This window comes from Homo sapiens, chromosome 11, assembly GCF_000001405.40.
Source record: "Homo sapiens chromosome 11, GRCh38.p14 Primary Assembly".
Taxonomy (NCBI): domain Eukaryota; kingdom Metazoa; phylum Chordata; class Mammalia; order Primates; family Hominidae; genus Homo; species Homo sapiens.
Genome location: NC_000011.10, coordinates 124051413 through 124112360, shown reverse-complemented (window position 1 = coordinate 124112360; position 60948 = coordinate 124051413). Strand labels below are relative to the sequence as shown.

Below are 60948 nucleotides of genomic sequence, written 5' to 3'. Positions count from 1 at the left end.
AACATATATTGCTCATCCAGAGGTTCGGAAAATTGTAGAGAAAACAAGAAACCAGGTTCTAATTTATCAGGATCTACCTCGGTCTGTCACATAATTAAGTCTATGAGCTTTAGATTCAGTCTGGGGCTTGAGTCCTACCTCTAGTTCTTAATAGTTGTATAATTGTGAGAAAGCAATTTAACTACTCCGAGTCCATGTCATCATTTGTAGAATGAACTGATAATACCTAGTCTATATGTATGTTGTAATCATTAAATGAAATAAGTTTTAAGGCATATGTCACAAGTTGGCATTCTCTAAATGTTAGTTCCACTTTCCTTTTGTTGGGTTGGCCAGCGGAATTTTGAGAATCTGGAAAACTATATGCCACTTAGATTTCCACATAGAAAGGCTACTTTCATGAAAAGGATTCTGAGATTTCTTATACTTTTTCTAAATCTGGCAACATTATTTTAGTTTTGGTTTGGTAGTTTTTTCTGCTCACCATCTTTTGGTTTTAATTACTCATCGTTAAAACAAACAAAACAAAACCACCATTGTTTTTAAAAAACCCTCATCTTAAAATTGGGAAGGAAAAGAGGAAAAGAGCAAGTGGGGGGAAAAGCAAAAGGAAGGATTCTAACAATGAAATTAAAGAGGTGAGAAATCTTTGTTTATCCAATTTCAAGAAATATAAATCTCATGGGTACACAGTATGTCAGAAAGTTTACAAGCATTATCTAAACACTCAAAATCACCCTGTGAAATACTATCATAACTGCATTTTACACAACACAAAGTGAAGGCTCAAAGAGCACCAGGTACCTGCTCAAGGACATATAGCTAATGAGAAACAAACTTGTTCTTCGCACTCAGAACCTTCTGGCTCCAAAGTGAGTATTCTATTCATTATGTTATAATTTCTTCCACAGCCATAAGAGGTATAGGGATGGGTAGAAACTGGAAAAATGACAGATTTGGTAGGCCAAATCCCTGAAGTCTGCACAGAACAAAAGAGACTGATGAGATATCTACCCAAACCAGAAAAATAGGGTGGTCAGGAGGGATCCACAGCTCTTTGATTCCCAGTTCCTTTAAAGGGTATCGTGATTACTGCATCCTGTTTGCTAACTCCTAAACTCTTCCAATATCTGCCATTTAATTGATCCCTGTGCTCAGAGGGCTCCTGCTCCCTGTCTCAGAATAGATCATAGATGAGGCTCCAGGGGACTATGAGACCATTTAAAATTCCACAAAGGTAGGGGATATTTTCACTTTCGCTAACTCTGAGGAAGTCATCCTAGGCCATAGGGCAGCCATCAGATGTATAATATCTTCTGTATGGTTCTGAATGAAAAAGAAAAAGCCGTTTGGGGTCTGCAACTGGAGAACTCAAACCCAACTCCTTGGCACGCTGAGAAATGAGATGTTTGGGATGGAGAGCCCCATACTCTATAGAAGAAACAGAAGACAAAAGAAGGGTTAAAAACATTTGTGTTCCTTAATTGAGCTGGTCGTGATCCTTGTGACTATGTAAGTATTCAGAGCTTCTCCTCAACTTCCTTAATTTTTACTTGTTTTCCTCACTCCAAAGACCTGAGTAGCAAGAATTGTTAGAAGAAATCACCGTGAAGTGCTTCTTTCTCATTCTATATGGCAGCCAGAGTCTTTTCCTCCACTCACCTTCTCATACAGCATTTAGGAATGTATTTCTTGATTCCTTTCCTTTTGTTGTTACTAATGAATTCAGCATCCATCACATTCCAAGCCCCACAGAGTTGCTTAGAATTAAAATTTAGTTGGTTATATTCCTTGACATGGAGAAAATAAATAATCTTTAGCAGACAAATATATATATAACAGACATTCTTCTGGTTCTCTTCCTAATTCTCTGAAGGATATGTACATTTCTTCTTAAATGACTCCCTTTCCTTCTCCTTTTCCTAAAATGTAGTATTTCTCAATGTTTGGCCTCCAGTACTATTTTGTCTTGACTACACCAATCTCTCCTAGTGATATCATTCAGGCTTAAGACATTGACTATCATTTTCATTATTATTATATGTACTATGGGGAGTCCCATGCTAAAGAGTTTTCCAATCTTCTTTAGCATGGGACTCCCCATAGTAAATATAATAATAATGAATATTACATATTCATTATTTATATATATATTATATGGACTCCCCACAGTAAATATAATAATAATGAACTATTATATAACATCTTATTAGGTATCAAACTCTTTCATGAACATCACCATATTTAATCTTTACAGCGATTCTGTAAGATAAATATCTCAGTTAATAGTAACATGAGTGGGTGCTTAGTATAAACCAAGCACAATTATAAGAACATTCCACATATTCAAGAAGCACAATTATAGTGTAGATATCAAAATACAGGTGGGTGAAACACAAAGAACTGTCCTATTTTACCTGTATTGTCCCGCCTTAATTATTAATCGTGCTCCCCTTTGCTCTTAAAGTGTCCTAGTTTGAATGATAATTTTTAGCTGCCTAGTTAAGGTTTAGGCTACTGGTGCAAGGAATACTTTCTGCTTCTGTAATGATGGGAAGCCGAGGCTCAGAGAATATAAATTACTGGCCCATAGTCACACCACCAAGTAGCAGAACTTGAGCTTGAATCTTTAAACCTCTGATTTAAGTTCTTTTTAATATTCTATGATGTCTCTTTTCTAGACAAATGTTTGGATTTGAATAGAATCTTCTAGGAAAGCTATATTTATTTCTATTATGGTTGCAACCCTAAATTACTATTTAAATTATCATTCTCAGTTCCTCATTTCTTTGATGGCTGTGAACCTGTCTGGTTGTGGGTCTAGAAATGGTGAGGAACTTAAATATTTAAAATTTTAAAAAATAATATTTGAAGTTATAAGGACAGAAATTTCTTAAAGTCATGGTTAATAAAATCTCAACCTGAAATGGTATCGTTTTCATGAGCTATTTCTCATAGATCTCCTTTTCTTTGAATTTTTATCTTACAGAAAGTCATGTTTATATTGTACTGCTTTCGAGTCAACAGCTGAGTAACTCACATTTCACTTTGTCTATCACTGATACCATGTATTAGCATAATTCATTTTTGAACGATTGGGAGGGGTTCTTTCTTGTGGGGTGTGGAGGATGCAGGAGGCACTTAAGCCATGGTTTCCAATCTCCTCTATCACATATATTATTTTTGCACCTCAATATAATTCAGAGGAGACCTCCATCAGTGCTCAGGGGTATTTTCTAAACACTTCCCCAAACTGTGAGTTACTTAGCATTAGCTGTACTCATGCTGATATTAAGTCAATACATTACAAGAATATTTTTACCCTTGTCAGAGTAAAGGACTAAGTAAAAGTTGCTGGGCATCTGAAATATATCAGACACCCTATTAGATGCCTTATATTACATTATCCCATTCAGTCTGCCAAACAACCCTTAGAATGTAATACTATCCTTATTTTGGAGATAAGCAAATGGAAGTCATAGCAGAGTCACAGAATTAGTAAGCAAGAGCCTAGATGTAAAACAAAATCTGCCTGGCTTAAAATCTTGTCTTTCCTTATCAACATTGCCTTATTGGCTCCTCTCATCCAAGCAGAGAACAATAGAATTCTCTATCTTTTTCAAGGTTATATCAGGAATATCATCATATGTAATCCTTACACAATTCTGTGAGGTAAGTATTATCTCAGTTAATCAAAAACAAACATTAGTGGATACTCACTATATACCAAGCACAACTATAAGAACATCCCACATTTTGGCAATATTTTCCCATTGACTTGATCTTGATTTCCAACATCAAACTAGTTTTTCCATTTATCCCCTAGATTTTCTTAGTTTAAAAGTCACAAATTACACTCCACTTTTCTGTGCTGAGTTATTAAACGTCTTTTTCTAGGAATGCATTAAAATAACTACATAGCAGTTAACTCTATTTGTCCTCTGTTCATTGAGCCTAACTGAAATTGTTCAGAAACCTCCCAAGATACCTATGTGAAGAGATGACTAATCCAGATCATGGAGGCCACCCAGTGGCCATGCACTTGTTCTTCAACAACTAAGGCACACATACAAACTGATTTCAGATCCAGATGATCCCCCAGAGGAAGAAGACAAAAGGATCCTGGGGTAAGGAGGTGGGGTAGTGGAGGGGAATGAAGAATACTAGCTTTCCCCCAACAAGAAACCCCAAAGGACCCCAAAATTCAAAGAACCCAATACAATAAACAGAATCTCTATAGACTTGATGCCTTAAGACAATAATAGATTGCATCAATTTCATTAATATGTTGTGATAACACTTTTCCAGATTTGATTATCACATGATCTAAGACATAGGATCTAAAGCTGGTACCTAAGGTTGTGTGAATAATTTTGTCCTATTTAAGATATTGTTTACAATAACTCCTTTTCACATTCTTTAGTTGTTGCTGTGACAGAACTTTCCACTAATCATAATTTTGTTCTTTTCCCTCTCTTCAGAAAGGTCCATTTGCCTTCCTTAACTCTCCTCCAGCAAGAGGTACTTATGAGTTACAGCAATTTCAAAGATATTCAAGCCTCATCCTATCTCTCCTAGTTCAGCAATTAGATACTCTACATTTCAATGAATATCTAAATTCCTTTTACTAGGCATGTATCTGAAGCCAAAAGTAGGCTGACTATAACCATTTTTTTGCAGGGGTTAAGAAAAAAGACTTAAAATAGTCGAAGGACCAAAGGAATAATTCTAGAGCATCCAAAAATTTGATCGAAATAAACACACTTGTTGGGTGCTGCTACTTCTTAAATCCTAGTGATACAATGATGAGCAAGAATAAACATGGTCTCTTCATAGAACTCACAGTCAGATAATATCCATAAATTAATTTCCAACTTTTCATTCATTCATTCCTCTAACAAATATTTAAATTCCAGCTATTCAGAAGCACTGTGACACGTGCTGCAGATTCAATGACAAATTATAGGTACTACTCTCAGGGATCTGGAAGTCTAACAGAACCTGAACTCAATTCCTTCAGTACTTCCTGTGTATATATGGATGATATTCATCTATCTTACCACTTCCATATTTTTAGAGGCTAAAATTATCAATCAATAACTATTACTTATAAAGAGGATCAGAGAAATTGACCAGGAATTGTAAGTAGAGATAAGGGCAATTATTTGTTTTGATATTTGGGAATATCAAAAATATATATATCAAAAAAGTAAAAACTGAAAATGAAAACATCCTTCTTGGATGATTCACAAGAGCCTTTGTATTCAAGCACTGTCATATCCCAGCGGCAGTTACATGTTCTCAGCCTATACAGTTACCTCTTTCCCTTAAAATAAAACAGTCAAATTCATAGAAGCTGTGCGCAAAATGATGGTTGTCATGGGTGGGCAGGGAAGACAGGGAGACCGAGTTACTAATCAATGGCTCTAAAGTTTTAGTAATGCAAGATGAGTCTAGAGATCTGCTGTACAGTATTGTCCCCATATTGTTAATAATAATATTGTATTCTATACTGAAAATCTGGTAACAGAGTACTTCTCATGTTAAGCGCTCTTACACAACAAAATAATAAAAAAAAATTTTAAAGATAAAAACACACAAAAAGCTTCTGAATTGAAATATTTAATTTCATTATTTTAAGGATTCAAAAAATCCAATCATTAGCAAAGATTAAATATTTCATATCTGCATCTTTATATATGATGTGACTTCACTAAAACCTAAAACTAGGATATAATAATATATCTCAGCTGCTAATCTCTAAGCAATTTAAAACCTCAGAATAATAACCAAATCAGTCACTGTTAGTTTCTTTTCAGACAAATGAATATTTCCAAATAAGAACATGCCAAAAATAAAAAGTTTATCTATAATTAGAATGATATTAACACAACCCAAATCTTAAAGCTCATTGCATTGTATCTCAATCCATCATTCTTATTAGACATGTCAATGACCAAATTGACTTTTGGTGAATAATTAGGGCATCTGATCACATCTTTGAGTAACTGTAGAAATATTCTGAAGAGGAATCAGGAGGATCTGACTTATCAGTTGGTCTTTTTAGGGCATTCATTACTGTATAATTTGTTGTGGACATTAATTATGTTCTCTGTTTTCTTAGCCCATCCAACATTTCACCATATTAATGTTTCATTTTGTTTTGTGTCTATATTCATGAAGGAATATATCTGAAGATATGAAGGCCTATGCATGCTTTACTAATTCCTAAATGTCTTTGGAATAATTTCTAATTCTTAATTTCAACATCAACTTAATGTTTAAACAAAAATTGGTGCCAATGAATGTATTGGTATTGTGTTTATCCCAATTAGCCTCCACATTCATATTTTCACACATTTTGTGAAAACCCAGACTACCCTTCCATGAACATGAGGAATCACACATTGCTGAATGAATTCATTCTACGGGGAATACCTCAGACAGAGGGACTGGAGGCTGTACTCTGTGCTGTCTTCTCATTCATCTACCTCTTCACCCTACTTGGAAATTTACTCATCCTTATAGCGATTGTTTCTTCACACTCCTATGTATTTCTTCTTGGGACGCCTGTCTACTTTTGACATATTGTTCCCATCTGTAACATGTCCCAAGATGCTATTGTATCTCTCTGGCCAGAGCCCAGTCATTTCTTTTAAGGGATGTGCTTCACAGCTCTTCTTCTATCAGTTGCTGGGTTCTGCTGAAGGCTGCCTCTATTCTGTGATGTCTTATGATCGCTTTGTTGCCATACATCACACACTGAGATATATGCTCATCATGAAGCCTGGAGTCTGTGTCGGCTTGGTCGTGGTGCCGGGTTGGTGGGTTGTCTTCACGCCACCATTCTGACCTCCTTTACCTTTCAGTTGTCCTACTGTGGCCCCAATCAGGTGGACTACTTCTTCTGTGACATTCCTGCTGTTTTACCCCTGGCTTGTACTGACAGTGCCCTGGCCCAGAGGGTGGGTTCCATAAATGTTGGCTTTCTGGCTTTAACACTTTTGATCAGTGTCTGTGTCTGCTACACTAGCATTGGGATTGCCATCTTGAGAATCCGCTCATCAGAGGGCAGGCAGAAAGCCTTCTCCACCTGCAGTGCTCACCTTGTTGCAATCCTCTGTGCCTATGGACCTGTAATCATCATCTATCTGAAGTCCACACCCAACCCCTTGCTTGGTGCCAGGTGCAAATATTAAATAATGTTGTCTCACCCATGCTGAACTCGTTAATCTATTCCTTAAGGAACAAGGAAGTGAAAAGGTCCCTGAAAAGAGTATTCTGAAATGTTTTACTTACTGTTTGTGAATAAATTATGAGTTATTATTGGGAATAAATGTCATAATTAACATTATTCTTTGTCTCTTAGTTCTGGATAAGGAATCCAAAGGGCATAGCAAGCACTTGGAGATAGATTTTTTGTCCCTGTAATAGGTAGCCAATATTTCCTGGTTGAGGATAAAGAGGATCTGTAGCAGTCCAAGAAGCACCCTTCAATAGTTCCTCTCTGTCCAAATCAACATTCAATTTTACCTTACTTTTTGCTCCAATTAAAATATAATTGTTCCCCTTTTCTGCCTATAAGAATTTCAGTTCTTCCACCTTGTGAAGAAGAATATTAACTAACATTCATAGAGCATGATCTGTCTTCTGGGCATTGTGATGAGCATTTCACGTACATCATCTTATTAAATCTTCACATCACCCCTATAAAGTAGATTTTACATAATGTAGAAAAGAGTTTTGAGGATTAAATATTTCAAATAATGAACCCAAGGTTACACATTAAGCAGCAAATCAGACCTCAAACTCAGCTCCTGTTAACTCCAAATCACCTCCCTGCTATAGATTCCTGTACCACATAGCTACCCTAAGTGACCTCTTTTTACTCATCCTGCAATTTACTCATCCTAATTACCTCTCTCCAGAGCTCATGATACAAAGAAGTTGTCTGATAAATAACTGGTAAAATAAGTACTGACATAGGTTATGTCTATATACAGTCATCCCTCAATATTCATGGGTTCTGCCTTTGTGAATTCAACCATTGTGGATCAAAAATATTCAGAAAGTAAATTTTACAAAGTTCCAAAAAGCAAAATTTGAATTTGCCTCGCTTGAGTACTACATTGAATTCATGTGCATGAAATGGTGGTAGGCATTGTATTAAGTATTATAAGTAATCTAGAGATGATTTAAAGTATACAGGAGGATGTGCATAGGTTATATGCAAACACTACACCATTTTAAATAAGGGACATGAGTATACTTGGATCGTGGTATTTATGAGGGTCCTAAAACCAATGCTCTGAGGATACTGAAGGACAACTGTATTGACTTTATTATTATCTCCACTTACTCTATTCTACTACCCAATATTCCCACCTGCAGATGGTGGAACTGAGATACAGCAATAAGTGTCTTCCTTGTGTACTACATTCAGTTATGCTAAAGCCAGCCCTAGACACAAGCCCTCTTAAGTCCTACTGTGTCATGGTTTTCCTACTGCATCACACTGCCAATATGTCAAAATACTCTTTAGTGTAAACGCAGGGGGAAAGTCTTTCCATCCAGTGTTGTTGAAGACAAGATGGTCTAATTATGGGGCTTAATTGGCATGCTCATTTGATTCTCCCAGCAAGTTACTTTTTGTAACTTAACTTCCAACAAGACTGGAGTTGATAACTGTTTCTCGACTTTCTCAGAATCTAAAGTGAAAGAAATGGTACTATTAATTGGGGATCCCACAGACACGCCAGCTCCTAGTTTCCATGACATTTTAGTTATTTGTAGTTTTTCTATTCCATTTATAGTCCCCAAAGTTCCCTTCGTATTTGAAACCAGTAAACAAAAACAAGTAAAAATCTCTAATAAAAATGCTTACTTTACAAATAGCATGAAGCAAAAAGGATAAAATGAAGCTCCTTCAAGCATAGTTAAACGGTTTTATTGCAATAGGAGGATTCTATGGCTCCTCCTAACTTGATTGGCAAAAATCCAAGATGTCATAGCATCTTATTCCCACACTTTGGAGATGCCTATCAGAGATGATATGCTGGATTCAAATAACCCTAGTGTTAGTTTGCTGTTCTACTAGTGCAGGGTATTTGTAGAAGAATCTACATGTCATGATATCTGGTAAAGCCTGAATAGTGTTTAGGGACAGATGTTCAACACACTGATACTTCTATAACAGATTTCTTTTCTAGACAATGGAAAGTTTCATAAAAGTAGGGATTATGTGTGTCTTGCTCACCATTGTATCCATAGGACATAGCCCAGTGACATAGTAAGCTTCCAGTGTAGGTTTGCTGAATGAATGAATGGATAGCTCTTTACCCATTCAAATTGTGATGCAATTGTATATTTATCGATACAGAGGAACGTGTGCGAAATAATTAAGATACAGAATAATATTATGTCTGAATTTAAATATATATTCATGTTTAGGTAAAACTGATGATATATAAAAAACAAAATCTGAATGACCAACTTTTTGGCTTTTTCTAAATTAGTCTTGCAATGACTGGCACTGAAAAGAGAAACTTTAACCATTTAAATCTTTCCTATATCTAAAAGCACACAACATGAGATTTTATTTAAAACACATGTGCACACATACATAAACACACACAGACACACATATTCACTTTTTAAAATCTTACCTCATTAACAACAACAGCAACAAAAGCAAATAACCTGATTGAAAAATGGGTAAGGGACTTAAATAGACATTTATCCAAAGAAGAGACACAAATGGCAAATAAGTATATGGAAAGATGTTCAATATCACTGAGCATTGAGGAAATGCAAATTAAAACCACAATGACATATCACTTCAATAAGGATGGCTACTATTTTAAAAATTACAATAGTAATAAGCTTGGGCTATGATGTGATAAATTGGAACCCTTGTACACTAATGACGAGAATGTAAAATGGTGCAGATGATATGGAAAACAGTATTGTATTTTCTTAAAAAAGTAAAAACAGAATTACCATATGATCCAGCAATTCCAGCTCTTGCTATACATACAAAAGAAATAAAAGCAGGGTCTTGAAGATACATTTGTACACCCACGTTCCTAGCAGCATTAATCACAATAGGCAAGAGTCGAAAGCAACCCAGTATTCATTCAATGAATGGATACACTAAATGTGGTATATACACACAACAAAACATTATCCAGACTTAAAAAGAAAGGAAGTTCTGACACATGCCACAACATGGATAAGCCTCAAGGACATTATGCTAAGTGAAATAAGCCAGTCACAAAAAGACTGTTTAAATCCAGTAACATGAGGTACCTAGGGTAGTCACATTCATGGAAAAAGAAATTAGAATGCTGGTTCCCAGGAGCCACAGATGTTGGAAGGAAATGGAGAAGTTGTTTAATGGTAATAGAGTTTCAGTTCTGCAAGATGAAAAAGTCCAGGAGATTAGTTGAGCAACAATGTAGATAGTCAAGCAACAATGTAAATAAACTTAGCACTACTGTACTATATATTTCAAAATGGTTAAGATGTTAAATTTTATGCTTTGTGTATTTTACCACAATTTTCTTTTTCTGAGACAGAATCTTGCTCTGTTACCGAGGCTGGAGTGCAGTGGTGCAATCATGGTTCACTATAGCCTGGACCTCCCCACTCAAGAGATCCTCCCACCTCAGCCTCCAGAGCATCTGGGACTATAGGTGTGCACCCCACATCCAGACAATTTTTGAAATTTCTTTTAGAGATGAGATCTCATTATGTTGCCCCCAGGCTGGTCTCAAACTCCTGGGCTAAAGTGATCCTCTCATATTGGCCTTTCAAAGTACTGGGCTTACAGATGTGAGCCACCACACCTGGCCTACATTTTTTTTAAAGTTTGCTTATGCAGTTTTCGCACATTCTGTGGCTTATTAGTTATCTCCTTTTTCCTGTAACTACGTCTACTGTAGTTGAACCCTCTCAAATCACTATTTCTTTATTTTTTATACCTCCATTTGGTGTGGGCAGAGAAAGAGTTTGAGAAGTGTAGTCTAAGGTAGCTTTTCAGAAGATCTGCCTAGAGTAATAAGTTACCATTCATTGAGTCCTTATTCCTCACCAGGCACTGCGTAATTGCTTTTTATATATTATCTAATGTAATTTACCTATGAGTTCTATGAGATCATTTTACAGAAGATGAAATGAGATTTAGGGATGTTAGGTAATTTTCTTTAAGCCACACAATTAGTTTGTGGATGTAGATGGGAATCTGTCTCAGATCTTCATGCAGCTATGCACAATACAGCAAATTTGATGAAACTTTAGAAATAAACATTTGGCCTTCCACACCCCCCTCAAAAAAAAACTTACCCCAACTTCTTTTTTTCCTTTCAATCTCTCAGATGCGTGAAAGCTCATCTGAGAGAAAACTCATTTGTAATAAAATATTCGAATCCCACAGAGTGGGGTACGATTATGCTCATTCTTATCTTGTTACTATCCTCTGTTGGTTCTAATCCTCTGGGTATTCCCAGAAGATACCGTGTGGGGCTTTACCTGATAATTAGAGTTAAAACATGGTTTGTAGTGCACATTCAGGTATAGAAACGTAAGGCAGAAAATGAAGCTTTGTTCTGACATTGTCACACGAGGCTAAAGCAGGGCCTTAACCCACACACATTCCCCGCAGCATTTCTCTGCCCTAGTGATTATCTTTCCTCTTTTTTTCCTGACCAAATATCTCAAAATTCTATAGCCCAGTGATCTTCCTTATTTGTCTCCCTGAAGGTGCTCTTGCGCCCTACAACTGCTCTCCTGACTGTAGCTAGAATTATCTTTCACATTCTCTCTTCCACAATGTGCCGAAACTCAATGCTGCTTAAAACTGTCTTACATTTTCTTAAGCCCCCTAATGTAGAGATCGCAATCTTTAAAGAGCAGAGCCTTTAGTCATCATTTGCTTTTCTGCCTCTCAAGTTTTATCTCAATTTTTTTCCTCTCTTTCCTCAAGTTCTTCAAATATACTTTACATCTTTCCAATGAAGGCTTTGCGCATGCTATTACCCCCGCCTAGAAAGGTTTTCACTTTCAGATCTCAGCTGGGATAACAGTTTCTCAGGGAAGTCCCCTTCTACCTTCAGGGAACATCAGCTAGCCATATAAATCATGATGTGGATACATATTTAATTTACTGATATGAAAGAGGAACATGAGTAGGATACAAATACTCTACCACGATAGCTTTTCAATCCACAGCACTTCTTCCTAGCCCTTACCGCCTTAAATAATTATCATTTATATATGTAGGATTATTTGACCAATGCCTCTCTTCTTCTACTAGACTGTAAGCTCATTGAGGACAGAGACTTTGGCTAGTTCCTGTTCACCAGAACATGGCTGTTTTTGTGTATGTTGGTAGCTGTAATAAATTTTTGACTTAATAAAGGCTAAAATGACCTCAATAAAATCTCTGATTTGTTCATGTAAACTTTTCTCCTCTTGTAGCCTTTTCTTAGCTTCTTATCTGCTTCAGATTTCTTAAACATTATTATAATTAGTTCTAAATTACTAAAATCCTTCCCTCCATCATGTCTTCCTGCCCAGTCTTCAGTGAGCTCACCTGCTTGTTCCATTCACACACCCACCTTGTTATGCTCTTTTAGAGAAAAATCACAAACCAAGCAGGTCAGCAACCCTATAAATTTATTATTGTCTACCTCTAGTGTTTGCTAGCAGTTTTAATACTTTTCTTCTACAGTATTGATCCTATTTCTTACCAGAATGACTATACATGAGTTTGGGGTCTCAAACTTCTACTTAACTTCTAGGCTCTCACTCACAAAGAATGAAAATCGAAATCACCAGCAAATGGAGAATGAAAAGATCAGCAAGATCTCAATATTCCCAGTCATAAAGTTCTCTGGGAAAATGAGTGGAAAATGTGGCTTAATCCAAGCCTAAGTGGAGACTCTTCTTTCTAGGCTGAATTGGAGACAGCAGGACCTGCGGCCCAAGAGCTACCTGATTTATTCCACCTGTCACAGTGGGAAAGCTGAAGCCAGGAGAGAAGGGAAGAATGATGGTGTCCCCCACTAGTTCTCTGTAATCTTTACCCTTTCTCTGTCCCATATTGAGAGCCTAGGTCAAGTACACCATGTCATCATTTAGTTGTCTATATGACTTTTACTATTGTGCACAGTGCTGTATGCATTGCAAGGTTTTGTGAATGAATATTAGTTTCTAAAAAATTAAATTTCCTACTGGATAATTTTTTTTTACATAACTTTCCTAATGTAACCTTCATCTGTTGAAGAAAATTGAAATCCTGAGTACATGGTTTTGCTGTGTAAAGTTAAATGAAACGAAAATTTAAAAATTTGTATTTCTTTGCAATCAGTATATTGAAGGGATATCTGCTTGCTCATGTTCATTGCAGCACTATTCACAATAGCCAATCTTTCAATCTCTAAGTGCCCATGAGTGGATGAATAAATACAGAAATTGTGGTATATCTACATAATGGAATATGATTCAGCCTTTTTTTTTCTTTTTTCTTTTCTTTTCTTTTTTTTTCCTGAGATGGAGTCTCACTCTGTCACCCAGGCTGGTGTGCAGTGGCGTGATCTTGGCTCACTGCAACCTCCTTCTCCCGGGTTCAAGCAATTCTCCTTCCCTAGCCTCCTGAGTAGCTGGGACTACAGGCACATGCCACCATGCCCGGCTAATTTTTGTATTTTTAGTAGAGACAGGGTTTCACCGTGTTGGCCAGGATGGTCTCGATCTCCTGACCTCGTGATCCACCCACCTTTGTCTCCCAAAGTGCTGGGATTACAGGTGTGAGCCACTGTGCCTGGCCGATTCAGCCTTTAAGAAGAAGGAAATCCTGTCATTTGTGACAGTGTAGATGACACTGAAGGATATTATGTGAAGTGAAATAAGCCAGGTACAGAAAGACAAATACCACATGATCTCACTTGTATGTGGAGACTAAAAAAGTGAAATTCTTAGAAACAGAAGAGTAGAATGATATAGTAGTTATCAGGTGGGATGGGGCAGATGTTGGTGAAAGATACAAAATTTCAGTTAAACCAAAGGAATAAGTTCAAGATATCTAATGTACAGCATGGTGATTATAGTTAATAATGTATACTTAAAAGTTGCTAAGTGAATAGATTTTAAGTGTTCTTACCACAAAAAAAGTATGTGAGGTAATACACGTTAATTAGCTTGATTCAGCCATTCCACAATGTATACATATTTCAAACCATCATGTTGTACACTGTAAGTATATACCAGTTTTATTTGTCAATTAAAATAAAGCTAAATTTTATTAAATATAAATATTTAACATGTTCAAGACACATATAGAATCTACATTTAACACGAAAATTGATCAAACATTGAATCTTTGCTTTAAAATGCAGACAAAATACAACTTGCAATGACACTTTTGTTGCTTATGATAATTGAACTGTAAGCAGTAATAAGAAAACTTTTTTTTTTAGACAGAGTTTCGCTCTTGTTGCCCAGGCTGGAGGGCAATGGCGCCATCTCTGCTCACTGCAACCTCCACCTCCAGGGTGCAAGCGATTCTCCTGCCCCAGCTTCCCATGTAGCTGGGATTACAGGCGTGCGCCATTACGCCCAGCTAATTTTTGTATTTTTAGTAGAGATGGGGTTTCACCATGTTGGCCAGGCTGGTCTTGAACTCCTGACCTCAGGTAATCCACCCTCCTTGGCCTCCCAAAGTGCTAGGATTACAGGTGTGAGCCACCGCGACCGACCAGAAAACATTTTAGTTACTTTATTGAAGTCTTTCCTGCTGTGATCTGATCACTATTTCTTCTGTAACAGGTATTGTCACTGAGAACATTTGACCTTTGGGAACGCAGAACATGAGTGTTTTTACTGTGACCATCCCATTAATTTAGCACGTGCTATTTTTATTCTAAAACATTCTATTTGGAGATCTAAAATAGTCCATGGCATTTGACTTCCCTGAATACATTTTTTACTAGACCAGGTAAATTTCATGAGCTGTTACTTGCTAGTTAAAAGTTTATTTCCTCTTTTTTTTTTGGTACAAACTATTTTTTCAAGTTAGTCATGTTTCAAAACATTAAAGATAATCAAAGATAAATAGAATGGCAGAATTATTGAATTTTCTACTCTTGTCATTTGCTAGATGTGCAGCAAAACAGTTTTCTTTTCATATAAAAATTCCAGATGTATTTGGAATAGTGCAACTACCTAAACATTCCTTAAACACTGAAACTTTATGGCCAAAATCCTAAAGAAGACACCAAATCTAAACTCCCTCCAAGTTAAGAAAGTGATTTAACTTCTTTGACCCTTACTTGCCTCATCTGTAGAGGACTTCACCAGAGTTTTGAGGTTTAAGTAAAACTGTAAAATATATTTTTCTTCCAGATAGATTATACGTTTTTTGAGCAGAGAGACAATGTCTAAGCCACCTCACCTACCCTCAACCTTTCTCTCTCCTGGCAAATAATCAATGCTGACAGATGACTGGCACTCAACATTTGTTAAAGTAAATGTATATATAAATAAACAAATGAAAGAATGTATTCAATGAGGAAGTTTGTATTCCACCTCAACCCCTAATATGTATTGAGTATTGAAAGTATTTAACTCAGAAGCTTTAATAGATGTCAAGTAGTATAAGGACAGATACTACAAGTGATCGCTTAACATTAATTTTGAACTCCCAGCATATTTCTTCCATCTTTCTTCTGGCAATAGCCCCTTTCACTCCCCGCTGGAGAACTGCCCATCTCCATCCCACCATAATCTATACCCTGCTCACAGAGATAGGCATGTGACTCAGCCAAGGAAGTCAGATTCGAATCTTGGGGTGAGGCACACAGAAGCAAAGGCAGCTGAGGTAGAACTGGCTGATGGCGGTGCCCTGAGGTTGCTCCATGAATTCTAACAGCTAAGTTCCCTCCAGCTGCCCTACTTTCCACCGTTCCTGGGCCTAGTTTTCCATTAGTTTCTTTAGTTCTCTAAGCTACCCCAGTTACTGTTGCTTGCAATAGTCAATTCTGTCAATACTATGTAGCAAAATAAGGTATAATTTATTTATTAAAAAATAGTATATACATATGAAAAGCAGTAAATATAAAAATACACAATAAATATGTGTGATATATATGTCAAAGGAATGTTTAAAAATATTCTTCCACAGAGGTATATTTTACAAAGGAAATGATAATAATCAGGCTCTCTCTCTCTTTCTCGCTCTCTCCCTCTCTCTCTTCTCTTCTCTCATTCATTTCTAAGGTGTAATTATACCAAGTAGTTAATTGCTCCCTTGCTTAAAAAGTTCCTTGAGTTGAGGGATTAATACCCCAGGGAAGACCAAGGTTATTTAAAATGTCCTGTATTGAGGAATGATTGCAGTTCCTAGAGTTAGACAGGAAATTACTGTAAGGCAGCTGTGCATATTTAGATTTGTGGCATTCTATTTGAAAGTGATTGAAAAAAAAAAGAATTCAAGTCATCTACTTGTAGACTCTAGGCTGATGGGGATTTAGGCACAAACCTTCCTTCTGCTGGGGAAGGAAAGGAAGACAACATTCACAAGTAACAGCCAATTATGTTCTCTGTTTGCCATGTAAGTGCACACATTTTGCCCTTCACTTTTTATCTTGGCTTTCACTGCCTTCCTCCCTTCACAATCTACAGGAAAAATGAGAGAGACAGAGAGAGAGAGAGAGAGAAAGGGAATCATCTTAGGTAATAGAATATATGGGTTGATCTATAATTTATAGATCTCACTGCTGAAAAAAATTAAAACAAGTAGAAAAATATATTAGATTTTTTTAAAGTGTGAAACTTGGAAAGGAGTCTTTACTACTGCTACCCCTGTACCTTCTGCTGCCACAAAATTAGGATGTGGCTTAACTTGGGTCTGGTTAGACAATTACAGACTTTGGAGACAGAAATGAAGTCTACTGGTTACTCATGTGCACTGAATTCAGGTGACTGCAGAGGATAAGGAACTTGTTATTGTAATTTTCTGTTCATTAAGAGCTATCTGAGATCCTTCTTTTGAATAATGTCTCACTGTTGATCCTCATGGCCAGGGAGACAATGAGGGAAAGATATTTTATGTTTTGTATATGTCTTACAGAATTATAAATAACTTTTGGAGAGTTACCATAACCAAATTGTATTAGATGAATATAAGAAATTTGGATGAGACCTTGTTATAAAGACATTAAGTATTTACATTTGTCCTTTTAGAGCATATATAATTTATGCTATTTAATGGTAAATATGAAGAATGGCAGCTACAAGACTAGTCGTGCAAGGCTTCTTGGTAAAATTATTAAATGAGAGGCATCTGCAATTAGAACCTGCACTGCAGTCTTCTAACTTATAAGTGGGAGCTAAACAATGAGCACACGTGGGCGTACAGAGTAGAATAACTCTAAAAGTCGATTTGGGTGGGAGGGGGTGGTGAGGGAAGAAAAATTACTTATTGGGTGCGATGTACACCATTTGGGTGATGAGTATGCTATAAACCCAGGCTTCAGTACTTGGCAATATATCCATGTAACAAAATATATCCATGTAACAAAAATGCACTTGTGCCTCTTAAATCTGTAAAAATGAAAAGTTACAAACAAGAAAAGAAACCACTGCAGAATCCAGTACAGAGCAAAGCAGGCAGATCAAGATGATTCTACCAGGAAGCATTCCTCTGTAACTATCTAGATCTCTTTCTTCTTTTCCATTTCATTCATCTAAACACAGGTAATTTACATGCATATTAAATTTAACCACTTATTTCTTTTCACGGACACCCAAGAGTTGATTCCTCCCCAGGAATGAGAAATCACACAATGGTGACTGAATTCATCCTTCTGGGAATCCCTGAGACAGAGGGCCTAGAGACAGCCCTTTTATTCCTGTTCTCCTCATTTTATTTATGCACCCTCTTGGGAAACGTGCTTATCCTTACAGCTATCATCTCCTCCACTCGACTTCACACTCCTATGTATTTTTTCTTGGGAAACCTCTCCATCTTTGACCTGGGTTTCTCTTCAACGACTGTTCCCAAGATGTTGTTCTACCTTTCGGGGAACAGCCATGCTATCTCGTATGCAGGCTGCGTGTCCCAGCTTTTCTTCTACCATTTCCTAGGCTGTACTGAGTGTTTCCTCTACACAGTGATGGCCTGTGACCGCTTTGTTGCCATATGTTTTCCTTTGAGATACACGGTCATCATGAACCACAGGGTGTGCTTTATGTTGGCCACGGGGACCTGGATGATTGGCTGTGTCCATGCCATGATCCTAACTCCCCTCACCTTCCAGTTACCTTACTGTGGCCCTAACAAGGTGGGCTATTACTTCTGTGATATTCCTGCAGTGTTACCTCTAGCCTGTAAGGACACATCCTTAGCCCAGAGGGTAGGTTTTACAAATGTTGGTCTTTTGTCTCTCATTTGCTTTTTTCTCATCCTTGTTTCCTATACTTGCATTGGGATTTCCATATCAAAAATCCGCTCAGCAGAGGGCAGGCAGCGGGCCTTCTCCACCTGCAGCGCTCACCTCACTGCAATCCTTTGTGCTTATGGGCCAGTCATCGTTATCTATCTACAACCCAATCCCAGTGCCTTGCTTGGTTCCATAATTCAGATATTGAATAATCTGGTAACCCCAATGTTGAATCCACTAATCTATAGCCTTAGGAATAAGGATGTAAAATCAGATCAGCCCTGAGGAATGTATTTCCCAAGAAAAGCTTTGCTCTGGGAAATAAATGAGAACATTTAAAGCTTTGCTGGATTTAAGATTTTGATTACATTTTGAAGTTTGACTCTCCACTCCCTGAGAAAATTTCCCATCTGCTGCTGCCAAGGCAAGTTGAAACGAAATGTACTCCAAATCAATCTACTACTTAACCTCGCTCTTTTAAAATATCTGTCTGTTGGTGTATTTCCCTATACTTTAGAATTAATTTTTTTTGACTTTTGGAGGGCTTAAAGATAGGAATAAGAAATAATGTGTAATTGCTGCACTCCAGGCTGGAGTGCAGTTGCGTGATCTTGGCTCACTGCAACCTCCTCCTCCCGGGCTCAAGCGATTCTCCTGCCTCAGCCTCCTGAGTGGCTGGGATCACACCTGGCTAATTTTTGTATTTTTAGTAGGGCCGGGGTTTCACCATGTTGGCCGAGCTGGTCTCAAACTCCTGGCCTCAAGTGATCTGCCCGCCTCGGCCTTCCAAAGTGCTCGGATTACAGGCATGAGCCACTAATCCCGACCTAGAATTAAATGTAACTAATAGAGTAATTTAGCAGACATTGCACCTTCCTTCCTTCCTTCCTTCCTTCCTTCCTTCCTTCCTTCCTTCCTTCCTTCCTTCCTTCCTTCCTTTCTTTCTTTCTCTTTCTTTCTCTTTCTTTCTTTCTTTCTTTCTTTCTTTCTTTCTTTCTTTCTTTCTTTCTTCTCTTTCTTTCTCTTTCTTTTCTTTCTTTCTTTCTCTCTTTCTTTCCTTTCTTTCTTTTCTTTCTTTCTTTTTCTTTTTTGACAGGGTCTTGCTCTGTAACCCAGTCTGGATTGCAGTGGTGCAATAATAGCTCACTGTAACCTCCATGGGCTCAATTCTTTTGTAGTAAGGATTCTGTTAACACCACTGACACACTCCTTCGCCCCAAACATTTCTTTGTTCTTTAAACCTTTGAAAGAGTTAAGAGAACACATTTGCTTTCTCCTATCATAGTCCCGGTTAAAAGTGCATTTACATATGTGTGTGTATATATATATGTATACATATATGTATGTATGTATACATATATATATATATAAAGGAAGGAGAGAAGGAAAGGAGAGAAATCAGAAAATCCTACTTACTGCAGATTATAATCTTTAATTTTCTGCCAATCAATATTAAAACTCAAAGTAACTTAAGTACTGTTTAAAGTAATCCTTCTAGTATTCAGTCTTGTGTGATTTCAAGATTTTTCTAGCATACAGATTCCTTTGGAATATATATATTTTCCTTGTATTATTAAATTCCTGGAAGGTTATGTGTACTTTTTTCTCAAAAAAAAAAACTTAATTTAATTTAATTAAAAAAGGAATGTAGATGTATTTCTGTGTCTGTCATAGAAAGCCCATGTTAGAATTTTCATTGAAATTCAGGTAACAATAATAAATCTGTCCACCTGAGAAAGAGTACATTTCTTTTTTTCTCATAATACAATCGATTTATTTTTCTTCTAATCTCTGTGTTCCATAATGCTGGGGAAAAAGTAGGTAAATCTGGCTTATGGAAATAATGTTACATTTTATAATGAATGTATTCTTGTTTCTCTTTTCCTGATTTTGTTTTCTGTTTCTTCTTATATTTTACTTCCAAGTTGTCTGCCTTTTCTTTTAAGCTACATGAAGTCCTTTTTGTAAAGAAGCAAAGGACAGACAAAAAGAAAGATGGAAGGAGGAAGGAAGGAAAGAAGAGAGGGAGAGAGAGAGACAGAAAGAAAGAAAGAAAGAAAAGTAAATAGAAAGAAAGCTATATTTAGAGCTAAAATAGTACTTCATAATGGAATGATTATTACCTTCCTTCTCTTACCTTCAATTCCTATCAACACAGGTGATTGAACATCAGTTCTCCAAGTGGAAACTATAAGCCATCACACTGAGCCTGCATGAGCTATTAAAATATGTTAAATGAGCCCCAGTGAAGGCACATTGGTGACAGGTGATTTGTGATGTGCTATACAAGAACCTCTAAGATGAGATAACCGTAAGTGTACCTCACAAGCAATCAGGTAGTCAGCTACTCTATCTAGAAATAAAATAGACTTATTTTATTTATAATCTAGTTACTCTATCTAGAAATAAAATAGACTTATTTGTTCAATTTCAAGAAGTCTTTGTAACACTGAAGTTCCTTCCAGATAAGTAATAGTTGGATTGTAATATTAAACATGTCGAATGTTAAAATATAAAATATAAATAATGGCTTTATTTCCCTTTATCTCTCTAATATAGACATTGAAACAGGTAATAACTATCCATTACAGCAAGGTTGTTGTAATTTTAAATGTTCTGTTAACCAAGACACATAACAGTCACTCCTGTCTTCAATATCCATGTTTTCTTTCCTGGCCTTCTCTTTTTGGCAGGCAAGTGCTGAAACAGCCATATGTTTCACAACCTCCACTCTTCTGTCTTTTAACATGCACACATACACACATACACACTTCTGTTTTAAGCATGTTGCCACTTGTCACTACAAAGAAACAGATGGCAATACTGAAAAATAATAATCACTTGTAAAGTTACAATGGTTTAGAAAATCTCTTTGAATTTTTCCCTGACAGTTTCCTCTAATGTGTATTAAAATGTCATTCCAGCTCTTCTCTCCCAGTTGCTTCACTTTTCATCCACGGCTCAGGTTTACAGGCTAAGCACCTGGATTCAGAAATTTCTTTAGTTAATGGAAGAACCAAAAGTAGAATCCAGGTCTTCCGATTTTCAGTTCAGTTCTCATTTTACTTCACAAACTTATAATGCCAAGTGAGAAATGTATGGATAACCTTGATGCAACATAAGTTTAATTAATCTTTGCACAAGTCGTAACAGCAATAAATATACTAAATAAAAATAAATATTTTATTGTAAGAATGTATCTGTTGAATCAGAATATTTATTTATTCTAATATAAAACATTGACAGATTTTAAAAATAAAAAATTTAACACAAAAGAAATAATTTCTAGTTTTTCTGTTCTGTTAAAGCATTCCTAGAAGTTTCATCAAATTGACTTTTAAAGATTTAAACAATTTCAGACTTACAGAAAAGTTGAAAAGGTAACATAAAGTCCATGTATATTTGTTACTCACATTCCCAATGTTATCAGCATATTGTATTTGTTTTATCCCTTCTCTCTCTCATTCTCTCTCTAATCCTTCCCCCAATATTGTGTGTGTGTGTGTGTGTGTGTGTGTACACTTTATTCTGAACGAGTTGCAATCATGTGGTCCTTTTCCCCATATCTTACTTAAAGTTTATTTCCTAAAACAAAGGGTGTCCCCTTATATAACTATAATATAGTTATCAAAACCAGGAAATGAATATGGATACAATACTATCATCTAATCTACAGGTATTCTTTAGCTTTTCCCAATTATTCTAATAATGTTTTTATAGCACAAAATGTCCAGGATTATATATTGCATAATGTTATTTATCTTTTTTTAAAAAACTGGAATAGTTCCTGAGTCCTTTGTATTCCAGGACATTATTGTTTTTGAATATTTTAAGATGGGTACTTTGTACAACATACATCAGTTTGAGTTTGTCTAATGTTTTCTCCTGATTAGATTCAGGTAATGTGTTTTTGACAGAACCAACTCCAAAATGATGCTGTGTTCTTTCTAGTATATTATATCAGGAGGTACTTGCTGTGAATTTGTTCCATTACTAGTGAGGTTAATTTTTATCATTTGGTTAAGGTAGTGTCTGTCAGACTACTCAACCATAAAGTGATTATTTTACCTTCCTAATTAATAATGATTTTTTGGAGGGATGGAAACTTTGCAATTATGTACATATCCTATTACTTCTCAATTTTATCTGCCAGTTTTAGCATCCATAGATTATTCTTGTCTGAATTATTATTATAATTGCCAAATAATAACTTTCCAAATTAATTATTCTTACCACATTAGGTCATTGGTTTTCTACTATAAAGAAGATCTTTATCTCTCCCTCTATTTATATCAAATGACACTGTAACTAATTGTGATATCAATCTTTCTGCTCTGTCAGCTGGAATCATGGGATAAGATGATTATACTAGGATATTATCTCTCATCGGAGGAGGAATATCCCTTTTTAAGAAAGGAGATGTAAAAAATATTAAAGGGAGATCCTTCCACTAAACTAGATGACTTTTAAGTTACCTTCCAACTCTGAAATACTAATTCTGTGATTCCATATGGCTGTCTCATAACAGTAGAATCTCTTACATCATTGGAAAAATGGAAGCATAGACAGAGGAAGAAATGGCATATGGGAAGCCTGGGAGGGAGGGGGGTTAGGAACCTTTGTAAATCAGCCAACAGATAAAAACAAGTCCTCTTTCACTTGCTTGGTACCTGCCAGTTGTAAATATTAAATATTAAATACTAGGCAATAACGGCAGTCAAGCAAATAACAGGATTTATTTGTTTTAAGAAGAGACACGATCAGAATATATTATAGAGAGATCACCAACATTTTTCAAGACAGGAGATGCAAGTTCCCTGGACCCAAATCTCACCATTGAACACAGGGCTGTTCATGAGAATATAGGAATGAATAAGTTTACATTAGAGTCTCTGGAAACATCATTCACTCCCCTCAGACTGTATATTAGAATATAAGGCTTGACCATTCCTGTATGTATGTGTTGCCAAATACCTCAGCCAGGAGCAGTTATACCTCATCAATCTCAGCATTATACAAGTACACAATATGATTATAGAGTGCACAGTAAACTCACACCGTGACGAAGTCCTAAACCACTGCTTTCGGTCTCTGCAGTCTACAGCATTTGCTATGAAAACATTTCTGAATTAGGTGCTGCAGAATTAGAAAATGAATCCGTTTCCCAGAGTTCTTGGGAAATCACATCAAGAATTCCAACGTCCATCTCAATCAGGACTTTATTTCAATCTATACCTTTACATCATCCAAAGGTGTTTAAAAATTTCAGTTTCTACAAAACATAATTGCCTTGCACTCTATACTAGTCAAAAGGCCTAAGTCAAGTGCACTGGGAATAGAACACTTTTTTTTGTTGTTTTGTTTTGTTTTGAGATGGAGTCTCGCTCTGTCGCCCAGGCTGGAGTGCAGTGGCGCAATCTCGGCTCACTGCAAGCTCCGCCTCCCGGGTTCACGCCATTCTCCTCCCTCAGCCTCCCGAGCAGCTGGGACTACAGGCGCCCGCCACCATGCCCGGCTAAGTTTTTTGTGTTTTTAGTAGAGACGGGGTTTCACCATGTTGGCCAGGATGGTCTCGATCTCCTGACCTCGTGATCTGCCCGCCTCGGTCTTCCAAAGTGCTGGGATTACAGGCGGGAGCCACCGCGCCCAGCCCAGAACACTTTTAAAACGTTATTTCTTTGTCCATTAAAATCTTACTAAACTTTCAAGGTTTTCTGTAAATTATCACCTTCAGCACATGATATGAAATAACCTGGTCTAAAACTCACTTAAGTGGGCAATAAGTTAAATGGCAGACCCCGAAACAGTTTTTGGACATTTGTGGGAGATGGGCACTGAAGAGGGTGTGATACAACCGAGCGTAGAGCAAATCACCTCTGTAGAATGAAAGAGATTTTGTCTGGAGAGAATACAAAACCATAAACATGGCTTGCAGAGTTATGAATATAGGGTCCCCTGATTATGAGTTAGAATAACTGTACTTCCTTTATAATTGGTGTGTCAGAAACACAAGGCTCAAAAGGACTGGAAATTAATAGGTTAAGCATATACTGAATTGCATGTTATTATTCAGCACTTATTTGTTGACATACTCTGTACAATAGTTAGGATCTTCGAGCACAGAGGTGAATAAAATGAACACGGGCCCTACCTTTAAGAAACTTACATCAAAGGAAGAATGGAGCCTTCAGTAAAACTTGGAGACTATGATGTCACCGCTGTAAATTTCTAAATATTTCATAAAAACAGGAATACCTGACATTTATTTACCAAAGAGAGAAAGAAGTATCTATAGGTAAATTATTTCCCAGGATATGGCAGGCTTATACCATATGTATCTCTCAATAAGATATTACTGGCAGTTGAATTCTAAATCCAGACTCACTGTTTATGGGTTCCAGGCAACCTGCACAGACTGACTAGTATCCGGACAGGATGACATCAAGATTTTTCTCCTTTCTCTCATATTGTCTCTAGAAGTTACACTCCTAACTTCCAGACCACTAGTTCTCTCATATAATTTTCGCAGTAGCAGTTGGTTGAAATTATACCATGTACTGGGTCCTGGGAATATTATTTTGCTTGAAATGTTACTACATGGCTAGGAATTTTTTTTATTGTTTTTTACTATTTTAGATACTAGGTTGGTATTGTGAAATTCATATATTTCCACTTGGGAAAGCGGAAACTAACAAACAGCCTTTGAGTTGGAGCATTCAAGTTTGGAAGTACTAAAAGGAGGCCCACCCTATTTCATCAAGAGAAAGCCCAGAGGTTAGCCACGGAAGAAGGACCTGTGGCCTCAAATAAGGCACTCAGCCTTAGAGTAACATGAATATAAAATTGTGGAGGGAGAAATGTTGGACTTGTAATTCTTTGGACTTTAATATACAACAAAAGGATATTTCATATTTGTATTTTAATTTCTTTCTGAAAATTTAATACAAAAATTCATATTTAGAATTTATATTTGTGTGTGGCTTAATTTTGTTGGCATTATATTATTTGGCATATTTTAACACTTGTGAATGTTTGTTTTACAGTTTTTTCTTTTGGGCTATATCGAATGCTATGACTAGACAATTTGTGATGAGAAATAGATTAGACAATGCATTTTTGGCTGAGAGTGAAGTGTGTCCTTGATATTAAATCAATGTACACTGTGTTCTGAAGAGAGCCAAGCAGGGCATCCTGCTGGCTGATTCCCGCAGCTCTCCCTGGGTTGCCTGGCAACAAGCTGGCTGAAGTCAGAGTCGTGCTTTTCCCCCAGCAGTGGAGAAGGCAATCTGAGATGCTGCTGGTTCCAAGGCTTTAGAAGAAGAGAGAGAGGATTTTCCCTTGCATTCTTAATCCAGTTTTATCATTAATGATACTAACATTTTGATCCAGTTGGATCTTTATTTCTATTCATCAATATTTGGTACACAGAGACGAGGAAGTGGGCAGAAAGGTGACTGATTAGGCTCCCTCAGCGTACGTTATCACATCATTCTATTCCCAGGTTGCTATGGTGCTTCCTATAATCCAAGTTGCTTATAGGTAAGTGAATGGATTTATGACTAGAATTCAGTAACCATGTTTAAATTTCTTCCTAACCTCAACCTAATATGTATAATAAAGCATGACAAATACTTTCTAAAGTGCGTACCAACCTAAGCTTTATGCTGAACACACTACAAAGAAGGTAATCTATCAGTTGTCAGAGCCTCTTAATAAGGCTCAAGATGTGGTACTGCCTGCGGTAAATGAGCATTTCCCTTCTGTCTTCCATCTTTAGAATAATGACTTTACATCATGCGAGATGCCCAAGGCAGAAACTAAGAGCGCACCTCTACCTTTTCACACTCCCACTCGGCCAATCATCCATTCAGTTCCATTACTCTATTTTTGAATCTTTTTTTGTATTATCATCCAGTCTCCCTATCAATTGCTCCCACTTTGTTTCACACCTTGATCACACCCTGATGTCCTCTTAAAAGGAATCCTAGCCACTACACTGGCCCCTGTCCAGCTGCCTGTCCACACTGATTCATATTATAACATATTTTTAAAACACCATCTGATTACATTGCTCACTGGTGACTCTTCACAGCCTGGAGGATGAAGTACAAACATTATAGCATATCGGGTAAGAATCTTTATCACCAGATCCTGCAGGCCTTTCTGTTCACATGCCCGTGTATGAAACTGAGTTGTGGCTTCTCAAACACACTGTGCTGTGGGACCAAGAATTGTTGATAAACCTCTACTAAACTCTTCAATCTGGACTGCTCTCAAATGGTGTCTCTTCCATAATCCCGATGGAGAAGTTGATTTCTCCTTCATTTCTCTCTAGCTTGTGAGTTACTGACGGAATTCCTTCAGCAGCATACTTTAGAGACTGTGGGGAATGCAGACCTGAGTTGAATTCCCAGAAACACTTCTTACTCGCTGTAGGGCATTGGCCTATTACTTGAACTCCCTGAGCCTCAGTTTCCTCCCTTTTGGTTCTGAATAATACACCTCCCACCTCCCCTCATGTGGATATTGGCAGCATGATGTAATATCTATTAAGTACATCACAATGCTGGCTCATAGAGCTAAAGCAGTAATTTTTAGTAATTTAATTCCCTCTCCTTCTTAGCTAAGTTAGGAGATTCTTAATGAAATTGTAAATCTTAAGCACTAGTACAACGCCTTAAGCACCTAGTACAATGCCTAGTACAATAATGAGTAGTCAATAAAGTAATGAAATATTACTAATAAATACATTCATAAGCCACTGTCAATTAACAAACATTTATTGATTAACTATGATGCTAAAGAAAATTAATCTATGTGCTTTCAAAGATACAAAGCAACTTGAAATTAGCCTTGGAAGGACAAGAAAGAATTATATAAAATGGTCATAACTATTACACTACGACACAGGCCAACTAAATAGCTCTGACAACAGCAAACATGGTCTCCAATTAAAACTGATTTTACAAAGACATCATAACCATGTTTCAGTCCAAAATTAAAAGTCTTATTATCACCAAAGTTTATAATAAGAACAATCAATCTATCCATAATAGAAACTATGACTACAGAGGAAAAAAAAATCTCCAAAAGAAGATCAAATTTATTTAAATTCTCAAATACTTGGAGAGATTTGTTTCCTTTAAAGCAAAAGTAAGTAGAAACCAGGATATCTATAAAAATCTGATGAGATGTTTTGTGAGTGACTTTTCTTTTTCTGTAGATCCTAATAAAGACACTTCCTAGTCATTATGTGTTCTCACTGAGACAGTGTTCTTATCTTCTCCATAATCCTTTCCAATGTATTTCTTTTATTTTTAATTGACAAATAGTAATCCTACATACTTCTGGGATACAATGCGATATTACAATATAGGTAGACACTGTGGAAAAGTAAAGCAAGCTAATTAACATATTTATCACCTCACATAATTATCCATTTCTTTGTGGTAAGAAAGTTTAAAATCCACTCTTTTAGTGAATTTGACATATGTTATAATTAACTATAGTCACCATGTCACTCCATTACGAAAATTTATTCCTCTTATCTAACTGAAAAGTTGTATCCTTTAACCAACGCCTCTCCTTTCTCCATCCACCTTCCCCATCCCCAGCCCCATCACTCCAGCCCCAGTAACCAGTATTCTAAGCTCTACTTCATGAGTTTGGCTTTTTTGGATTCCATTTATAAGTGAGATCTAGGACTATTTGTCTTTTTGTGCTTGGCTTATTTTACTTAGCATAATGTCCCTCAGGTTCATCCATGTTGTTGCAAAGGACAGGATTTCCCCCCTTTTTGAGGCTGAGTAGTATTCCATTGTGTACATATACCACATTTTCTTTATCTATTCATCCATTGATGGATACTTAGTTTGTTTCTATATCTTGGCTATTGTGAATGATGCTGCAATGCATGTGAGCATGCAGATATCTCTTCAACATACCGATTTCAGTTCCGTTGGATACATACCCAGAAGTAGAATTGCAGGATCATGTGGTAACTCTATTTTTCCCATAATGGCTGCATGAATTTACATTCCCACCAGTAGTGCAGTATGCAAGTGTTCCCTCTTCTCCACATCTTTGCTAACACTGGTTACATTTCATCTTTTTTATGATAGCCATTCTAATCTGTTGATGCTCCTATATGATGAGGTGAGTTTAGAGGTAGGAAAAATGTGTCTTCTCCCTATGCATTTTTCTTCATCTCATGAAAGAGTCTGCAGTTTTAATAAAATCAGATCAGCACAGAGGTCAGCATGATATGTAGAGGGAGACAGAAGCTAAGGGTGGGAGAATAGGGAAGAGCGTGATTTGCTGGTTTTATGAAGATTTATAAGGTGAAAACATATGGAAAAAATAATGACTCTATTCAAAGAGTTTCCTCTGGGAAGGGTGCTAATGAGGATTATCTGAAATTAGAAAGCTCAATTTAGAGACAGATATATAAAAAAAAAAGAATGCCTGCCAATCCAAGTTATAAATTAGCAACAGTTTTTTATGGCTTTTCTGCTTGTTGTACATAAAGGCTATTTGTTTAGAAAGATTTTTACCTTAAGCAAAATATTCCTTTCATTGATATCTTGTGTCGATTCTTCTTTAAAATGAGAAATCACACAGTGATGTCTGAGTTTGTTACTGTGAATGGCTGAGGGCTGGAGATTGTATTTCATTATCCTGATTATATCTTATAAATTTTGTACCCTTTTGGGAAATGTTATATTCAGGACCCTTGTTTGTTCCTTGGGATTTCACACATCATGCATGTATTTTTTTCCTTGAAAAATATCATTGTGATTGGCATGAGTTTGTCTTCAATTATTGCTTTACCTTCAACGCAGAAATGAGCCATCAATGTTCAGGGTGCTGCTGTCCATGTTTTCTCCTTTCCTTGCCTGTACTGCCCCGAGATCTTCTTGCATTCACTGACACAGTGCCACCCTTTTATTGCCATTGGATATCCACTGCAAGGTATGCACACCATTACACACAAACTGTATATACTGCTCACCACAGGGCCCTGGAGAGGCTGCTAGCTACATGTCAATCTCCTGATGCTATATTAGGCAGCTACCCTAATCCTGTGCCAACGAAGTTATGGCTGTCATTCCCATCACATTCCTGAAGTCAAACTGTGACCTATGCAAGCATATACTAAGCCCTATGCCGGTCTCTCTCTCTGTCTCTCTCTTAGTCTCTCTCTCTCTTTCTCTCTCTTTTCCATTATTTCCATATCTTATATCTGCAATGAAATTGACATACCAAAAATTATCTCTGCAGACAGTGTGCATGGAGCTTTCTCAACCTGCCTTGCTCACCTCTTTGCTTTCTCAACCTGCATTGCTCAACCTGCAGTCTGCAACTCTTTGTGGCCATGGACAGAAGCTCAGACCGAGAGCTCTCTGCGATTCTGTGATTCAGAGACCGAACTTGTGTGTGACCATCTCCTTGAACTCCTTGATTTCTAGCCTGAGAAATGAAAGTGTGAAACAAGCTTCACATAAAATATTTAAAGAACAAACTTTATTCATGAAAATAAATGAGAAGATGATGAACTTCTAAAGGAATTTTGAATATTCTTTTCTTAGCAGCTTTCAAAAAAACTTCGCATTAAATAGTACTGTGTCTTTAACTTCATTCCTAAACCCTGTATCTTAGTATGAAAATTTGCTAGTACCCATGCTTTTAAAGTAAATATAGCTTATGCGCATAGCAGATATTAAATTGCTATTTATCATTGGATTTGCCTGCAAAGTAAACAATTTTTGGTCCTTTTCTGATTTCTACGGAAGAAGCCTTGGAAGAGAACCTATATCACTGCAAAAACATCCACTAAAAATCATAATCTCCCTTACGTCAGAACACTGAATCTAAACATTTTTTAGAAGAAAGCTTACTCAAAATTAAACATTTTTCAATTTCTGTACATGAATAAAAATTAAGAAGATTTTCTGCATAAGGCAGGATTCCTTTTTTGGAATAAAGCTAAGCTATATAGAGAAAAATTCACCTCAATTATCATAATGATATTGCATCTCTTTGTGTTCATATGGTGAGAATTATCTTAGATTATCTTTGATCCAGCTTTTTTTTTCTATTCGTAAGAGGAAAATTCAAGGAATGTTGTTTAAATAAAATATTGGTTTTTTTTCTAATGCATGCTGACTTCTGTTACTGAACTGCTGGCCTGAGGATTTCATCAAAATGTTAAAGCATCCAGTAGGAGGCAATTGAAAAGTGTGTGACTCACTCTTAAGCCTATTGCTTATTTTTATGTACAATAAGGAGGCAGAATTGAAAGGGAGAATGTAGAAAAGAAATTGATAGTGCTCTGCCCAATAAGGCGAGACACTAATTCCATGGTGAGAGAGGCAATCTTGCAAATTATCACGGCTTAAACTATATGTTTCTTCTCATCAACACAGGCTTTACTGATTCTGAAAAATTAATGTTTTCCCATGGGAGATTTGTAAGGCTAAGCAGGTGGCTCATAGGTAGCAAAGAGGAATATTGAAACAAACTGGTGGAAGTCAGTGCTGCTGGATGTAGCGTGATGAAGGTCAGGGTGAAATTCAGTCTCATGGGTAGGGATTAGGCTTTCTAGAAATTTGATTACTAGTTATAGAAACGGGTTAGAAGAAGAATTTTCAGAACGATGTGGGCATGAAGGGAATGAAGCAAGATTAAACACTGGGCATATCTGATTCTGCGAAGGGTTTAACATCTTGGGTGAATTTTTCATGAAAAAACGAATATTGCAGTGTTTATTTTATAGAATTCTCTGTATCACACCTATTAAAACATCTGGTATATATTCACAACCCATGGGTGATATTGTGAAGGATGAAGAAAAATAAACATGAGGGGGAAGTGCGGTCCGTTTCACTGAAGGGAGAGGCCTCATCAGCTGGACTGTCAAACTCATCTACGGACCCAGAGATGTCCAAATGGATCACACTACCTAGATGAAGAACCTGCTCAACTGATCATAAATGAGGCATATTTTAAAGGTTGCCAAGTTCTGTGCAATGTTCTGAGGATACTGAGAGCAACAGAACCTGGTTGTTGAGATTCCTTACCATATGATGTAACTCATGTGATGGGCTGCAGTGAAACAGAGCAGGTCACACGCCCAGGAAGGATCCACATGATTCATATGCAATGCCAGCTTCCTTGTGCTGAAGAATCCTCACATATTTGACTCACCTTTCACAAACAAGCATGGGCCACACAGTGGTGGGGTCTGGAAGCCATGCCTGGGATATTTGATGAATTCTCACTAGAAGTACATATGCTGTGCAGTTGTGCTTCTCATCTGCATCAGTGTCTTAAACCCCATCAGCGCCGTATTGGATTGGGAGTGTCCTGTGAGTTCGTTTATCAGGCTGTGATAACCTCAGAGCTCCACTGGTGGCAGCTCACCCGCATTCTCTCCTCGGTAGCCTCTCCAGGGGTGCCAGGTGTTGAAACGATCAGAGAGCCAGACAGAGCTCAGCAGCACCAAGGACACACAGTACTGAAGGGACACCTTCCAGGGAGGTAAATGAGAAAAGACATTAGATAAAGCCTTTCCCATTATGTCCCTGGAGAAGATGACCCAACAACAGGGAGGGAAGGCTAAAGCTTAGGTTACACTGTGGCCTTAGGAACGCAGAGTTACATGGGGAAAGAACTTCAGGATTAGATTTCCCATGCCATCGATTCTCTCTTTCTCTTCCTAGGACCCAATCAGAAGACTCAGTAGAGTTTCTCAGTGGAACTAGATTGCATCTACCTAGGGAAGGGTAAAATATAAGATCCTCTTAATGACAGTTATTGGGTCAACAGTAGCAAATCTCCAAAGAACTCCGAATTATTCTAGCAAAACCTACATAGGAATGAAATAACCAGAGAAATGGTCAGAAATGAAAATGTACCTAATCTTAAGTGGCATTAAGGGCATTAAAAGTCTTCAGTGATGATAGGTGATAATAAGATGGAAAGTGAGATATCTTGTCAAATACTGAATGTTGAATTGAGATGCGGGCCAGTTTCCTCTTATCTCCTTAAGACACACAACACATGATCTCACCGCTGCATGACAGAGCACAGCTGTTATATTTTCCAGTGCTCCGTTCCTGAAGACCCATGCTGGCCTCCAGCTCATTAATACTCTTGTGTCTACTCGTTCCTGACATTGTTTGCTATGCAACCATTTTAATTATTTACAGGGCCTATAGAATCAGTCTACTGTTTACTTTTATCCCAACTATCACTTTTCACTTTTTCTCACCTACGCTTTATTCTCTTTGGCAGAGAATATGAAAAAGACACATAATTCCCAGTGTAGTTATGTTCAAATGAGTCACACATGCCACCTCCTTTTAATTCCAAAGAGTTTACCACTTGTCATTGCAGAGTGTTAGAAAAATAAAAGTATCGAAGTCTTAGGAAATCATCATGAAAAAAATGGGGCTTTTGATTTTAGAAGAAAGAGTGTGTACTAAAACTTTGATCTCTTTTTCTAAACATAGAGAAATTACAGTGAAAATGGAATAAATACTAACTACAACTGAAAACAAGAAAAAAATGATTCTCTATTGTGATTTTTTTTTTTTTTGAGACTGAATCTGGCTCTGTCACCCAGGCTGGAGTGCAGTGGAACGATCTCTGCTCACTGAAACCTCCCCCTCCCGGGTTCAAGTGATTCTCCTGCCTAAGCCTCCCGAGTAGCTGGGACTACAGATGCCCGCCACCACGCCTGGGTAATTTTTTTATTTTTAGTGGAGTAGGGGTTTCACCATGTTGGCCAGGCTGCTCTTGAACTCCTGACCTCAGGTGATCCACCCACCTTGGCCTCCCAAAGTGCTGGGATTACAGGCGTGAGCCACTGCACCCGGCCTGTAATATCTTATATATAAAAAATATATAAGTTTTCATTCATGGTTCCTGGCTTATAACTCCCATAGCTCCAGCTGTGGTCTTTTGTTATAATGTTGGGGCAGTTAGGCCTCAGAAAACAGAATCTCTCTGGCCTTTTCCTGCTCTCTTCTCACCAGCCCAAGCGGGACTCTGATCTTCCCCTGCCTTTCTGATCTGGGGTCATAAAACTGTCATTCCAGAGAGGGTCTGGTCCTGTACCCAGGAGGATGGAACGCTGCACAGAGAGGCCAAAAGGAATCTGAACAGGCAGGCCTTGCTAGGTTTCCCCACTCAGTCTATTAGTGTTAGATCATACCCTTGTGTTCCAATCATATTTCTACATGGTTGCCCATGCTTTGATCTTGCCTAACCAATGAAGCTCTATAAAAGGCCCCAGAAAACAGGGTTCAGAGAGCTTCTGGATAGCTGAGCACATGGAGGTTCCTGGAAGGTACTGTACCTGGGAAGGGCAGGGAAGATCCTCACCCCTTCCCTGATATCTCACCCTCCACATCTCTTCATCTGTATCCCTTGTAGAATCCTTTAAAATAAACTGGTAAGTATAAAAAGTGTTTTCCTGAGTTCTATGAGCCACTAGCAAAATAATCGAGCCCAAAAAGGGGGGTTGCAGGAACCCCAACCCTACGCCAGCATTTCCAGAGGCCCTGACTTGTGACTGGAGCCTAACTGGGGCGGGGGGTGGGGGGGTTTGGGAGGGCAGTCTTTCTTGGGGACTGAGCCCTCAACCTGTGGGATCTGATGCTACCTCTAGGCTGACAGTGTCAGAATTGAACTGGAGGACACCCAACTAGTGTCTGCAGCAGAATTGATTGGTCACTTGGTGTGTGGGGAACCCTCTCCCCACAACAGAAGTCCCCCATGTGGATTATTGCTATTGAGTGAGACAGTAGGAAATAGGCACATTGAGTGTTGTTTATGCCACTCTCAAACTATGAAAAAAACCCAGAAGATCCTGAATCAGGGCACCAACACCACCCATCTGAGACTGAAGACCAAAGCTGCTCCAGCAAGGATGGAGCCAGAAATCCACTAGCCAAGCAGGCTGTGAGGCCGGTGCCACACCTCACCAGGGTCAGGGGTTGTGCTAGAGAATAATCCAGGAGGGACTCGCAAATGAGAACTGTGCAGAAGTTATGATCAAAAGATGTATGGAAACTAACACTCTTAAAACACACACAACAAACTCTAAAATCAGAACAATTTACAGCTTAAGAGATAGAAATACTCTGGGAGGCCAAGGCAGGTGGATTGGCTGAGCCAGAAGTTTGAGACCAGACTGTGCAACATGGCAAAACCCCCATCTACAAAAAATACAAAAATTAGCTGTGTGGTGGAGATGCCTGTAGTCCCAGCCACTGGGGAGACTGAGGTGAGAGAATGACCCGATCCCAGGGAGGTTGAAGCTGCAGTGAGCTGTGCCACTGTGCAGCCTGGGCAACAGAGTGAGATCCTGTCTCAAAAAAAGAAGGAAAGAAGGAAAGAAGGAGAGAGAGAGAGAAAGGAAAAGAAAGAAAAGAAAAAGAGAAAGAGAAAAAGAAAGAAGGAAAGAAAGAAGGAGAGAAAGAAAGAGAGAAAAAGAAAGAAGATGGACTACCACATCTCAAAGAATTTAAAATATAAGTGTTAAGGAGACCATAAAAGGAAAAATATTATTTTGAAACAAAAATAGAAAATGCTGAAACAAGGCAAGCAAAAGTTATGACAAGATGCCCATAGAAATCTTATAAAATTAATACATTATAGCAAAAATTTTAACATGATAACTGAATATCAGACTAACGAAAATAAATTACTAAACCAGATTTAGTTCTGAGAATCACCCAGAAGTAACATACAAAGATTTTCTTTTAAATAAAGAAAATTAAAAATTGATAATTTGCAACAGTTTCTCTAGGTATCATATCCCGGTTTTATGAAATTCTAGAGGTAGGTGTGCTATTGTTTCTCCATCCTCCAATTCCTATTTTATATCACCCCTTGGAAATCTTTCTTTTTGTTCTCTAATTTTTATTTTTTGACGTATTTTGGGAGCTCATAGAGCTCCCCTCTCTTTCAACAAGCTCCATCTAGTAGGCCCAGTAGATTCCAATCACATTAGGTGAGAATTATCAGAAGATTTATTCAAGAGGATTATTTTTTTCTCTTCAAAACTGTCAGAGGTGTTGGAACCAGAGAGACTCCCTCTTGAACAGGGGCTGGGTAAAATGAGGAAGCTGCTGGGATGCCTTCCCAAGAGGCTAGGCATTCTAAGTCACAGGATGTTTATAGTGAAGGGAACAGGTTAACAAGGTTTACCAAACAGACCCAGGAAACAACAGACCCAGGAAATGTCCCGATGTCCCAATATATTAGGAACAAAAGCATTTTTAGTTTAAGAAGAAGTTTCCCTTTAAAGATAATAATAGAGATTTTTGTGGCAGACAGTAGTTACACGACGGTTAGTCCCTTGCCGTGATGGCCGCTTGCGGGTGGTCCGGAGCAGCCGCTGTCGTCACGCTGGCTGCAGCAAGGAGGCGTGGGTGGTGGCGGCACGAGCTGCTGCGGGAGCGGCAGTGGCGGTGGTGGGTCCCCTATGTCCTGTGTCCCCAAGGCGGCTGACTGTGCCACCCCTATCCTTCCGCAGCCGGCAGAACCCGCTCCCAGGCACGGAGCCTCCATTGCTCTGGACCCTGGTCCCATCGCCGCTCTCATCTGCAGCAACTGCTGGGAGGGTGCAGGGAGGAGGTGGAGCTGGGCCTGAGGCAGTGCCATCCTCCACGGAGCCGCTGGGAGCCAGGGACAAGGACAAGAAGGAGCACCCTCTCCCCAGGCCCCCAAAGCCCACCACCCTGAGGGCCACCGCAATGGGGCTGGGCCAAGCTACCCTCCAGCACAATCCGGCACTGAGGGGCAGGCAGAGCATCCGGACCCCCTACCCCAGGCTGTGAGGAGGCGTGGCCAGGGCTGTCTGCAAGCTCCAGGAGGCCAGGGGAGCCCCACCCTCCCAGGCACGGGACTCTGGCATTTCTGCTCTCTGTACCCTCGAGGACCCGGAAGGCCCTCCCGCGAAGGCTCAGGGTTGTCTGCTCCCACTGCCTAGCCGCTCGCCACTCCTGGCACCCACTCCAATCTCAGAGCAGGGTTGGGGCTGAATGAACCCTGGAGCTGTCACAGGCCGGCTGGGTGTAGCCGGGTGTGTGCACGCTGTGGGCAGCACTGATACACCAGCCCCCTGCTGCCTCGGCCCCCTCCAGACTTTGAGCATCCAGGAGCACAAAGGCTGGGTACGGGGGAAGCTGAGTGGTGGGGGGCTGAGGGCAGCTAGGTGCTGGCCTGCAGGTGCCCCTGGGGGCTAGCAGCCTGGGCGGCATGGACAGTGTCAGGAGGCAGACAGACTCCTGGGTGGAAGGGGTCAGGTCCCCCAGGGAGGGTCCGAAGGCTAGGGGCCAGGCTGCTGGTGGAGTGGGGTCTTGTGGTGCCTTTTCCAGACCTGCCCATGGCCACCCATGGACCAACTGGCACACACTTCCTCTCCTCTGAGGTCCATAAAAGCCCTGGGATCAGCTACAGCAGGGTAGATCAGAGGATGGAGAGGTGACAGGATGATCAGCAGCAGAGAGGAGTTACACTCTCTGCTGAGAGCTGCAGAGGCAATGGGATGACCTGCTGCAGAGAGGAGCCACCACTCTAGGGCCTCTTCTCTGCTTAGAGCTGCAGACAATGGGAGGACCCGCAGCAGAGAGGAGCTACCCTCAACACTTGTTGAGATGACCTCTAGCAGAGAGGAACTACCCGCTCCCTAGGAGCTGAACACTTGTCAGGACACTCCGGCTGCAGAAAGAAGCTCCCCACTGCAGGTCCCCTCTGAGCTGTTCTATAGCTCAATAAAGCTCTTCTTCCTCTTACTCACCCTCCACTTGTCTGCATAACTCACTTTTCCTAGTCACAGGACAAGAACTCGTGACCCAACGAATGGCAAAGCTAAAAGAGCTGTAACACAAACAGGGCTGAGACATGCCCCTTGCTTGCTCCCTACATTGCAGGTGAAGAGAAGGAAAGAAGAGCTGTGGCCCTTTGGGGATCCCAGACCTGGGAGCTCCCCCACAGGGCTGTGACTCCCTCTTTGGGGCCCTGCAATCTCCAAGCTTCCAGGCACCACCATGGTCCCCAGTGCCAGCTGTGGAAGCTGCTTGCAGTGCACCTGGTCTGGCCACAGCCTTGCAAAGAACCAGCACCCATGCCGGCACTTGGAGCTGCCCACCCCACTGCAGCAACCAGCCTGTCTGACTGTGTGCAGTGGCCAGACCTCACACTTGCTCACATACCCTTCACCGCTCCCACCTTACTCGCCCTTGGGAGACATGGGATCAAGGCCAGTAGCGTCAGCCAAGCACAGCCTGCAAGGCCAAGTAGGCAGAATGAGCCCAGTGGGCCCCACCAAATCTCAAGCAAAGGCGCCACTGGTCACAGATGTTTCCGGTCAGAAAAGTGACACCCCAAAGATCCCCTAACAGTAGACCTTCCCCACAATTGTTTTGCTTTGTTTCTTATATATAAACAAGCATTGTACCTAAGGTGGACGTAATTCTTCCTTTTGCTTTTGGGAATGTCCTGCTCTGCCTATGGAGTGGCCATTCTTTCATTCCTTTACTTTCCTAATAAACTTGCTTTTGCTTTACTCTGTGTATTTGTCCTGAATTGTTTTTTGCACAAGATTCAAGAACCCTCTCTTGGGGTCTGGATTGTGACCCTTTTCTGATAAAACAATTTAATGTTTTATATTGAAATGTGCTAATGTTGAATTTGTAAAGATACTATCAATAAAGAAAAATACAAACAATAATTGTTTTTAATCTACTGAAATCTATCGAGCAATAACCACTCAACAATTTGGTGATCATCTTTCCACCAAAGACACACGCATATGCTACACACACAAATTTACACAAGTAAATAACATTATAGCTATGATACTATACTCTAATTTTCCTATTCCCTAAAGCTTTTTCTCACATCAGTAACAGATAGCTGCCTCAACTTGAATGACTATAAAAATTCATTTTATGAATAAGTCAAATTATTCTTAACCCATTAATAGAAATATTTTTCTTTAAGAGTTTACATTAATGAACAATCACTTTAAACTATCATCTCAACTAAGACACTTATTTCATATGTATGGTTCATTCATATGTGTATAATCTTGGTTATTTCCCTGCTTTATAAACGCAAAGGAACATAGTTATATTCTTATGTCTTTTCCCAGATTATTTTTACATCACTGTGAAAGGAAAACCTTTTTATATTACTTGTTAAAAATTTTTCTGATGGTCATAAGTTTGGGATTAAGCTTTCAATTTTGGGGCTTTCCTGCCCTCCATCAGGCTCATTAGATCAGATGTATTTCACTGCCATCATTTTCTTTTTTTCTTTTCTTTTTCTTTGGAGATGGAGACTCACTCTGTCACCAGGCTGGAGTCCAGTGGTGCGATCTCGGCTCACTGCAACCTCTGGTTCCCGGTTCAAGCTCCCGGTTCTCCTGTTCAGTCTCCTGAGTAGCTGCGGCTAGTGTTCTAATCTTTGCAAAGGTAGTTCCAAGAAGAGGAAAATAGTTCTGTCTAAAAGAATTCTTTGGAGTATTTATAGTTTCAGAAAAATAGAAATTTATGTGTAAAAACTGAAACTAAGGTAACATATTATTAACTAAAACAACCAGATAGCAAAACATATTTTAGAGATGAAGCATTACATTTTAGAGGACGTAGAACAATTTTTCCAATCAAGGTGAGTGTCCTAAAAGTTTGCATTATTAAGGAAAGTTCAAGGGGACGATTTTATAAAAATTATAAAGAAAAGAAGTGCAACACCGTACATTTTCTCAAGGCCCATAGTTTTGTGAATGTTTTCCTACATCATTTTATCAAAAAGGTTCTGACAATTCCAAATGCTATTTACTGCTATGGTGTTACGGGAAGGGGAAATCTTTTCTCTTTCATTTTTCTGAGATTCCTAATTGGTAGCAATTGTTAATAAAAAAGGCAAAAAATCTTAAGACTAAGATCTGGAGATAAGCAAGTTTTCACAGAAAGAAACTTAAAACTTTGAAAATAGTGAAAAGCGCAGGAGGAATTTTAACAAATGCAAAATGAGGAATATAATAGGATGTTTTTACTTGCAACCAGGAATTAAAATGGAGGAGAAAGTAAGTTGTTTCTTACCTCTATCAGTTTCAAGTTTACTTAGCGTTTTTGATTTGGAGAAGAAAGGAAAAGATATACGTCAGAGATCTTTTAGGTAAAGCAAAATGAAACAAAAATATGTATGAGTTATGGGAAAATAGAAGAAAGAAAAAGGAGGCCGCAAGCAGTGGCTCACGCCTGTAATCCCAGCATTTTGGGAGGCCGAGGCGGGCAGATCATGAGGTCAGGAGATCAAGATCAGCCTGGCCAACACGGTGAAACCCTGTCCCTAGTAAAAATACAAAAAAATTTAGCCAAGCGTGGTGGCGCACGCCTGTGATCCTAGCTACTCGGGAGGCTGAGGTAGGAGAATTGCTTGAACCTGGGAGGTGGAGGTTGTAGTTAACAGAGATCGTTCCACTGCACTCTAGCCTGGGTGACAAGAGAGAGACTCCGTCTCAAAATAAATAAATAAATAAATAAATAAATAAATAAATAAATAAATAAAACAAGAAAGAAAGAAAAAGGAAAAGATGTGGAAAAGGTAGAAATAAGTCAGTGTATTCCTGCGGGACTACATAAGACAAAAGGACAAGCACTTCTCTCTTTCCTTCTCCATCACAAACAAACCTTTCCGTCAGATTTAGTGTAAGTTTTATCAAACTGTATGTCACAGAATAGTCAGAATATCCTGTAGCTGGGAAATTCCTTTTATTCTGTTTTCTTTTGTTGAAAGCAAAACTCGTATCACGTTATTAATGCACAATTTCCTGGGTTAAAATTAACTTTGGGGACTCCCTGCCAAAGGAATTCAAGCCCCGCTCTATGGAAGGAAAAAAAAAGAAGTCAAATTCCCTTCTCTGCTAGCTCAGAAGAGGAATGATGAAGGTACGTGCTGAAGCCGATCTGTCGGCCACGTGCTTTTAGCACCAAGTGGTTCTTGTGCAGTCTGTAAACACAGGCAGGGTCCTGTGACCTTTGCCAGCTGTATTTCCATCAAGACTTTCTCCATTCTTACCTGAAACACCTTGTGAACCCAATGGCTGTTTACACACAAAGAGTCGTGGGTCTACTGACACCAATTGGTAAAAATGGTAGCAATTGACTGGTTATTTAACTGGCTCTCTAGAAAGACTATAGCACATGGTGGTGCCATCAGAAATCATAAGCATCACAGACCTCTCTAACACAGTTCTAATAATAATTTCAACCATTCTTTATCCTATTGATTCAGCTCCAGGGTCTTTATTGCAAGCTACTTGTTAGTGAAGAGGAATCTGGTTGTCGGTGCCCCAATAGTGCCATCTGCCGGCCGATGTTAGGTATTTCACCTTAATTCGGAGTCCTGTTTCAAGAGCGGGATTTCAAAATCAAGAGTACTACTGGAAATGGAAATATCATTGCCCTACCAAAATCAGAAATTAGAAGACCTCTAGACACTTTTTTTCCCCAAAGTCATGAACATCTTCCTGTAAATGAAAATTCCTGTAATGGTACACAATTTGTAGATGTGAAAGAATCCTCTAAAATGATCTAGTTCAACCTCTTCATTTTACAAATATTAGAACTAAAGCCATAGAGACAAAATAATTTATTCAGGACCACACAGGCTATTATTAGTGGAACCACTGTTAGAACCCCGGTATTTTGCTGATTCACACATAAGTGCTTTTTAACATGCTATAAGCAGGAAAGATATTTATAGTCTTTCCCACTTCCTCATCTGAGGCCACTATGAAAGAACACTACTATTACTATTACTTTCCTACGCCTCCACCATGAGAACAGTCACACACACACACGCACACACACACACACACACACTCTCATAGTCACAAAAGGATATTCTACTTATAATCAGAAATCCTCTTGAAACAAGAATTAACATTCAAAATGTGAAAACCTACAAAAATAAAATTATTAAAAATAATTACAGCCTTTTTTTAAACTTTATTCTGACAAGAGCATTCTAAAACCTTCAGCAAATAGATATGTCAGCAAGTAAACAGTTTTAAAAATGGAACTAGGCCAGGTGTGGTGGCTCACACCTGTGATCCAAGCACGTTGGGAGGCCAAGGCAGGAGGATCACTCAAGCCCAGGAGTTTGAGACCAGCCTGGGCAACATGGTAAAACCTTGTCTCTACAGAAAATATAAAACTTAGCTGGGCATGGTGTCACATGCCTGTAGTTTCAGCTACTTGAAGGCTGAGGTGAGAGGATCGATTGAGCCCAGAAGGTTGAGGCTGCAGTGAACTAGGATTGTATCTCTGCATTCTAGCCCGAGAGACAGAGCAAGAACCTCAAAAAAGTAACTAAACTTTATTTTTGTATAATTAAACAAATTTGGTTAGGGCTCCATTTTATTCCATAACATGAAGTAGGGTGTGTGAATATGATAGCTGTGACACAAACTATGCTGGCGGTGTAAGATTTCTGCTCTACGGAAGGTAGCTAAATAGACATGAGGGACCAAGCAGAGTGGGTTCTCCACTGGGAGAAAATGTGAACTGGCTAACATGTAATGACCTTTTCACTATAATTTCATAATTCAATTTTTCTGCACAGTACTGATATGGGAGGGGGCAAGGAAGGGCTGGGAGGAGAACGGCGGGTCCCTGGGGAGGGCTCCACCCCTGGACCTGTGCCCATGGAACTAGGGGAGAACAGGCACTCCTGCTTTCAGGTCCAAATGTTGCATTTCCCAAGACCACCCTGGCCCACCATGTCCCCATCCTGTGCCTATAAAAACCCTGAGACCCTAGTGCGCACGGACACAGCAGCTGGACATCGTGAGAAACACATCAGCAGGAGAACACAGAAGCGGCTAGACATCAAGAGGAACACTTCGGTTGAAGAGCACACCGAACGGCACCAGCAGACGCCGGCAGGCCATTGACCAGTGGAATGAAGCGGAGTTTAGCTGGAGCTGTCAGAGGAGAGTCACGCCGCTGAGCTGACTCCATGGGAAAACCACCTTCCCGCTCCCCTTCTGGCTCCCCATCCGTCTGCTGAGAGCTATTTCCACCATTCAATAAAATTTGGCACTCATTCTCCAAGCCCATATGTGATCTGATTCTTCTAGTACACCAAGGCAAGAACCCCGGGATACAGAGAGTCCTCCACCCTTGCTATAAGGCAGAGGGTCTAATTAAGCTGATTAACACAAGCTGCCAACGGACGGCTAAACTGAAAGAGCGCACTGTAACACACGCCCACTGGAGCTTCAGCTGTAAACATCCACCCTTAGACGCTGCCATGAGGTCGGAGCCCCACAGCCTGCCGGTCTGCAAGCTCCCCCTAGAGGTTTGAGCAGCTGGGCACCGTAGAAGCGAGCCACACCCCCTTCGCACACCCTGTGAGGGGGCTAAGGGAACTTTTCCCACTTCAACACATAATCTACTTTGGATGTAATTTAAATTAGTTCATTAAATGGGGAAGCAGGAGCTGAACAAAGAGTGCCATATAGGAAGTTACAATAGATAGAACGAAATTGTTTCATAATGCTTTTATCCCCTGAAATAGTTTATATCATTTCTGTAAGATTTTTTTCACTACATTCATCCATTTCTCCTTTCCTCTTATTCAAAACCACCGTGTTATACCATCCTGTCTCACTGTGGAAATATTCCTTTTCTGTGGCTTAATAAAATTGATTTAGCACTCAACTTTCCATTCTTTCTGCCCACATTTCATAATTTTTCCTCATATTTAGGTAAGATTGGAAAGAATGAGTCAGAACGTTAGACACCTAGAATGGGTTGCTTACACCTCCTCCCTTTAAGTCCTTTATCTTTGCCTTTATTGTATGCTAACCACTCGCCTCTTTGTCCTATATGCTAGAGATCCACAGCTCATTTCCTATGCCATGATTCCTGGTCCCCATGTTATTTCTCTTCTTGCAAATCATCAGCTGTTTCCCTTCTTTGCTCCCAAATCAAATTAGATAGTCTGGCATGTAGCTAGTTCTTTTAGCAGGCAGCCTCACCACCAGTCAGGATATCTGAGCTAGGGTCAAGGAATAGGGAAGAGCTACTCAACACAGCCTCAGATGATAATGATGACACAGACCTAAATGTGTATGTGGGAACCAACGAGTTCTAGCCCTGGAAATACAACCCTAGAATTGGGTGAACGTAGCTAGACAGGGTTTTCTTTTCTCCCACAATTGCACATAAGATCTAAGACCTTACTTAGTCTGTTAAAGGAATGAATGTGTGAATGTATGTGTTGTGTAATTTGGCTCATTAAGCAATTCAGTTTATTAAGTATAACATTGATGCTGATTATTGGACCTAAAAGATGTAAAATGAAAAAACAAAATTGGTTATGTACAGACACACTGCATTTCACTTAATTAAAAAATGCATTTGGCAACCTACATGCCTGAAATACAGAGCTAATAATGTAGATTTCTGTCCACAGGAGTTCACAGTATAGTGTTTATGTGAATTTGGGCTGGGGAGGGTTACATGAACAAATTCCAAACCACTATTTTAAGCTTAATAATAATTATGTTCTAATGAAACTAGTGATAGGAAACAAGAAGAAACCAGTGCAGTTAGGTTGGATTAAGGAGAATATCCCAGAATAGAGGATAACAGAACTATGCTGGTAAGAATGGAATGATACACAGTTTTCTTTTTCTGAGAGCCTATCACAGACCTGATAGTAAGATACTTTGTGCAAATTATCTCATTTAATTCTTACAATAATCAGAAGTCTATGAATTATTATAAATAATACAACTGAGACTCTGAGAATGATGAGATCAGAACAGCCACAGACTCTCGTCTCCAAAAATCATATGATTGTCCCACCATTATCTCTCAATGAGAGGCTAGAAGAGGAAGTGAAGGATGCTTACGCAAAGATATAGAAACACAAATCATAAAATAATTCTTTTAGCATTTTAGTGTTATGAAATGGCTGAAGTTTGACTGTGTATGAAAGGAGTGAGGATGCACGAAAACAGATAAAGACAGGAGGCTGGTGTTTTAAGGGCTTTGAACGTGTTGTCTTATGTCAGAGTTTCCTTTGTGCTAAGTGTGTGAATAGCCAGCATGGAGCATGCTCTAGGAAAACATTAGGCTGAGGACATGGAAGTGATGGGACTAGGCACCCATAAACCTATGCTTAATACATAGAAAGTAGAACTAAAGGTGTTACATATTCAAAGCCAAATAGAGAAGAAGGCAAAGCCAGGAGAAAACAGTGAAAAAATGGATGCAATTTTAATGAGGTAGAAGAGAAAGTCTAGTGAGAGAATGAAATGACAGATCTAGAAGTAAACATTAAATTGAGAGTGAGAGATTCATGTTTGAATGTTCAGAAGTGGGCAGGTAAGGGTGAAGGCAGGACCCAAGAGATGGTCCTGGCTGGTGAACCTGAAATCAAATGAAGTTGAACCACATGCATGAATGCTTTGAGGCTCGGGTGATAAATGGCTCATCGCTGAAGACTTTAAGCTCACCGAAGGTTGTAGTAGGCTTGGGTTGCAGGAAAAATGTACCCTTTCTACCAAATATTTCAGTGAATATTCATGCATGATTGTAAGAATAGATGGTTTAAAGGGACTAGGATAAGAGCTGCTTGGACTTCATCAGGAGAGAAGGTTTGGAAGACTAGAAGTAATGAACTGAAGAAGCTCAAACCTGGCTCTCTATGGGTGGGTTTTGGAAGATAGATTTACTTTTTCTATTAAGTTAATTTCAATATTTTTAAAATGGTAAACTTTACAAAAACATTTGCATTTCTGGGTTATTTGAAAAGTTGGAGACATTATCAACAATTAACTTGACAACCAATAGGTAATAACATACCTAGTTTTTTGAACGTACAGAATTTTAAGATTAAAAAAATACAAATTCTGTTTAAAGAAAAAAATCAGTTAAGACAGAAAGTGGAAGTAACATTCAAAAAAGGTAAGGTTGTATGAGTCTTTATTTACAACAAAATACAGGGAGAGTTATATTAGTCGGGATAGAATAGACTATGCCATGATAACAAGTAAACCCAAAGCTGTGGTGGATAAACACAACAAAGATTAATTTCTCAGTCATGAAAAGTTTTAGATGGAATGGGAGACTCCCTCAGTAGCTTCCAGAGTTCCCATGTCAGGGGAAGAGAGGACAGGAAGGTCACTTGGGTTGATTTTGTGAGCTGTCCTCCAGAGTGATTTGCATCACTTCACCTTATATCCATATCCCTTTGGCCAGAACCCAGTAGCGTGTTCCCAAAGCAACTATTAAGCAGTCAAAAATATTCTATTTGTTTTCAGGGAAATAAAATAAAACATAATTTGGTTTACATATAGCATTGCCTTTGTCCAAGAGTTTTTACAGAAGACAATAGGAAGAGCTGGGAAATGGATCATTAGAGCACGGGAGCATCGTGGAAACAGCACACAGCAGTTTGAGTATGTGAGTATGGACAGTGCAGAACTTAGGGATGGAGTTAGGGGAGGACTTGCATTCATGGTGATGATTGAGAATAACCAGGATAAGAACCATGGTAAAATTAAATAAAATGAACGCTTTATGCAGATGCAAACAGGTGATATTGGAGTCTTGGTAAGACTAGGAGAAAATAGCATGATCTGTGAAGAACTGAGATTAATAGAAGCTAAAAACATCTGCAGTATCTGATCTAGGTGATTCTGAGAGTAGAAACTTTCTATTTCATGCATAAATACTATGACGTTTTGAATACTATCAGCTTCAGAATACTTATATGTTTTTATATTCAGCAACTGTTTTTGCTTATGATTATAAAACAGGAAGAAAAGAAGAAACTCGCTATACTACTGCTGAAGAGTGACAAGCGGTGGAGGATGACACAGATAAACCTATATTTTAAATTTGTAATATCTAACTCTTCACAGACCCAAGGTAATTTAATATAACTAAAGTATGAAAGCCACTGATCTATATAAAATGGACTTTTTTATTAGAAATGTATTAATCACAAGAACAAACCAAGAAAAAAATTAAAATCTGAATAGATTAAGGTTCATTAAACAATTAAAAACCATTCTCCAAGAATTAGGTATAAAAATTATATTAGAATCAAATGACTTTGTAGTCTATTTCAAGAAACAGCTGATCCTCCTGTGTTTTTCTTTCTAGAGCATAGAATGTTTATCCAATTCATTTTATAAGGGTAACAAATCTGAAACTAAAACTAATTCCAAAAACATGCCACTAAATCCATAATTAAAATAGATGTGAACTCTGAATAAATTTCAAGCAAATGAAATATAAGAAATACTAAATGCCCCATCCCAATGACTATTCAGTTTGTTCTAGCAATCCACAGATAATTTAATACTGGTAATGCATTAAGTATTGAATAATAAAGTTGAGCATAGTAGCTCATTCCTGTAATTCCAGCACTTTGGGAAGGTGAGGTGGGAGGATCACTTGAGGCCAGGAGTTCAAGGTTACTGTGAGCTATGATCATGCTACTGCAATCCAGGCTTAACGACACAGTGAGATCTCGTCTTTAAAATATAAAAAATAAAAAATAAAAAAAGTTTAGTTTTATGAGATAAGCAGAAATTAAATTTCCACTTGTAATCCAGTAAATATCAGGTATATTAAAGAGTTTACTAAGACAAAAAAAAACCCTAGAACTCATTATTAAATATTTATCAGAGACGAGTTATAAGAATTTCTAAGTTTAAAAACAGTAGAAAAGGAGAAAAAAGATTAGTGCTCAGTAACATAAAAAAAGACTTCTGTACCTAAAACATTGTAAAGGAAAACAAAGGACAAATGAAAAGGTGAATGAAAAAGTAATGCATATGAGAAATTAATATTCTAAATTTATGAAGAATACAAAATAATGTAAAATTTCTTAGGGTCTCATTAAACATTTACAAAGGTCAATAACTGATTTTATACAAAAGAGGATATTCAAATAAATATATAAAACATATATTACCTCATTTGAAATAAAAATAATCATTTCAACAAGTTATTAATTTAATAACCTTTATGATAGTATTTTGCATAGTAAAGGGGGAATATATTTTTAGGAGCTGCTATAGCATTTCTCTAAAGTCTTGTGGCAGTGTGTATAAAACGAACAAAAAACCAATATTCTTTGACCCAGCAATACCACAGCTAAAAATATAATAGAGATGTGGTAAAATCTTTAAGCACAAATATGTTCACTGTGGAGTTATGGTTAATGGTGAAAAACTAAAATCAAATTATAAGCTTAGTAATATAGGAATAATTATGATTATCATATTAATTGATAAAATAGAATATTATGCAGCTTTTTAAAATTTCCTTATTAATATTTTATAGTGACAATGGATTTCTAGCGTAACAGCTTGAGCTCTGTGGAACTACTTTCTAGCAAAACTGGTGAAGAGAACCATTTAAAGTCTCTAAAAATAGCTCTAAGGATATATAGGAAAAAAAGAAACATTTACTTGAGAAAATCAATTACAATTTGGTAATAACAGACAGGGTTTCTGGTATTTGAACTGAGATCTGCTCCCTACCACCCCTGTCCAGCCCAGTGACATAGAAACTCTGCTCCAGACTGGAGCAGCCAAGAACACAAGGCTTTCTTTTTTCTCAGCTTCCAGTCAGAGGGCTATCTTCCCAGAAAGTGCAGGATGTCAGCACGTCTTATTCTTTCCCCAGCTACTTGTTGCTGGAGCTAAGTTTCAAGTTAGTATGGCTAAAGGTGAGGGGCTTCCTTCTTCTTGCCAGTCCTTACCTGTGAGATGGAAGATCAACCTTGGTTGTGACACTGCCGAAAATACAGGAGTCTCAGCTGACACTGCCCCAACCCATAAGGTCATGGTTCCACACTAGGAAGAATAAGCTAAGAAGAGCTGAGGCTACTACCCATTTCTCACTCCTCACTGAGTACTTAATTTCTACAGTGGGGGTGTCACTCAAAGACAAGCAGCCATTGTGCCCACTTCCAGCTTCAGAGCCCTGCCTCAGAGATTATGCCTAGGGGAAAAAGCAGAAAATGTAGGAAAGAAACAGCTGGAAGGAGCAAGCATAGATCAGGACAAATCTGAGACACTGATTGACCCTCTGAACTATTTCTATAAAAGACCCCAAATATGAGTGGGTTAGTCTACAGAACAATTTAGGCCCCAGGGCATTATTGAAAACAACACAACAATTTGTCAGCAATTAGTGGAGCTGAATGGCTAGCTGTGGCCAGGGAAAGAGACAATTAAAGAGAACCCTGCCCAAAACACTGTTATCTGAGTGTAGTGAGACTTGACACCACAGAGGACACAATAGACTTCACTAAAATTTTCTGGCCAGTCACTAAACAAACAAGCAAATAATAATAACATGCCCTGGAGGGAGATGAAAACCAGCACCCAGATGCTAAGATATATTCTCTATAATGCCTAGCTTTTAACAAAAAATTACAAGACATACAAAGAATCATGAAAGCATGGCCCATACATCAAGAAAAAAAGCAGGTTAGAAAACAACAACAGCTTGTGAGAGCAACCATGTATCAGATTTTAGCAACAGACAATGACTTTAAAATATCCATTTTAATTGTGTTCAAAGAACTAAAAGAATTCATGACTAAGGAAGCAAAAGAAGGTATGATGACAATGTTGTATCAAATAAAGAATATCAATAAAGAGAAATAGAACAAATAAAAATTCTGGAGTTCAAAATACAATAACTTAAATGAAAAATATTAAAGGGACTCAAAAGTAGATTTTAATTGATCAAAGAAAGAATTAGCAAATGTAAAGATAAAGATAAATCAATATAGAGCATGAAGCCAGAAAACAGAGAGAAAAATAATAAAGAGAAATGAACAAAGATTCAGAGAAATGTAAAACACCATTAAGCACACTAATATATGCTTAATGGGAATACCAGAAGCAGCAGAGAGAATGAGAGAGAGAGCATTAAAAGTATCAGTAGAAATAATGACTAAAAACATCCCAAATATATACAATGAAAAGCAACAATCTGCATATCCAGGAAGCTCAATGAACACTAAGTACAATAAGCATGAAGAAATCCAGATAAATCATAGTAGAAATATTAAAATCCAAGCACAGGAAAAAAAATGTGAAAAGCGTCAAGAGAAAAAAGACTCATCACTTACAAAGGTACCCCAATAAAATTAGTTTCTCATAAGAAACAACAGAAGCTGAAAGGAGGGGGAATAATCATTTCAGTGCTCAAAGAAAAAACTAAAAGTCAACCAAACGTCTATGTACAACAAAGCTATCTTCAAAAGTGAAGCTAAAAATATTCTCAGATAAACAAAAATTAAGAGACTTTGTTTCTAGCAGATCCACCCTACAAGAAAGAATGAATTTATTCAGACTGAAAACAAGTGACCCCAGAATGCAATCTGAATTCCCATGGAAAAAAAAAACTGGTAAAGGTAATTATGTAATTATAAAAGATAGTATAAATGCATATTTTCTCCCTTCCTTTAACTGGTTTAAAAGCAGTTGTAAAAAACAATGTGTATAAAAACAAACAAACAAAAAAAAACAATGTGTATGTAATTTAGGGCATATAACATATATAAATGTAATATATTTGCCAATAACAGTAGAAAAGAGGTGGGTGGAAGCAGAGCTGTATTGGGCTAAGATAATTACTCTAGACGGTAATTTGAATCCACAGAAAGAAAGAAAGAAAACCAGAAATAGTAAGTAAGAAGTTTATTATAACAAAAACTATGAATATATACTTGCTTTCCTTTCTTCTCTCAACTTTCTTTAAAAGACATGAAATTGGTGGGGTGAGAGAGCATCACGAAGAATAGTTAATGGATGGTGGGCTTAATACCTGGGTGATGAATTGATCTGTGCAGCAAACCATCATGGCATACATTTACCTACATAACAAACTTGCATATCCTGCACATGTACCCCAGAACGTAAAATAAAAGTTGAAGAAAAAAAAACTCTCCTCCATAAAAGTCAGCCATGATACAGGCATTATACTATAAAAAAGACATGAAATTATATAAAATAATAATTATAGCAATGCATTGTTGAATTATAATATCCATGTATGTAATAGGTATAAGAGTAATAGCACAAAAGAGGAAAAAAGAATAGCATTAGATAGAAGTGATGTTTTTGTATTGCTCTGGGGTTAACTTATTATAAATCTGAAGCTAATTGTGATAAGTTATGATGTAAGATGGGAGGCCCTTGAGATAATGACTCAAACAATACCATAAAAATCATTAAAGAAATTAAAATGCTACATTTGAAGTTAACGTAAAGAAAAAAAGTAAAGGAGAAATAGAGGAAAAAAAGATATAAAATGAGGCATAAAGAAAACAAAAAGTAAAGTGGTAGGTGTAAATCCAACTATATTAATATTAACATTAAATGTAAGTGAATTGACAATTCAATCAAGAGTCAGAGATTGTCAGACTGGACAAAAAATCATGATTCAACTACATATTGCTTACAGGAGACACACTTTAGACTCAAAGATACAAACATAATCAAAGTAAAAGCATAGAAAAATATATAATGTAAACAGCAACCGCAGGAAATCTAAAGTGGCTATACTAATAGACAAAATAGACTTTAAAACAAAAAAAATTACTAGAGCTAAACACAGATACTTTTTAATGATTAAAAAGGTGCCTCTGTCAAGAAGATATAAAATTATAATCATATGCACCGAATGACAGAACTACCAAAATACATGAAGCAAAAATTGACAGAAATGAAGGTGTAAAAAAGACAATTCAGGCCAGGTGTGTTGGCTCACGCCTGTAAATCTGAGCACTTTGGGAGGCTGAGGCAGGCACATCACAAGGTCGGGAGTTCGAGACCAGCCTGGCTAACATGGCGAAACTCCATCTCTACTGAAAATACAAAAATTAGCTGGATGTGGTGGCGGGCGCCTGTAATCCCAGCTACTCTGGAGGCTGAGGCAGGAGAATCATTTGAACCCAGGAGGCAGTGGTTGCAGTGAGCCAAGATTGCATCATTGCACTCCAGACTGGGCAATAGAGCAAGACTCCGTCTTGAAAAAAAAAAAAGGCAATTCAATAATAGCCTATTTTTAATAATGAACAAAATGACAATACAGAAGATCAAGGAAATAAAAGACTTGAACAACATTATAAGTCAACTAGACATAAAAAAAAATCTATAAAAACTCAACCCAACAACATAGAATACAGAGCCTTCTCAAGTTTACATGGAATGCTCTCAGGGATAGACCATATGCAAGTCCATAAAACAAATCTTAATAAGTTTAAAAGGATTGTGATCATACAAACTATGTTCCTCAAACAGAATGAAATAAAATTAGGAACTGATAGTAAAAGGAAACTTGGAAAATTAAGAAATATGTGAAAATCAAACAATAAGGAGTTAAATTAGAAAAAAACACACAACAGACAAAATTTATGTGATGCTGCTAATGTGGTACTTTGAAGGAAGTTCGTATTTTGAATGCCTATCATATGAAGAAAGATCTGAAATCAATAACTTAATTTTCCAGCTCAAAGAAATGAAAAAAGGAGCAAACTATATTAACAGCAAGCTAAATGAAGAAACTAATAAAGGTTAGAGCAGAAATTAATAAAAGAGAATTTTTAAACATAGAGAAAATCAATAAAACTAAAAGTTGATTATTTAAAAGGATCAACAAAACTTACAAGACTTTAGCTAGGTTGACCAATTTAAAAAGAAGAATCAAGTTATTAGAATCAGAAATGGAAAAGGAGACATTACTACCAACCTTACAGAAATAAAAAAGACGCTAAAGGAATAGTAACAGTAACTGTATCAATAGACTAGATAACTTAGATAAAATGGAAAAGTTCTTAAAAAGACACAACCTACCCAAACTGACTCATGAAAAAAGAGACAATCTGAATAGAGCTATAAAAAGTAAAGATATTAAATCAATAATCAAAAATATACCCACAAATAAAAACTCGGGACCACATGGCTTCACTACTAAATTCTACAAACTATTTTAGAAAGAATTTACACCAATTCTTCACAAACTCTTCCAAAAAAAACAGAAGAGGGAAAAACTTTTCTCAACACATTTTTCAAAAGCAGGATAACCCTGATACCAAAAATATCAAATCAAAGGAAAAAAAGAGAAGTCAATATCTCTTATGAATATGAATACAACAACCTCCAACAAAATCTTCCCACACTAAATCCATCAATATATAAAAAGAATTATATACCATGACAAAGTGAAGATTTATCCTAGGTACGCAAGTTTGGATTGACATTCAAAAATCAACTAATGTAATACACTATATCAAACAACAACATCAAAACCCCCCACCAAACCACATGATAATTTCAACAGACAGAAAAATCATTTGACAAAATCAATACACTTTCATGATGAAAAAACATTCAACAAACTAGGAGTAGAAGGAAACTTCTTCAACATGATCAATGGCATCTATGAAAAATTCACACAGCAAACATCATATATAATGGTGAAAGACTAGATTATTTGCCTCTAAGTGAAGAACAAGACAAAGATACTTGCTTTTAGCACTTCTATTAAACATTGTACTGGAATTTTAAGCCAAAGCAATTAGGCAAGAAAGAGAATTTTAAAACCCTAAGGATATCCCTAGAGAAAAGAAAAGGAAAACATAAAATTATCTCTACTTGCAGATGACATAACTGTGCATACAGATAATCCTAAGGAATCCACAAAAAAATACTAGAATAAAGGACTTCAGCAAAACAGGATACAAGATCTATATGCAAAAATCAGTTGATTGAATTTCTATATATTGGCTATTAAAAATCTTAAATGGAAATTAAGAACACAATTCCATTTACAGTAGCACCAAAGGAATAAATACCTAGGAATACATTTAAACAAGGAAGTAAAATCCTTGCACCTTGGAAACTATTAAACTAAAAAGAATTAAAGAAGATCTGGATGAATGGAAAAAGATCCCATGCTCATGGGTTAGAAGAATAAATATTGTTGAAACAACACGAATTTACAGATTCAATGCAATCCGTATCAGAATCCAGTTATCTTTTCTGTAGTTGATAAGCTGATTCTAAAGTTCATATGGAATTCCAAAAATCTGTCAAAACAATCCTGAAAGAAGTAGAAAGTAGGAGTAATTACACTTTCCAATTTCAAAACTTACTAAAAACCATGGTAATCAAGACTGTGACAGCAGCATAAGTATAGAAATATATGTCAATGGAAAAGAACTGAGAGTATAGAACAAAATCAAGACATGTATCTATGGTAAATTGATTTTCAACAACGGAGCCAAGACCATTCAATAGGAAAGAAGTCTTTCAGCAAATGGTCCTGGTACAACTAGATATTCGCAGGTAAGAGAATGAATTTGAACCCTTAACTCATACCATTTATAAAAACTACTCAAAAAGAATCATAAAACTAAATGTAAGAACTAAACTATAAAACTCTTAAAAGAAAACATGGGCATCATGACCTTAGACTTGGCAATGATTTCTTAGATATGACACCAAAAGCACAAATAACAAAAGAAAGATAAACTGGACACCACTGAAATTTAAAGCTTTTATGCATAAAGGGTACTATCAAGAAGGTAAAAAGACCATTCACAGCATGAGAGAAAAGACTTGCAAATTATATGTCTGAAAAGGATCTGGCATCTGAGAATATATAAAGAATCATTACAATTCAACAACAAAAAGGCAAACAAACCAATTAGAAAATTGACAAATTACTTGAATAGACATTTTATTTTCTGAAGAGGACATACAGATGGCCAACAAACATGTGAAATGATGCTCAATTTCATTCATCATCGAAAAAATTCAGATCAAAACCACAATGATACACTGTATCATAGCCACTAGAATGGCTACATAAAATTTTTAAAAAGTGTTGGCCAAGATGTAGTAAAAACAGAACACTTCTACTTTGCTAGAATGTAAAATGGTGCAGCCTCTGTGGAAAATAGTTTGGAGATTCCTCAAAAGAGCAAACATAGAATTACTCTATGATCCGGAGGTCAGGAGACTGAGACCATCCTGGCTAACATGGTGAAACCCCATCTCTACTAAAAATACAAAAAAAAAAAAAAATTAGCGGGGCGTGGTGGCGGGCGCCTGTGGTCCCAGCTACTTGGCAGGCTGAGGCAGCAGAATGGCGTGAACCCGGGAGGTGGAGGTTGCAGTGAGCCGAGATTGCGCCACTGCCCTCCAGCCTGGGTGACAGAGTGAGACCCCGCCTCAAAAAAAAAAAAAAAAAAAAGAATCACTCTATGATCCAGCAATTTCATTAGTAGGTATATATCCAAAAGAACTAAAAACAGGTGTTCAAACAAAACATACACACAAGTGTTAATAGCAGTACTATTCAAAATACCCAAAGGTAGAAATAACTCAAATGTTAATCAACTGATGAATGGAAAAACAAATTGTGGTGTACCCATGCAGTGAAATATTATTTGACATAAAAAAAATGCTAGAACATAGATTAATCATGAAAATATTATACTCATTTAAATAAGCCAGTCACAAAAGACTGGCTTTGAAGGTTCATATTATATGATTCAACTTTTATGTAATGTCCAGAATAAGCAAGTCTATAGATATAAAAAGTTGATTAGTGTTTGCTTACTAAGGGTGATGTGGGAACAGGGAGGTAATGGTTAAAGGGTATAGGACATTTTCTGTGGTGATTAAAATGTTCTAAGATTGACTGTGGTAAAGGTGGTACATATGTAAATATATGAAAAACCATTGAATTGTACACTTCAAATTCACAAATTATTTGGTGTGTGATTATATCTCAAAAAAGCTATTTAAAAAATTATGGCAATTGAAAATTCTTGATACATGATTAAAACAAGAAAATATATATATGAGCTAATCACAACTATAAATCTCTCTAAAATATATACATATATAGATACATAATATAAATATAGATATAGATATAGATGACATAGATAGAAATGAAAAAAATTTAAACAAGAAGTCAGAAACCCTAATTCCAATTTAATCACTAATGAGAGAGGTAGGAAAAATGACAAAATATTAACAGTGGTTATCTCTTGGTGGTAGGATCAGTGAGTAATTTCTACTCATTTTACTTTTTTGCAGTGTCCTAGTTTTCTTTGAAGCTATTTACATGAGAAAACAATGACTATTATTTTTGAAGGCCCATAAGTTCTGGAATTCAAATTTAGTCCCTGACTGAATGAAAGCAAACTTGTAATCCTCTTACAGAATTGAAATTGTTGTTATAAAGAAATAATATGTTTACCTGAGAGACAGCCTATACTAATACATCTTTTTGGATATATGGGTACTAATTGACTTCTAAAGAGATTTTATTTTCTTTCTTTTTTTTTTATTTTTAAGACAGTGTCTCTCGTTCCATCGCCCAGGCTGGAGTGCAGTGCTGTGATCTTGGCTCACTGCAGCCTCCACCTCCCAGGTTCAGGCGATTCTCCTGCCTCAGCCTCCTGAGTAGCTGGGACTACAGGTGCCCACCACCACGCCTGGCTAATTTTGTATTATTAGTAGAGACGGGGTTTCACCATGTTGACCAGGCTGGTCTTGAACTCCTGAGCTCAAGTGATCTGCCTGCCTCAGCCTCCCAAAGTGCTGGGATTACAGGCGTAGGCCACCATACCCAGCCAGATAATTTCTTGGTATCAGACTCAGACATATGTCATCCATCAAAATATAGACTCAAAAAAAGTTATAGAAATCAATGGAGCAAATTTAATGTACTAGATTTGCTGGCAAATTGAAGAATATTCTGTGTAAACCGAAAAGAAGCTCCTGAGAGAAGTATTTATGTTACCATTTAGACACTACAGAAGCAGCATTAGCACATGGTTAAGACGCTTTGGGTCACATTTTCGCCCAGCAAGTTTTTAACTCCATGACACTGCAGAAAGATCTCAGCCTCTCAGTGCCTTAATTTTCCCTCGTAAATCGAGATAATAGTATTATCTACTTCATATGATTATTATAATCATTACATGTATCAGTATTTGTAAATAGCGCCTGGTACTCAGTCATCAAACAAAATATAGGAGCTAATTGCCCCCAGATAAATTCAAGACAAAGCTGTAAAGACAGACCAGGATATAAAGCTTACCTTCCACAATTATGTACTCCTTGAATGAGCACCTTTCTCAGTGCCAGCTTTACACCTTTGTTTCTCAAAGTATATATCAAAGGATTCAGGGAAGGGATAACAATATTATTCAACACCTGAACCACAGAGTCCAGCCAAGGGCTGGAGGCAGGTCGGAGATAAATGAGGACTATTGGTCCATAGAAGAGCAGGATGGACGTCAGATGGGCACTGCAGGTTGAGAAGGCTCTGCGCCTACCTTCTGAGGAACTGATTTTCAGTATAGAGATAACAATGCAAGCATAAGAGGTGAGGATAAGAAGAAAACACATGAGCGCAACAACACCTACGTTGATGAAACTCACTGTCCGTGCTAGAGAGGTGTCTGCGCAGGCCAGGGGCAGCACCACCGGAATATCACAGAAAAAAATTGTCCACTTCATTGGGGCCACAGTAGGATAACTTAAAGATGAGGAGTGTGAGGACAGATGCATGCAGACAGCTCCCCGTCCAGGTGCCTAGCGTCAGGAGGGCACACACCCTGCGTTTCATGATGACCGTGTATGGCAAAGGGTGGCAGATGGCTGCAAATCGGTCATAGGCCATCACAGTGTACAGGAAACACTCGGTGCAACCCAGGAAATGGTGAAAGAAGAGCTGGGAGGCACAACCCTGGAAAGAGATGGTGCAGCTTTGTCCCACTAAGCAGAGCATCATTTTGGGGGAACTCACTGAAGGGAAAAATATGTCAAACACAGACAGGTTTCCCAGGAAGAAATACATGGGGGTGTGGAGGTTGGAGAAAGTGAGGACGGCCAGAAGAATGAGTAGGTTCCCCAGCAAGGTGAAGAGGTAGAAGGCCAGAAATAAGACAAAAAGCACATTTTCCATCCCCTTTGTATGAGGGATTCCCATCAGGGGGACCTCAGTTACTGGAGTGTGATTCTTTATCTTCATGTCAAATTAGTCCTGGAACATCAAACAATGGCCTCACTGAGATGAGTTTTTCCTGCAAAAAACTCTTTATAGAGCCTATCGCAAACTGATAATAAGTATATAGAGTGGAGAACTTCTAAATAAGACTCAGTTCAATCCTGTCATTAATTATTGAGTGACATTTGGGTAAGTTATTAATCTATTTTTCATCTGTTTCCTCATAAGTAAAATGAAGAGACAACACTAGAGTTGATATAGAAGAGAAGGTGTAGAATAAACTTTACAACTGGAAGTATCTGAGTTTACATACTAAACACGCTGCCCACTCTGACATCAGATGACCTTGAAAAAAACTCTTTAAATCTTTTCTGAATATATATAAATAGTAAAATAATATATTATGGTTCCTGTGTACATTAATGCATTGATGTCTGCAAAGTACCCATATAATTTTGGCTCCTACCCATCTTTGTTAAAAAATTTATTCATCAAATTATTTAATGTGTGCCTTATTCCACAGCATTTCTCTAAGTTGACTTGTAGCAGTTCTGAGATTACCCATTCATGTGACTGATCCGGGAGGCAGCTTTCTCAATCAGCAGCTAGAGTAACTGAAAACTGAGAATTGTCTAATGGGTGTAAAACAGAAAGGAAGCCTGGGCATGGCGGCTCACACCTGTAATCCCAGCAGCTTGGGAGGCCAAGGTGGCAGGATCACTTGAGCCCAGGGATTTGAGACTAGCCTAGGCAATACAGTGACGCCTTGTCTCTTCAAAAATTTAAAAAAAAAGGAAAAGAAAAAGAAAAAACTAGCTGAGTGTGGTGGTGTATGTCTGTAGTCCCAGCTACTTGGGAGGCTGAGGTGGGGAGATCCTTTAAGCTGAAAAGGCAGAGATTGCAGTGAGCCAAAATCATGCCACTGCACTCCAGCCTGGGTGACAGAGTGAGACCCTGTCCCAAAAATAACTTAAATAAAAATAAAGAAATAAAAGAATAGAAAAGATGATATGTAGGTAGGAAAAAGCAATAGATAATTACTGATATTAAAAACAGCCATTTCTTTTAATAGAGTTTAGTGTCCAATAGCAATTATATCTGTGACTTGACTGCAAATAATCATCATTTTTCCTAGAATTAGCTTTATAATTCCCCATTATCACTTTACATCTTATTCATTTCCTAAAATTTCTAAGGTTAAGCTTCATTAATCAGGTAATAGCTCAATAAAATACCATGGAGTCAACTAAGTCAGATTTAGCCCAAAGTCAAACAGAGCCAATTCCCACGTTCTTCCCACCTTCCTCTAGTGCGTAGAACTCATCAGAAGATGAGAGGGGAGCACTCCAGAGAAAAGGCACTCACAGACTGAAGGGAAATGTGGCTGTCCTGGGCTGAAAACCAGGCCCTACGTCCACCCAGCCCTGTTTCCTTTGCTTTTAGGTGCTGTGGATCATCTGTGGCTCTGGGGCTAGAAAAGCCGAATGTTCCTCTTTTTCAGACTCAGCCACCCAGGCCAGAAAATCTCAGTGCCCCTGGCCCCTGAATGAAGTAGCAGCAATCAAGCCCTCAAGAGTGAATAAAAGTCTTCAGTTCCTTTGGGACCCTCTTCCCTAATGGGCACTAAGGAAGTGTGGAACCAAGGAAGCAATTAGACTGGAGGCGTTCCTCTCTTCCCTTCTCTTTCTCCCCACTGCATCTACCTCATTAATTCTTAGACTGAAATGCAATTATACAGTGGTATTTAGTTATATTCAGTTTAAAGCTCTTTAATTAACAATAATTCTTGGGCTGTTTTTCCTCTAGGAGCGAGCCATCCATGAAGTTCAGATGTTTGAGATTGCCCAGTGATCCTTTACCTGGAGAATCTGGGTTTGAAGAAAGAGCCAGAAATTAGGAAAGCAACCACTTAAACAGGCAACAATCCCATCTGATGCTAAAAACAAAACAAAACACAGCTGCACCTGTTTTTTTCTACAATTTGCTTTATAATCCCCCATTATCACTTCCACAACTGATTGAATTCATATTTTATTCATTTTATTTTTTTAGTCTCCTCTTAAAAAAAAAACAGGATACATGTGCAGAATGTGCAGGTTTGTTCCATAGGTATACGTGCCATGGTGGTTTGCTGCACCTATTGACCCGTCCTCTAAGTTCCCTCCCCTCACCCCCACCCCGTAACAGGCCCTGGTGTGTGTTGTTCCCCTCTGTGTCCATGTGTTTTCAATGTTCAACTCTCACTTATGAGTGAGAACATGCACATTTTCTCTTTATTTTCCTTTAAGACTGCTACTGACATTAATTTTAGCATACATTAATTACTGTAACTTGGTTGGATGTATATTTTAAGAATTCAGTCTGCTGACTGCTGTGTAGAGGATGGATCAGAGTGGACAAGGGTAGATTAAGTACATCTGTGAGCATGTTATTTTTACTGGCTAACAAACAAAAAGCAAATGGGTTTATTAAAAATGTTATGACTAAAATCCCTTTGAGAAAATATAGAAGGCACAGAAATTACAACTATACTGTTGTATAAGTAAGTTTATCAGCATTTTTATAATTATTGTGCTTCTTTATGCCAGAAAAAGTACAGAAGAGACTGCCACCTCCATGTTTTAAAACAGTAATGACTGCTTACTGAGAATCTTTCTTTTTTAAAAACCAGACTGCCCAAGGCCCCTTTGTTTTATTCTTGCATTGGCCCCATTAGTTAAATTTTCTTTTAAAGACAAAAATAGGGCTCAAATAGTTAAAACAGTTGCCAAAGTTGACTCCAAAAGTCAATCATAGAGCTTGGATTTGAGTTTTAGTCTGACTGCATTTAACATTTATGCCCAATTCTAACAAAATAGAATAAATATTTTGAATACGAATTTAAAAAGTAAACATGCAGAGTCTCTCATTCCTACCCATTTTCTTGTTCTTTAGTTTTGTGTTAGATCAACATAAAATCTTAAATTTTTCTAACTAGTGATAATTTCTATGTGTTTAAAAGCTTTATTGAGAAGTAATGTATATGTCATAAAAGTTCACCCATTTTAAATGTACAATTCAGTAAATACATATTTGCAAAGAATATATATTTACGGAGTTTTCAGCTATCACCACAGCCTAGTTGTAGAATTTTTCCCTCACACTAAAAAGACGCCTCACGATCATTATAGTTATTCTCATTCCTATCCCCAACACTAGGCCCCCACAAATCTACTTTCTTTCTTTATATATTTGCCATTTGGGGACATTTCTTTTAAGTGGAATTATAAAATATGTGTTCATTTTGACCTGACATCTCTCAGGAAACATAATGTTTTTAAAAGGTATCTCTGTTTTTGCATGTACCAATATTTTGTTCCTTTATAACGACAAATAGTTTTCCATTGTATGGATATTTACATCTC

At 37.9% G+C, this 60948-nt stretch overlaps 1 long non-coding RNA gene and 3 pseudogenes across 1 annotated transcript, besides 1 other annotated feature; 3 read left to right on the top strand and 1 right to left on the bottom strand.

Moving 5' to 3' along the window:
• Positions 3945 to 4239: a silencer, noted in NCBI's record as "tiled region #9541; HepG2 Repressive non-DNase unmatched - State 13:Ctcf". NCBI's record gives its function as "represses a minimal TATA promoter and a strong SV40 promoter by Sharpr-MPRA in HepG2 cells {active_cell/tissue: HepG2}" and the evidence as "EXISTENCE:reporter gene assay evidence [ECO:0000049][PMID:27701403]".
• On the top strand, positions 6387 to 7309 carry OR10N1P (olfactory receptor family 10 subfamily N member 1 pseudogene; annotated as a pseudogene).
• OR10D4P (olfactory receptor family 10 subfamily D member 4 pseudogene) lies at positions 17629 to 18925 on the top strand (annotated as a pseudogene).
• LOC105369545 (uncharacterized) lies at positions 25565 to 30004 on the top strand. Its single transcript, XR_948127.3, has 2 exons — positions 25565 to 25979; positions 29721 to 30004. It is a non-coding gene; the product is annotated as an uncharacterized LOC105369545 (long non-coding RNA).
• OR10D5P (olfactory receptor family 10 subfamily D member 5 pseudogene) lies at positions 56635 to 57568 on the bottom strand (annotated as a pseudogene).